At 44.9% G+C, this 71697-nt stretch overlaps 3 protein-coding genes across 7 annotated transcripts; all 3 read right to left on the bottom strand.

Moving 5' to 3' along the window:
* Nucleotides 1–16530: 16530 nt before the first annotated feature.
* On the bottom strand, nt 16531–30182 carry LOC124007786 (lysophospholipid acyltransferase LPCAT4-like). 3 transcript variants are annotated; one of them, XM_046318547.1, is made up of 14 exons: nt 30072–30182; nt 29463–29567; nt 27031–27397; nt 24704–24816; nt 24173–24233; nt 23804–23862; nt 22487–22521; nt 20452–20506; nt 20255–20337; nt 19950–20075; nt 19521–19674; nt 19253–19345; nt 17730–17865; nt 16531–17364 (listed from the first exon to the last, which is right to left on the bottom strand). In XM_046318547.1, exons 2-14 carry the CDS (start codon nt 29550–29552, stop codon nt 17147–17149), a joined length of 1590 nt encoding a protein of 529 aa, XP_046174503.1. In that variant the 5' UTR covers nt 29553–29567; nt 30072–30182; the 3' UTR covers nt 16531–17146. The 3 variants fall into 3 exon arrangements, with proteins under 3 accessions (XP_046174503.1, XP_046174502.1, XP_046174504.1); XM_046318546.1 differs by lacking the exon at nt 30072–30182 and adding an exon at nt 29887–30062; XM_046318548.1 differs by lacking the exons at nt 27031–27397; nt 30072–30182 and having other exon boundaries at nt 29463–30062.
* A 7570-nt stretch (nt 30183–37752) lies between these two features.
* Nucleotides 37753–46681, bottom strand: LOC124007797 (ER membrane protein complex subunit 4-like). 3 transcript variants are annotated; one of them, XM_046318565.1, is made up of 6 exons: nt 46439–46681; nt 45616–45730; nt 45244–45358; nt 43319–43472; nt 38231–38391; nt 37753–38099 (listed from the first exon to the last, which is right to left on the bottom strand). In XM_046318565.1, exons 1-6 carry the CDS (start codon nt 46467–46469, stop codon nt 38064–38066), a joined length of 612 nt encoding a protein of 203 aa, XP_046174521.1. In that variant the 5' UTR covers nt 46470–46681; the 3' UTR covers nt 37753–38063. The 3 variants fall into 3 exon arrangements, with proteins under 3 accessions (XP_046174521.1, XP_046174522.1, XP_046174523.1); XM_046318566.1 differs by lacking the exon at nt 46439–46681 and adding an exon at nt 46290–46432; XM_046318567.1 differs by lacking the exon at nt 46439–46681 and adding an exon at nt 46290–46432 and having other exon boundaries at nt 45616–45727.
* A 666-nt stretch (nt 46682–47347) lies between these two features.
* On the bottom strand, nt 47348–64562 carry si:cabz01101003.1 (ubiquitin carboxyl-terminal hydrolase CYLD). The gene is made up of 16 exons (XM_046318539.1): nt 64464–64562; nt 60180–60403; nt 59277–59552; nt 58689–59072; nt 58375–58480; nt 57656–58119; nt 57280–57445; nt 53764–53905; nt 53301–53423; nt 53062–53153; nt 52625–52688; nt 52310–52517; nt 52120–52228; nt 48544–48662; nt 48205–48412; nt 47348–47951 (listed from the first exon to the last, which is right to left on the bottom strand). Exons 2-16 carry the CDS (start codon nt 60345–60347, stop codon nt 47767–47769), a joined length of 2814 nt encoding a protein of 937 aa, XP_046174495.1. The 5' UTR covers nt 60348–60403; nt 64464–64562; the 3' UTR covers nt 47348–47766.
* Nucleotides 64563–71697: the final 7135 nt, after the last annotated feature.

Genomic DNA, 71697 nt, shown 5'->3' with positions numbered 1-71697 from the left:
TGACAGGAGTGCCGGAGGAATATCATGATCTGCGCACGGTCTTCAGTCGGTCCCGAGCCAACTCCCTTCCTCCTCACCGGTCGTATGATTGTAGTATTGATCTCCTTCCGGGGACCACTCCTCCTCGGGGTAGACTATACTCTCTGTCGGCTCCCGAACGTAAGGCTCTCGAGGATTATTTGTCTGTGTCTCTTGACGCCGGTACCATAGTGCCTTCTTCCTCTCCGGCCGGGGCGGGGTTTTCTTTTTGTTAAGAAGAAGGACGGTACTCTGCGCCCCTGCGTGGATTATCGAGGGCTGAATGACATAACGGTTAAGAATCGTTATCCGCTTCCCCTTATGTCATCAGCCTTCGAGATTCTGCAGGGAGCCAGGTGCTTTACTAAGTTGGACCTTCGTAACGCTTACCATCTCGTGCGCATCAGAGAGGGGGACGAGTGGAAAACGGCGTTTAACACTCCGTTAGGGCATTTTGAGTACCGGGTTCTGCCGTTTGGTCTCGCCAATGCGCCAGCTGTTTTTCAGGCATTAGTTAATGATGTTCTGAGAGACATGCTGAACATCTTTGTTTTTGTCTATCTTGACGATATCCTGATTTTTTCACCGTCACTCGAGATTCATGTTCAGCACGTTCGACGTGTTCTACAGCGCCTTTTAGAGAATTGTCTCTACGTGAAGGCTGAGAAGTGCTCTTTTCATGTCTCCTCCGTTACTTTTCTCGGTTCCGTTATTTCCGCTGAAGGCATTCAGATGGATTCCGCTAAGGTCCAAGCTGTCAGTGATTGGCCCGTTCCAAGGTCACGTGTCGAGTTGCAGCGCTTTCTAGGTTTCGCTAATTTCTATCGGCGTTTCATTCGTAATTTCGGTCAAGTTGCTGCCCCTCTCACAGCTCTTACTTCTGTCAAGACGTGTTTTAAGTGGTCCGGTTCCGCCCAGGGAGCTTTTGATCTTCTAAAAGAACGTTTTACGTCCGCTCCTATCCTCGTTACTCCTGACGTCACTAGACAATTCATTGTCGAGGTTGACGCTTCAGAGGTAGGCGTGGGAGCCATTCTATCCCAGCGCTTCCAGTCTGACGATAAGGTTCATCCTTGCGCTTATTTTTCTCATCGCCTGTCGCCATCTGAACGCAACTATGATGTGGGTAACCGCGAACTGCTCGCCATCCGCTTAGCCCTAGGCGAATGGCGACAGTGGTTGGAGGGGGCGACCGTTCCTTTGTCGTTTGGACAGACCATAAGAACCTTGAGTACATCCGTTCTGCCAAACGACTTAATGCCCGTCAAGCTCGTTGGGCGTTGTTTTTCGCTCATTTCGAGTTTGTGATTTCTTACCGTCCGGGTAGCAAGAACACCAAGCCCGATGCCTTATCCCGTCTTTTTAGTTCTTCTGTGGCTCCTACTGATCCCGAGGGGATTCTTCCTTATGGGCGTGTTGTCGGGTTGACAGTCTGGGGAATTGAAAGACAGGTTAAGCAAGCACTCACGCACACTGCGTCGCCGCGCGCTTGTCCTAGTAACCTTCTTTTCGTTCCTGTTTCCACTCGTCTGGCTGTTCTTCAGTGGGCTCACTCTGCCAAGTTAGCTGGTCATCCAGGTGTTCGAGGCACTCTTGCGTCTATTCGCCAGCGCTTTTGGTGGCCGACTCAGGAGCGTGACACGCGCCGTTTCGTGGCTGCTTGTTCGGACTGCGCGCAGACTAAGTCAGGTAACTCTCCTCCTGCCGGTCGTCTCAGACCGCTCCCCATTCCTTCTCGACCATGGTCTCACATCGCCCTAGACTTCATTACCGGTCTGCCTTTGTCTGCGGGGAAGACTGTGATTCTTACGGTTGTCGATAGGTTCTCTAAGGCGGCACATTTCATTCCCCTCGCTAAACTTCCTTCCGCTAAGGAGACGGCACAAATCATCATCGAGAATGTGTTCAGAATTCATGGCCTCCCGTTAGACGCCGTTTCAGACAGAGGCCCGCAATTCACGTCACAGTTTTGGAGGGAGTTCTGTCGTTTGATTGGTGCGTCCGTCAGTCTCTCTTCCGGGTTTCATCCCCAGTCTAACGGTCAAGCAGAGAGGGCCAATCAGACGATTGGTCGCATACTACGCAGCCTTTCTTTCAGAAACCCTGCGTCTTGGGCAGAACAGCTCCCCTGGGCAGAATACGCTCACAACTCGCTTCCTTCGTCTGCTACCGGGTTATCTCCGTTTCAGAGTAGTCTGGGTTACCAGCCTCCTCTGTTCTCATCCCAGCTTGCCGAGTCCAGCGTTCCCTCCGCTCAAGCGTTTGTCCAACGTTGTGAGCGCACCTGGAGGAGGGTGAGGTCTGCACTTTGCCGTTACAGGGCACAGACTGTGAGAGCCGCCAATAAACGTAGGATTAAGAGTCCTAGGTATTGTTGCGGCCAGAGAGTGTGGCTTTCCACTCGCAACCTTCCTCTTACGACAGCTTCTCGTAAGTTGACTCCGCGGTTCATTGGTCCGTTCCGTGTCTCCCAGGTCGTCAATCCTGTCGCTGTGCGACTGCTTCTTCCGCGACATCTTCGTCGCGTCCATCCTGTCTTCCATGTCTCCTGTGTCAAGCCCTTTCTTCGCACCCCCGTTCGTCTTCCCTCCACCCCTCCCGTCCTTGTCGAGAGCGCACCTATTTACAAGGTACGTAGGATCATGGACATGCGTTCTCGGGGACGGGGTCACCAATACTTAGTGGATTGGGAGGGTTACGGTCCTGAGGAGAGGAGTTGGGTTCCGTCTCGGGACGTGCTGGACCGTTCACTTATTGATGATTTCCTCCGTTGCCGCCAGGATTCCTCCTCGAGTGCGCCAGGAGGCGCTCGGTGAGTGGGGGGTACTGTCATGTTTTGTCTTATATTGTCTTGTCATTTTGCTTTTCCTTCTGTTCGTTTTCCCCCTGCTGGTCTTTTTAGGTTCGTTCCCCTTTTTCTCTCTCCCTTCCTCTCTCTCTTCTCTCTATCGTTCCGTTCCTGCTCCTAGCTGTTCCTATTCCCCTAATCAATCATTTAGTCTTCCCACACCTGTTCCCTATCTTTTCCCCTGATTAGAGTCCCTATTTCTCCCCTTGTTTTCCGTTTCTGCCCTGTCGGATCCTTGTCTATTGTTCACCGTGCTGTGTCTGTGTATCGCCCTGTCGTGTCGTGTTTCCCTCAGATGCTGCGTGGTGAGCAGTTGTCTGAGTCTGCTACGTTCAAGTGCCTTCCCGAGGCAACCTGCAGTTCAAGATCGAGTCTCCAGTCTGTTCTCGTCATTACGAGTGGAATTGTGCTTTATGATTGTATTTTTACTTTACTGGATTAAAGACTCTGTTTTCGCCAAGTCGCTTTTGGGTCCTCATTCACCTGCATAACACTATGCATGTGAAACATGAGAATGGGACGACCTGGTAATTGATGCTCGGTTTCTGGTTGTTTCTGATAATATTTTACCAATATAGTAGTGCACATACATTTTGATCACGTTAAAGTATGTTGGGGAATAGGGTGTCATTTGAGGTGTCTTGTGTGTGTGCTTGTGTGTGTGTGTGCTTGTGTGTGTGTGTGTGTGTGTGTGTGTGTGTGTGTGTGTGTGTGTGTGTGTGTGTGTGTGTGTGTGTGTGTGTGTGTGTGTGTGTGTGTGTGTGTGTGTGTGCGTGCGTGCGTGCGTGCGTGCGTGCGTGTGTGTGCGTAATGAAAAATGTAAATACAAGGGTCAACTCAGATAGTCCATGTAGTCATTTTGTTAGATATTTAGCAGTCTTATGGCTTGGGGATAGAAGCTGTTCAGGAGCCTGTTGGTGTCAGACTTGATGTAATGCTTGCTGTGCAGATGCAGAGAGAACAGTCTATGACTTGAGTGGCTGGAGTCTTTCTTGGCCTCCCTTTCACACCGCCTGATATAGATGTCTTGGATGGCAGGGAGCTCAACCCCAGTGATGTACTGGGCTGTTCGCACCAGCCTCTGTAGCGCCATGCAATAGAGGGCGGTGCTGTTGCCATACCAAGCAGTGATGCAGCCAGTCAAGATACTATCAGTGGTGCAGCTGTAAAACTTTGAGGATTTGAGGGCCCATGCTAAACCTTTTCAACCTCCTGAGGGGTTAGAAGCGCTGTCACGCCTTCTTCACGACTGTGCGCGTGCGCGTGTGCGTGTGGAACAGTTTAAGTCCTTTGTGATTTGGACACAGAGGAACTTGAAGCTCTCGACCCGCTCCACTGCAGCCCAGTCAATGTGGATGGGGGCGTGTTCTACCCCCCCTGTTTCCTGACGTCTGCGATCAGCTCCTCCCTCGATCAGCTCCTCCCTCGATCAGCTCCTCCCTCGATCAGCTCCTCCCTCGTTCAGCTCCTCCCTCGATCAGCTCCTCCCTCGATCAGCTCCTCCCTCGATCAGCTCTTTCTCTAATATCTCTGAATGTAATTAGATTACAAACACTTGTCACATAGCTTGTCAAAACATGCTGTTTGTGGCCCTAAATGCCATGGGTGCTTCCTAAATGGCATCCTATATCCTATAAAGTGGTAGTACATACTATACACTTCTTTTGACCAGAGCCCTATTGGCCCAGTCAAAATTAGAGCACTATGCATGTGAAACATGAGAATGGGACGACCTGGTAATTGATGCTCGGTTTCTGGTTGTTTCTGATAATATTTTACCAATATAGTAGTGCACATACATTTTGATCACGTTAAAGTATGTTGGGGAATAGGGTGTCATTTGAGGTGTCTTGTGTGTGTGCTTGTGTGTGTGTGTGTGTGTGTGTGTGTGTGTGTGTGTGTGTGTGTGTGTGTGTGTGTGTGTGTGTGTGTGTGTGTGTGTGTGTGTGTGTGTGTGTGTGTGTGTGTGTGTGTGTGTGTGTGTGTGCTTGATCAACTCTAGATTCGTGGAGCTTGAGGTGGAGGAGGTGACAGCTAAGGAAAGGTCAAAGGTCATACAAAGGTCACCGTCAGGTCAGAGTGGAGCCCAGGCTGAGTTGAAAGGTCAGGATTCCTGCATGCTAACTACCACTGAGAGGTCACAATAGGTCACCAGCAATTTCACAACATTTTCCAGATTGAATAACCTTCATGTCTTAAAGTAATGATGGACTGTCATTTCTCTTTGCTTATTTGAGCTGTTCTTACCATAATATGGACCTGGTTTTTTACCAAATAGGGCTATCTTCTGATGGGCTGAAACGCATCAAGAAGGAAATAAATTCCACAAATTAACTTTTAAGAAAGCACACCTGTTAATTGAAATGCATTCCAGGTGACTACCTTATGAAGCTGGTTGAGAGAATGCCAAGAGTGTTCAAAGCTGTCATCAAGGCAAAGGGTGGCTATTTGAAGAATCTCAAATATAAAATATATTTAGATTTGTTTAACCCTTTTTTGTTTAGCATATGTGTTATTGATTGTGTTTTGATGTCTTTACTATTATTCTACATTTAAAAAAATAAGAAAAACCCTTGAATGAGTAGGTGTTCTAAAACATTTAACCGGTAGTGTATAGTTAATTATATATATAGTTAAAGTGATTAACCAAAAAGTGAATTAATCATTTGTATCAACGAATGAAGCCACATGGTGTGGCAACTTTATGATGGTCTTTCTTTCTCTCCCTCTTTCTCTCCCTCGTTCTCTCTCTCTCTTTCTCTCCCCTCTCAGCAGGTTACACGGGGAAGAGCAGTGCCACCACGTCAGCCAAAGAGACCAAATGCAACACAAGAGTTAACCAAGCCAAAGACAAAACTCAGAGGGCCACTAAGAGTGGCAGTGGTCCTAGAGTGTCCCGTGGTCGCCGACTAGGGAAAGTGGACATCAAGGTATTAACAAAAGTTACTGGAAGCTACACTTGTAGGGTATAGAGACTGTCCCAAAAGGACCCAGTCACTCTTGTCAGATGCTTTAGTTGCAGTTAAACTTTATTCATTTGTCATGGCCGTGTAGAATGTTAAACAAAGGAAAACAATTTGTCTTCTTTCCTTAAGGTCCTGGAGGAACGTGCCCTTGGGGAGTACACGGCAGCCATGGAGGCCCTCCTTATTGACCCCACCGGGGTCAGGGAGAGGTTAGAGGTCAAAAATCAAGAGGAAGAGGGGGATGAGAAGAAGAATGATGAGGAAGAAGAGGGAGGAAGAGATGGGGAAGGCTCGTTCACAGAGTACCTAAATGAGCTGTGCAGTCAGAAGGAGTTTGTCACTAAGGTAATGAACAGACAAAGGAATTGATGTGATGTCTATTTTTCTTACAATCATAAGTATTTCCTGGTGGATTCTGTCTGTTCAGTCTTATAAATCGTATAGTGTGATGATGGATTTTTAAGGTAACGAACAACAGTTGAGAAAAAAATAAGAAACCTGCACACTGCTCTCGCTGGTATCCCTGCTATTTTTACATACCGGCCTCAAGGCCTTCGTATTAAAAAAGTATTATCTAAGGGCGTCTCTTTTGTACCCACATGTACAGACAAACCATTTGATACGAAAGTAGATCTGTTTCAATTCTTTCGCAAAATTCAACTTAAACATCTGTTTTCCCAAAACACTATTTCTGGCATAGAAACCCAACAAAGAACTGTTACCCATTTTAAACCCAAAAGAAAATGGTGATTTATGGTTAACAACTCATCGATTAATACCTATTGTAGGTTAGTCGAACAAGAAGAAGCCATGTCAGTATATACGAGACAAACAAACCATATTCAGAAGAACCTCACCAGGACAGAAGGACATGTTTGGTTATCAAACCTGCAGACAAGGGGGGGTGCTGTGGTTGTTTTAGAAAGACAGAGACAACTCAGTAATGAACATTTGTGTTGATCAGGTGTTCCAAAGGGACACTCGCTCTAATCTGGAGCCCGATTAAACAACCTCATCTCACAACTTGAATATGAATACCTTTGCTACAAATGTGCCATACGTCCATGCCTGTACATTTAGCCTAAATCAGGGATTTATCCAGGCAGACCAGTGGTTGCAGGAATAATCCCAATGTTAGAGCCATTGCTGAACTTTGTTGACTCTTTTATTAAATCTCACGTGCAATCATTGCCATCATATGTGAAAGACTACAGACTTCATAAACAGGATTTCACCAATAACGGGTTTAACAGAAGACTGTATTTTGGTCACATTAGATGTTGAGAGTCTATATACCAGCATTCCCCATGTGGGGGGCTGGCAGCACTAGCACACTATTTGAGAGACAGAGATACTAACAAATACCGACCAACAAACTTCATTCTGGAGCTGGCTGAATATGTTTTGCTGTATAACTATTTCAGGTTTGATGATGAATACTACCTCCAAACGAATGGAACATCAATGGGCTCCACATTCGCTCTGAGATATGCAAACCTTTATTTGGGTCTTTTTGAAGAACGTTTTGTTAATAATGAAAATGAAAATCCATTTTTGAATAAAGTCCTGAAGTGGTATTGATATATTGACGACATGTTTTGCATATGGGAAGTTACAGAAGAAGAGCTGTCAGACTTTATGGCATCACTCAATGACATTGACCTCAATCTCAAATTCACTGTTGAACGTGACACTCAACGTGTTCATTACGTCGATATGTGGATTGAGAAATCAAATGGAACCCTGTTTACAACTCAGTACAGAAACAAAACATACAAAAACTCTAATACAGAGAGACAGATTCCACCCTGGGCCATTAAAAAGAGGACTTCTAAGAAGCCAGTTTTTCAGACTTTGCTTTATATTCCACTCCACCGAGGACTGTCTAGAAAAAAGCAGCGGAGATGTGTATAAGGTTTCTAGGAAGAAGCTACACTCCACAATGTGTGGATGAAGCTCTTAATTTGGCATTAGGGAAAACACAAGCTACAAAAAAAAACCACTAGAGCTAAAGAACACTCTGGAATGTTCACCACCACACATACTTTGAACTCGCGCAAAATGGGAGATGCTGTCAAGAAACACTGGCAAGTTTTATCATCGGACCCAGTTTTTTCAGCTGAATTTAAGAACCCACCACTTATATTGTATATAGGAGAGGTAGCAATTTACGCGACAAATTGTTCCATGGCAACAGCCAACCCCAAAAGAAACGCCCTCTTCTGAATGGTAGCTATAAATGCAGAGGTGGCGCACAGTGCAACAACATGATGAAGTGTGAATATTTCTGCCACCCACACACAGGAAAACGGTTCCAAATCAATGACATTATTATGTGCTTCACCACCCATTTATCTACATTATTAAATGTCCACATGGGCTGTGTTAATTAGGTAAAAAATAGTTCTGACAGAGAATTAGTGAACATAAAAGTTCAATCAGAAGAAACGACAGGGATTATCCAGTCGCAGTACATTTTAATGACCTAAAACATGACATTTCTAACTTTAGATTTTGTGGCATAGAGAAAGTTAAGATATCACACAGGGAAGGTGATATACATAATACTCTGAGAAAAAGAGAATGTTTTAGGATTTCCACCCTCCAGACGTTAATTCCTAAAGGACTTAATGATGAAATGTCATGTTATAAATGTGAACATGAATGAATGCCTCCGCTTCAGATGACTGTGACTTTGTTCTAGCTCTGTACCCGGTGATTTATGAAAACGTACTTGTGGTTTACAGACGTGTTTAATACGTTTTATGTACGCACTTTATTAGAATACTTATGAAACACACATGGTTGGTAACACTTGCTCATTTTCCATCGACTCCAACCCCATTCGGTGCATTGAACGTGGGTGGAGCAATGTCTACATTAGGGTGCAAATTACAAACACTCACAAAAGCTCCGACGAAGGCCTTGAGGCCGATACAGGGGCTGGGTTGAATGCGGAAGACACATTTCAGTTCAATGCGTTCAGTCGTACAACTGACTAGGTATCCCCCTTTCCGAAACATAAAGCTTAATAAATAACAGTGATACTAGCAAGAGCAGTGTGCGGGTTCCTTATTTTTTCTCATCTTATTCAACTGTTACCAGGCACCTGCATCAAAGATAGCTCAAATGTGCAAGTGCCTTTTGAATTTTGAATGAACAACAGTTAAAAGAATTGATGTCACTTTTTTTATTTTCTTACACAGATCAGTAGTGGATTTTGTCTCCTAATATTCTTTTAAATAGTATAATGTGCTGGTTTTATTTTATTTGACCATTTTAAAAAACATGTTACACCTGGCAACAGCTACATTTACCAACAACTGTATAAAGGGTATAAACCAGAGGAGGCTGGTGGGATGAGCTTTAGTTTTCCAGACATTGGAATTGAATTCATGGAACTGAATCAAGCATGTGCTTTCCATGTGTGACACCATTCCATTCCTGCCATACAATGAGCCCGTCCTCCTATAGCTCCTCCCGCTAGCCTCTGGTGGAGACACAATAAAGTCAATAGACTTGTTTTCCAGTGTGGTCCTCCATCCATCATGGATTATGTTATGGTTTCTTTTTCACACATGATAAGCTACTATTCCAACAACAGTTTAATTATGTGTTTCCTGTAGGTTGCAGTGGTTGATATGTGGGGTTTTGATATCACCACCTCTCTGTGTTTCCTGTAGGTTGCAGTGGTTGATATGTGGGGTTTTGATATCACCACCTCTCTGTGTTTCCTGTAGGTTGCAGTGGTTGATATGTGGGGTTTTGATATCACCACCTCTCTGTGTTTCCTGTAGGTTGCAGTGGTTGATATGTGGGGTTTTGATATCACCACCTCTCTGTGTTTCCTGTAGGTTGCAGTGGTTGATATGTGGGGTTTTGATATCACCACCTCTGTGTTTCCTGTAGGTTGCAGTGGTTGATATGTGGGGTTTTGATATCACCACCTCTCTGTGTTTCCTGTAGGTTGCAGTGGTTGATATGTGGGGTTTTGATATCACCACCTCTCTGTGTTTCCTGTAGGTTGAGGTGGTTGATATGTGGGGTTTTGATATCACCACCTCTCTGTGTTTCCTGTAGGTTGCAATGGTTGATATGTGGGGTTTTGATATCACCACCTCTCTGTGTTTCCTGTAGGTTGCAGTGGTTGATATGTGGGGTTTTGATATCACCACCTCTCTGTGTTTCCTGTAGGTTACAGTGGTTGATATGTGGGGTTTTGATATCACCACCCCTCTGTGTTTCCTGTAGGTTGCAGTGGTTGATATGTGGGGTTTTGATATCACCACCTCTCTGTGTTTCCTGTAGGTTGCAGTGGTTGATATGTGGGGTTTTGATATCACCACCTCTCTGTGTTTCCTGTAGGTTGCAGTGGTTGATATGTGGGGTTTTGATATCACCACCTCTCTGTGTTTCCTGTAGGTTGAGGTGGTTGATATGTGGGGTTTTGATATCACCACCTCTCTGTGTTTCCTGTAGGTTGCAATGGTTGATATGTGGGGTTTTGATATCACCACCTCTCTGTGTTTCCTGTAGGTTGCGGTGGTTGATATGTGGGGTTTTGATACCACCTCCCCTCTGTGTTTCCTGTAGGTTGCAGTGGTTGATATGTGGGGTTTTGATATCACCTCCCCTCTGTGTTTCCTGTAGGTTGCAGTGGTTGATATGTGGGGTTTTGATATCACCACCTCTCTGTGTTTCCTGTAGGTTGCAGTGGTTGATATGTGGGGTTTTGATATCACCTCCCCTCTGTGTTTCCTGTAGGTTGCAGTGGTTGATATGTGGGGTTTTGATACCACCTCCCCTCTGTGTTTCCCTCGCAGGTCGGAGCAGTGCTGGATTTGCAGTACCTGTCTTCTCTCCTCACCTCAGACCCCGATACCATCGACCTCCTAGCACAGGAGGAGGCACAGGTGTTACAACATGCTCTATCTCTCAATAAAAGTCAAACAAAGAAATGCTTTGATTTAGCCTATTTCATCGGTGTGTCTCCTGTCCCTCTCTCCTCACAGGTGGATCAGGAGATGCCAGACGTGCCTGCCAGTGTTACTTGCAGTGACCCAGAGGACTACGCTACCCACACTGCATCTGAAGGCTGTACTGCACAACAACAGGCCCCGTCACTCACAGAACACAGAGAAGCTCTGAGCCCACCTATGACATCATATGAATTACAATTCGAGAGGCACTGCAGGTCTATGTCCACCAGTATTCATCGTAAGAGCCGTTCAACTTCAAACTACGATAACCACAATGCACCTGACCACGGGCCTCCATTGTTCATACAGACCCAGGACGGTTGTACTGTTAGTTACCTCATCCCTCCTACCCCTTCACCGTCTGGAACTTTCCAACTGGCCACCTCACAGGACGGCATGTTTCAGCTTCAAGGTCCCTGCCCTCCTCCTCAACCTGGGAACAATTACTCCCACAATGCACCATTCCCAATGCCCACACCACACCCCCGAGCCTTCCCTCTGCCACCTCTACCCATTAGTCACAAAAATGACAACTACCACAACGCACCACCACCGCAAGGGTTTTTCGTCCTACCGGAAAACTATTCCCCACTCCCTAACCCGATGGCAGGCCAGGATTCCTTTCAGATGTGTCCACAACGTTCCAGGCTCTTTGTGTTCAGTGAGGACAGCCCTGAGGGTGGACCCTTCATGTTTATTCCTATGGGAGATCACGTCCCGCACAATGCACCACTTCCGATGATGATGAACCCCTCCCCATTTCCTTTCTCTGAACATCAAATCCTGAGTTATACTCCTAGTAACCAGACTTCCCAACAGACACAGTATCATTGTCCAAACAATACGATTGCTGTGACTGATGTCTACTATCCCCCAGGAGCTTTGCCTGTAGAAAATGAAAACAATCCGAATCTTTATATAACAACTGGGCCTAATACAGCCTATGAAGCTATATTGTCACATGGTCATAGCTCGTCAATAGAACTACCCGCTGCCATCTTGCCTGTTATGGGCAGCAGTGGTCAATATAGAACAGGACATTCAGTCTCAAACTTTGTGGTTCAGGAATCAAAAGACCCACTCTCAATCAATTCAGTCCTTGACCTCCAGGGCGGTCCTCTGCAAGGGGATCTTCTAGCCTCCGAGCCCGCCACATCCTCAACCACGCCTGGGGTACTCAACAACCTGCACCGGATTAAGTCCGATCAACAGAACTACAACCAGTCAGGTCAACAAAACTACAACCCCCGGAACGAGGCAAACTTGTCAAACTTGTCTGTCCCCTTAAATACGAGTAAAGATGGGTTAACCTTCACGATCCTGCCTCTGGAAAGAGAGGAAGATGGAGTGATGGAGGGAATGAGTGAAGAAGAAGAGGACTCGGGCGACTCCACCGCGGGGCAAATGGGAGACGTGCCGAAACAGGAGGATCTGGAGGAAAAGAAAGAAGAGGACGGAGGGAGAGAAGAAGAAGAGGGAGGAAGAGAAGAAGGAGTAGTACTATCACCCATCCAGACATATCCTTTCCCCTCCCCTCCTCCTGTCTCTAGTCTAGGCCCGCCTACTCCGATTGCATCCCCCGGCCCTTTCCCTCTGGCGGCTTATCACGGGGGCAGGAGGATGTTGACGGAAAACCCACCATTCCGCCCCCCGAACCTGAGACTCCTAGCCATAGCTGCACTCATCCACTCTGTCTCTTCAACGCCCCCGGAGGGCCAAGGAGACGACAACAAGGATGAGGGTCAATTGAACTGGAAGCCCCAGGATCCTCGCCCCTTTCAGCTGTCTCACCCTGCCCGGGACAGGGTCACCCCCCCTTCAGGCCATGGGGATGGGGATACCCCCTGCACCGTACCCATCCAGTCCTTCATCATGGCTGTCTCCTGCTCCACCCCCAGAGGCGATCCCTTCCTGGATGCTCACCTGACAGGCTGGGTTAGGGACACCCCGAAACCGGCAGGTGAGGGAGATCCAGAGCCTCTACCTCTATGGGCCACTGCCTCTCTCTCAGACCCCACAGATGAGCCTCAAATTGGGGAAGGGAGTCTGGAACACAGGCCTCAGCTGGAGGAAGGTCCTAGACTGGATGTGACTGGGAGAGGAATGGAGGTGGACGCAGCTGACAAGGGAGGTGAGGAGGAATGGAGGGTGATAGACACTTCGTCATTCGACGGGCCCAACACTGAAACATCTGATAGTTTCAATGCTAAAACATTAGACTGTGTGAATAGTTCAGCTTCAGATGGCAACAAAGCTGAAGCTTCAGACATGCATATCAGTCCTCAAGCTTCAGACATACGTGTCAGTTCTCAAGCTTCAGACATGAGTATCAGTCCTCAAGCTTCAGACATGAGTATCAGTCCTCAAGCTTCAGACATACGTGTCATTTCTCAAGCTTCAGACATGAGTATCAGTCCTCAAGCTTCAGACATACGTGTCATTTCTCAAGCTTCAGACATGAGTATCAGTCCTCAAGCTTCAGACATGCGTATCAGTTCTCAAGCTTCAGACATGAGTATCAGTCCTCAAGCTTCAGACATGCGTGTCAGTCCTCAAGCTTCAGGACTGGACCGTGCCAACGTTAAAGCATTAAATAGAATTGATCTTAAGGTGACAAATGTGTCTGAAACAAATCTTCCAGACAATGTCAACACTCAGGCAACTAACAGTGCAATTGTTCAAGCAACAGACACAACCATCACTGAAGCACCTTGCGTTACTAACTCTGGAAGTTCAGCCACTGTCAACGAAAAGCTAACAGACGTGATCCCAGCCACCGAAGCCTCTGGTATCACTGAGTCATGTGGTTCAGCTGGTGGCAACAAACCGTCGCCGGACTCTCCTGCTATTGACTGTGTGAAGGAGTTCGCTGACCTCAGTACAGTTCCTATTATCACTCAGGTGGACTCAGACATAGAGAGCTCACCGCCATCCATAAGCAGCAGAGATCCTGGATCAACCCTACTGTCAGACTGTATGAGTGAGACAGTTGAAGAAGCCTATCCTAGAATGGAGGAAACATGGAACCAGCCTATAGAAGGGGTGAACTTGGATAAGTCTATGTCCGATAGGCAGGCTTCCATACCTGGGCTGCTCCACCCTCACTCTGCCTGGGATGAGTCCACTCCACTCCCCCTGTGTCTGGAGGCTACAGGGGTCAACAACGACCAGCTCCAGTCATACACGCCCAGGGACAGCACAAGGGAGACGGCCAACATCTCTACCGCACACACCCTCCTCACCCTGGGGCAGGTTGAGGTGGAACACTCCCTCACCCCAGCATCTCGTGGAAGTACAGAAGGAGAGACAGTTTTGGGTGGCACCGAGGGACAGATGGAGAGTGATGGAGAGAGAGAAGACGGGGTGGAGACAGGAGAGGAGGCGGAGATGGAGGTAAAAGAGATGAAGCAGCAGAAGAGAGAGACTGAGTCGGAGGTAGAGTCCACCCAAACCGGTCAACGGGCAGATAGAGGGAATACAGAGAGGAGAGAAAAAGACGAAGAGAGAATGAAGGAGAGGAACGAGATCGTTGGAAGACTTGAAGAGACGTCAAAGGCGAATCCAAGCAGAAACAGCAAGAGGTCAACTAGACATCAGAAACAGAGAGATAGTAGACGGAGGAAGGACACCATGAAAACAGAAGAGGGGAAGAAAGAAATAGAAAATGAAAAGGAGGTAGTAAAGAAAACTGAGCAAATGGAAATGAGGGAAGTAGCAGTTAGAGAAGAAGAAGAGGGGGAAGTAATAGCAACCGAAAACAAGATGGAAGAGAAAACAGAGAAAAAGAAACAGAGACCGTCAAGGAAAGGACGAGAGAGACAAGCTGTGAATAGAGAACGGGCTGAAGAGAAAGAACAGAGTGACAGGGCGGTGCAGACGGAGTTCAAGGCTGCTACTGCTCCTAATATTAACACTGATAGAGTGAAGGTGACACTGAAAGAGCCTCAACAGCGTCAAGGCCAGAAAACGGAGGCAGACAGAGAGACGTTGAAACAACGGGACGAGGCAAAGGATAAGACACAAAAGCCAAGTACCATGACAGGACCTATGATAAGAGCAAGGAGGAGTAGCAAAGCTGCAGAGAAGGGGAAAGAGGAGTCATCGAAAAGGGCGAAGAAAGAGACAGAGAAAGAGGATGAGGCAAAAAGGACAGAAAAGCCCCGTTTTATCCCAAGTCCTATGATAACCACAAGAAGGAGGAGCAGAGCAGCAGAGAAGGAGAAGCCCAAACCAGGAAACACAATGAATAAAGTGACATCTGTGGAGATGGATGAAGAAGACAGCGAGGGAAAAGAGCAAAGACCTGAAAGGCCCAGAACTCTAACTCCTGTGACAAGAAAGAAAAGAAAAGATGCCGAAGAGAAAAAAGAAGGGAAGCCAAACACAAAGAAAGAGACAGAGAAACAAAGGGATGAGGTAGAGGAGAGGACTGAAAACCCCTGTCCCATGACTAGTACTGCGACAAGCCGTATGATCACAACTAGAGGGAACTGGAGAGCTGAAGAGTGTAAGAAAGAACAGAATCCGCACACAGCTCAAAAAGAGGCCTTGGCTACTACCCCTAATATCTACACTGATAAAGAGAGGGAAGAGGGAGGGAGAGAAGAGCGGGAGGACGTGCCAACCTCAGGGAAGGTGACGTGGAGAGGGCTCAGTCCTATGACAAGAAGGAAATGGGGAAAGAACGAGGTCGAAAGGAAAGACGAGAAGGAGCAGAGCACAGCAAATATGGAGATAGATGGAGAGATGGGGAAAAAGGAGAGAGAGACGATTGAGAAGCCTAGTCTTAGACGTCCTGTGACTAGAGCAAGAAGGAAGGGTGTAGAGGGAAAGAAAGAGGATAAACCAAAACCAGCAGAGAAAGAGACAGGAAAACAAGGGAACAAGACAAAGGAGGAGAGGACTGAAAAGTCTTTTCCTATTCCAAGTCCCATGGCAAGAACGAGGCATGCTAAAGCCGTAATGGGCTGGAAGGAGCAGAAGGAAGAGTCCACAAACACTGCAGAGGAGGAGACGGGGAAAGAGCAAGTGACAGAAAATCTGAAAAGTAAAACTATCAAGGGGGAAGGGACTATGGAGAACGATGCATTCATAACCAACAGGGGTCTAAACCGTAAAGGAATGAAAAGGAAGGCAGGAGAGAGTGGGGATATGGGAGGGAAGGAGGAAAGACAAGTAGTGGTTCAATCTGAAGAAGGGAGCCATTTAGGATTTAAAAAGCTTCAAACTAAAAACAGGAGAGGACTAACGGAGGAATCCACCTCCTCCTCCAAAGGACAAATAGAGACGGTAGAAACCGATGCTAAGATAACAGGAAACAAAAACAAAATAGAGGTAAAGACCATTCCAGCATCCAGAACCAAACCCAGTGAAGGGAAAAGGGAGATGGAAACAGTTCTGTCCCCTGTAACTGAACGGAGGGCAGGAAAAACAGAGGGAGGAAAAAGAAAGGGAGAGACCATTCATCCTCCCATCCCAGCCAAGCTCAGTCAAGTAGAGGAGGATGAACCAACACAGGCAGAGGGGCACACATCTGAGGAGAAGAGAGAGAAAGTAGAACCCAAGAGAAAGCCAGAGATGGACAGAGTGAGAGAGAGATGGAGCCAGAGAGTGGGTAAAAGACAGAGACTGAGTGAGAAAAGAGGGCGGAAGGATGGGAGAAACAAACTTCAAAGGAAAAAGGCCTCTTTAAAATAAGGCTACAATGAAACAAAAGGAGTCCAAAGGTTTAATGTTCAGTTTAATAGATTAAATGTAAAATACAATACAAAATCCTGAGAATAGTAATTTACATAATCATTTGGTTTGTATATTTTGTTCATTAAAACAATACAAATTCACATACCACATCCCATTTCAAGCAGTATAAAATAAGACAGACACTCTTAATTTGATTAAAATCATTTTACATTTATAAATAAACACTACCGTGATACTATTTTCCCAGCATCTTGACAGGCAGATCCAGAGAATTGTGTAACAATCATAGCTAGCTATGTAGCTATGACATTGTAAACAAGTCTTAAAAGACCACATATAACCCATCTGAAAGACATACGTACTAGTTCACTAGGAGTCGTTCCCTTTGATTTCTTAGAGAACAGCGTGTTATATTCGCATTACTGTCGATACTGTTGAGCTGCCTTAGGTTTTTCTTCAATTTCACAAAATGGCGTAAGCCCCATTAGAAATAGAATTCCTAGAAGGGTCTCCCCATTCAAGTCGATGTATAACCGGCAGCCATTTTGTAAGTAAGCCCACCCATATAGATTAATCTGTAATAACTGCCCAGTCCGTTCTAGGAATTCTATCAGTATGCTTCAGAGTTCCTTCACTTAGTCGTTCTTCTTACTGGGCAGAGGAGAGCCGTTATCAGCCGTTTTGTAAGGCAAGGCCGTTCTGTTGTCGCTAGGCGATCCTGCATTGTTGTTCCCTGCCTTCCCTTTGGTCAGAGGAGAGGATGATGGTGTGGACTCCATCCCCTCAGGTGTGAAGTACTCGCTGATCAGTTTCTGATAGGTGGGGTGGGTGGTCAGCACACTGAACAGGTCTTCTGTAGAAATACAACCACATAGCATTGCAGTTCCAAGGGACAGTGGGACGAACAACAGGACATGGCTTTCACAATTCATCTTTCCTCGATTCCTTGCATCTGCTCTCCTTGCCTCCTTCTCATTGGAGAAAAAGGTCCTTGGAACTTCTCGAATGCTGTTGAGAAGGAGGCGAGGAGATGGGTTGCGAGGGATCGCAGAAAGACGAATTGAGAAACAGCCATAACTAGGGTCAAATCACAGACTTGGTTTGTGCCCAACAAACAGGCGGAGAAGTTTCTAATACACCACTAATAATCAAGATACATTTCAAGTTATTCATGTATTTGAATGTCAACATTGTTAGTGGATGGGTGCCTGGGCTTACGTTCGGTGGGCGCTCCTCTCAAGGACAGTTCAGTGTACAGTTCCTCTGTGTGGTACTGGGGACTCCCCACTAGCGCCCCCATCAGGTCAGACACGCCCACTGCAGTCAGACTGCCACTACACTCTCTGTCATACAGCTGCAGACAGTTTACACTGGGTTCAAATATATACATTTATGTAAATATACACCATTTATATACTCTCTATGTAAAATATATTCATGTAGTATATAGGTTAAAGCTTCCTCTTTATACCATAGTAACCGGACATACCGCCTGGGTGCCAGTCTATTTCTACTCCCTTGCCAACTCCTTATTGAATTGTCATTCCAAACATGTTGGAGTTGACAAGAGCACTAACCGATCTGGGATCCAGGCTACGTATAGTACATACAGTTATAGGTTCAAACGTATAACTTCATATCGTACATACCAAGTATAACTTCATATCGTGGGGTTCTACATCTACTCTACACACACACACACACTGGGGTTCTACATCTACTCTACACACACACACACACTGGGGTTCTACATCTACTCTACACACACACACACACACACACACTGGGGTTCTACATCTACTCTGGGGTTCTACATCACACACACACACACACACACTGGGGTTCTACATCTACTCTACACACACACACACATCTACTCTACACACACACACACACACACACACACACACTGGGGTTCTACATCTACTCTACACACACACACACACACACTGGGGTTCTACATCTACTCTACACACACACACACACACACACTGGGGTTCTACATCTACTCTACACACACACACACACTGGGGTTCTACATCTACTCTACACACACACACACACTGGGGTTCTACATCTACTCTACACACACACACACACACTGGGGTTCTACCTCTACTCTACACACACACACACACACTGGGGTTCTACATCTACTCTCTGGGGTTCTACATCTACACACACACACACACACACACACACACACACACTGGGGTTCTACATCTACTCTACACACACACACACACACACACTGGGGTTCTACATCTACTCTACACACACACACACTGGGGTTCTACATCTACTCTACACACACACACACACTGGGGTTCTACATCTACTCTACACACACACACACACACACACTGGGGTTCTACATCTACTCTACACACACACACACACACACACACACTGGGGTTCTACATCTACTCTACACACACACACTACTGGGGTTCTACATCTACTCTACACACACACACACACACACACTGGGGTTCTACATCTACTCTACACACACACACACACACACACACACACTGGGGTTCTACATCTACTCTACACACACACACACACACACTGGGGTTCTACATCTACTCTACACACACACTGGGGTTCTACATCTACTCTACACACACACACTGGGGTTCTACATCTACTCTACACACACACTGGGGTTCTACATCTACTCTACACACACACTGGGGTTCTACATCTACTCTACACACACTTGGAGCAGAACTTACAGTGAATGCAGTGTGAAGGAGGGACTTAAATCCCAGAAGCCCAGAGACTGATGTCACACTTAAATAGATCTGTCTGAGGTCCACCTCGTCATCCTGGAACACACACACACGTACTGTTAACACATACACAGAGTATGCAAAGTACACAACACCAAGGAATACTTATGGAAATCTACTACTTCAGTACGACACAGAAGCACACACACACACACACACACCACACTTGACGCCGGTTGGTGGTGGCCATTTTAACCTTGGAGTAGTTTACCTTGGAGTAGAGTCCACAGATCTTAGCAGCAGTCTGTCTGTCTGTCAGTCCCAGGAGTGGTGCCAGCTCATCCACACCAGCCCTCCAACCCTGTTCTGACTGACACCTGTCAATTATCTTACTCAGTGCTGCCTCCACCTCGACCTCTCTGAGACTGAGGATGGAGAGAGAGAGAGAAAGATGAGGGGGAGAGAGAGATAAGAGGAGCAGAGAGAGCGAGCGAGCGGAGGGAGATGAGAGAACAAGCAAGACAGAGATGACAGGGGCAAGATAGAGTGATAGATGAAAGGGGCGAGAGAGAGAGAGATGAGGGGCCCAGCAGCAAAGGGCGACCAGCTCCATATTAATGCCCATGATATTGGAATGAGATGTTTGACGAGCAGGTGTCCACATACTTTTGGTCATGTAGTGTACACACACGTCTCTTACCCGTCTTTATGCAGCAGAGAGAGAGTTTCTCTGGCAGGTGGTTCTAGGGGGAGGGAGAGCCCTCCCAGTTTTCTGGTAGGAACACGCCCCTCCATCACATGGTCTGTAGCCGGGATGCCCAGGGTCCTGATAGACACAAGAGGTTACAGATGTTAGAATCATCTACACAAATTCATAAAATACATGCATCCAAAGCAAACAGATAGCCAAGTATATATTATGCAAATACAGAGGCAAAATAGACCACAACATGCCAAACAGTGGGAAACGTCCACAAACTACACACAAACGCTGTGTAGACTCACTTGGCCATGAGTTTCTGGACATTGTCTGCATACAGATTAGGGTCATCCTTCTCCTCCTGGGAGGGGGTGTATACTGGCAGGTACTGTAGCCAATAAGAGAACATACATTTTTTACTGACAGGTATTACAGCCAATGAGAAAACAGGAAATTCTTCTTCGGTGAGTGGTCATTCTGATTATGGACAATATGGCCTTACCTCAACAGTAACGTTAGTGTAGAGCTGAGAGCAGGTGTGCCACAATGCCTCAACCCTGGAGGAAAAAAACACTCCCACCAATCAGTGAAATATCATATATTGACAACTTGTTTCCAATAATATGTATGTTAAATTGAGATTTGATAATGAAGTTGATAATGAGCTCTGGCGCTCATCGGATGTGGCAGGGCTTGAAAACTATTACAGACGACAAAGGGAAACCCGGACGCGAGCTGCCCTGTGACGAGAGCCTACCAGACGAGCGTAATGCCTTTTATGCTCGCTTCAAGGCAAGCAACACTGAAGCATGCACGAGAGCACCAGCTGTTCTGGATGACTGTGATAACGCTCTCGGTAGCCGATATGAGCAAAACCCTTAAACAGCTCAACATTCACAGAGCTGCTGGGCCAGACGGATGACCAGGACGTGTACTCTAAGCATGCGCGGACCAACTGACAAGTGTCTTCACTGACATTTTCAACATCTCCCTGACCGAGTCTGTAATACCAACATGTTTCAAGCAGACCACCATAGTCCCTGTGCCCAAGAATGCGAAGATAACCTGCCTAAATGACTACCAAACCGTAGCACTCACATCTGTAGCCATGAATTGCTTTGAAAGGCATGCCTCACATCAACACCATTATCCAAGAAACCCTAGACCCACTCCAATTCGCATACAGCCCCAACAGATCCACAGATGATGCAATCTCTATTGCACTCCACACTGCCCTTTCCCACCTGGACAAAATGAACACCTTTGTGAGAATGCTATTCATTGACTACAGCTCAGTGTTCAACACCATAGTGCCCACGAAGCTCATCACTAAGCTAAGGACCCTGGAACTAAACACACCCCTCTGCACTGGACTTTCTGACTGACCGCCCTCAGGTGGTGAGAGTAGGCAACAACATGTCTGCCACGCTGATCCTCAACACTGGGACCTCTGGGGTGCGTACTTAAATCCCTCCTGTACTCCATGTTCACCCATGACTGGGTGGCCAAACACGACTCCAACACCATCAGTAAGTTTGCTGACAACACAACAGTGGTAGGGCTGATCTTCGACAACGATGATACAGCCTATAGGGAGGTCAGAGAACTGGCAGTGTGGCACCAGGACAAAAACTTCTTCCTCAAAGTGAGCAAGACAAAGAAGTTGATCATTGACAACAGGAAAAGATGGGCCGAACAGGACCCCATTAATCTTAGATGGGGATATAGTGGATCGGGTCGAGAGATTCAAGTTCCTTGGTGTCCACATCACCAACAAATTATCATGGTCCAAACACACCAAGACGGTTATTAAGAGGACACGACAAAACCTTTTCCCCCTCAGGAGACTGAAAAGATTTGGCATGGGTCCCCAGATCCTCAAAAAGTTCTACAGCTGCACCATCGAGAGCATCCTGGTCAGTTGCATCACCGCCTGGTACGGAAACTGCTTGGCATCTGACCGTAAGGCTCTACAGAGGGTAGTGTGTACGGCCCAGTACATCACTGGGGCCAAGCTCCCTGCCATCTAGGACCTATATAATAGGCGGTGTCAGAGGAAAGCCCATAAAATTGTCAGAGACTCCAGTCACCCAAGTCATAGACTGTTTTCTCTGCTACCACACGGCAAGCGGTACCGGAGCGCCAAGTCTAGGTCCAAAAGTCTCCTCAAAAGCTTCTACCCCCAAGCCATAAGACTGCTGAACAATTAATAAAATGGCCACCACCCCTCCCCCCATTTGTTTTGTACACTGCTGCTACTCGCTGTTTATCATCTATGCATAGTCACATCAAATTACCTCAACTAACCTGTACACTGACTCGGTACCGGTACCTCCTCTATATGGCCTCGTTGTTATTTTATTGTGTTACTGTTTTATTATGTTTTACTTTAGTTCTTGAACGGCACTGTTGGTTAAGGGCTTGTCAGTAAACATTTTACGGTAAGGTCAACACTTGTTGTATTCGGCGCATGGGACAAATAAAGATTGATTTGAATGATTATTAGACATTTTTATTTCATATAGATGGTGTCTTACCAGGTAGTTCCCCTGTGGGTCCAGCGCACAGTATCCTAGAAAGTAAGCATGTTTTTAAAAAGGCATAGAAATAATAACTCTAGAAGGTGAACTGCCATGTGCAGACAGTATATCACCCATGGGCCTACGTCTGACTGTACAGGCATGCTGTGGGGCCAGGAGAGTTCCAACATCCAAAAATGAACTATTTAGAAACTACATGCTAGTTTTTTTTTATACGACAAGGTAGGGTGCTCTCAGTCACAATTCCAATGCGCTCTGGGTTAAAATCCCACAAGCCCAACCTTAGCCATTAGTGGGGGGAAATGTAAAACTGACCCAAGATAAGCATCTAGTGCCAATGTCACATGCACACGTACAGTGCATAGTCTTTCTTTCTTGCTAGCTCTAACCCCAACAATGTAATACTAGAAATATCAACGTAGAACAAAACAAGATAAACACAAGTAGCAAGTAAGCATACTATATACAGGGTCAGTTCCAATACCATATTTACAATGTGCAGGAATACTGGAGAGATGGAGGTAGATATGTATAGGGGTAAAGGTACTATATACAGGGTCAGTTCCAATACCATATTTACAATGTGCAGGAATACTGGAGAGATGGAGGTAGATATGTATAGGGGTAAAGGTACTATATACAGGGTCAGTTCCAGTACCATATTTACAATGTGCAGGAATACTGGAGAGATGGAGGTAGATATGTATAGGGGTAAAGGTACTATATACAGGGTCAGTTCCAGTACCATATTTACAATGTGCAGGAATACTGGAGAGATTGAGGTAGATATGTATAGGGGTAAAGGTACTATATACAGGGTCAGTTCCAATATCATATTTACAATGTGCAGGAATACTGGAGAGATGGAGGTAGATATGTATAGGGGTAAAGGTACTATATACAGGGTCAGTTCCAGTACCATATTTACAATGTGCAGGAATACTGGAGAGATTGAGGTAGATATGTATAGGGGTAAAGGTACTATATACAGGGTCAGTTCCAATATCATATTTACAATGTGCAGGAATACTGGAGAGATGGAGGTAGATATGTATAGGGGTAAAGGTACTAGGCAACAGGATATGATAAACAGAGTAGCAGAAGTGATTGTATGTGAGGGGATGTGTGTAGAGTCAGTACAAATGTATGTATGATTTCACCCTACACCTTCCGCTGCGTCGGTGTGTAAACTACGAGTGACAGTGCTGCTTCCCCCTGACAACATGCACCCCTGGAGCCAGCGCTCCCATCCCTCCGTTCTGACACTCAATTTCTCTGCTGTATCCCAATACTGACGCAGTCCAGTCTACTCACCAGTTTGTTGGGGTAGTGCAGCAGGACAGGTTGGACTGGGACTCCAGCTAGGAAGGCACCTAGGAGGGAGACAGAACAGCAAACCAGTCAGCTCACCCCCCTCTGTAACACAACACACCATCCATTACTTTAGGTGTAGAAGAAGCAACATTCTTTATGATGTTCTCACCAACCCGGGGTTCAAATACTATTTTAAATTATCTCAACTACTTTATCTGGGCTTGATTGAGCTTGACTGGCACAATGGAACCAGTAGAATAGTCACAAAAGTGCAAACCCCGCCCATCTGGCACCCTAGGCAGGCTAAAGCAAAGGCAAAAAGCATTTGAAAGATTTCAAATATTATCTGAACCCAGGTCTAAATCTCACCAGGTTTGAACTTTATGAGAGTGGTGCCGTTCGTCGTGGTGCCTTCTGGGAACATCAGCATCTGGCCATGAGAGAAAGGGAGACTGTTTGATGAATAGAGACAATGAGAGCGATGGGAATTTAGAAAGCAAGGGAGTTCGTAGAACCAGTTCTATGTTGTCCCATCAGGAAGGTTCATTCGGAGGAGGGACTGATGAAAAGAGGTGTGTTAAACCAGTTCTATGAAAGCCGTCCCTTCATCAGTAAAGTTCATTGTTGGCCGCCAGTAACATTATTCGAACATGACATACTGGTATTGCAAGTCAACAAAGTTGTAGTGCTATATGACGCAAGACTGATGCAGTGAGGTTCATGTGTAACTGGTGGGATGTGAACCAGCGTCTTCTGTCTTAACCATTAGACCAAGAGGAAATCATTGTAGTCTGCTAGCAACAATTGGGTTTGCATGTCTCAGGCAGGGCTTCTATGTTACACCAGTTCCCCCATGAGCCTAATTTGACCTTTGACCCCTGCCCTCTGATCCCTGCTTACCTGTGGCCAGTAGCCATTGGAGTTGAGCCTCTCTTTGATCTGAATGACAGCCCGTTTCCTTGATTCTGGATTCTTCCTGTTTACCAACACTGACTGGTTAAACTCCAGGAGGGCTGAGAGAGAGAAAAGACAAACCATACAAACGGCTGTTATAATGTGACATAGCCAAATTGACATGATAATTATATTCATTAGGACAAACGCCACTGAAGTGCTACTGAAGAGAGGAGAGGTAGAGACTTAAACTATATAGGGAGAGAGAACAGACAGGGAAATGTGAGAGAGACTAGAGAGAACAGACAGGGAAATGTGAGAGAGAGAGAGAACAGACAGGGAAATGTGAGAGAGAGAGAGAACAGACAGGGAAATGTGAGAGAGAGAGAGAACAGACAGGGAAATGTGAGAGAAAGAGAGAGATCAGACAGGGAAATGTGAGAGAGACTAGAGAGAACAGACAGGGAAATGTGAGAGAGAGCGAGAACAGACAGGGAAATGTGAGAAGAGACTAGAGAGAACAGACAGGGAAATGTGAGAAGAGACTAGAGAGAACAGACAGGGAAATGTGAGAGAGACTAGAGAGAACAGACAGGGAAATGTGAGAAGACACTAGAGAGAACAGACAGGGACATGAGAGAGAGAGACACTAGAGAGAACAGACAGGGAAATGTGAGACTAGGGAACAGACAGGGAAATGAGAGAGAGAGAACAGACAGGGACATGAGAGAGAGAGACACTAGAGAGAACAGACAGGGACATGAGAGAGAGAGACACTAGAGAGAACAGACAGGGAAATGAGAGAGAGAGAGAGAGACACTAGAGAGAACAGACAGGGAAATGAGAGAGAGAGAGAGAGACACTAGAGAGAACAGACAGGGAAATGTGAGAGAGAGAGACACTAGAGAGAACAGACAGGGAAATGTGAGAGAGAGAGACACTAGAGAGAACAGACAGGGAAATGTGAGAGAGAGAGACACTAGAGAGAACAGACAGGGACATGAGAGAGAGAGAGAGAGAGACTAGAGAGAACAGACAGGGAAATGTGAGAGAGAGAGAGACACTAGAGAGAACAGACAGGGAAATGTGAGAGAGAGACACTAGAGAGAACAGACAGGGAAATGTGAGAGAGAGACACTAGAGAGAACAGACAGGGACATGAGAGAGAGAGACACTAGAGAGAACAGACAGGGACATGAGAGAGAGAGACACTAGAGAGAACAGGGACATGAGAGAGAGAGACACTAGAGAGAACAGACAGGGACATGAGAGAGACTAGAGAGAACAGACAGGGAAATGTGAGAGGTGGCAAGGAAGAGGGAGGAGAGGAGGAGATGGAAAAGGTGAAGGAGAAAGATGGAAGGTGGGGAAAGAGTGCAGGACAAAGAGACAAGAGACTAAGGGGGGGAAGGTGTGAAAGAAAAGGAGGGAAAATACAACTTTAGCACACATTCAGAAGAGGGTCATGAGAGTTGTGTTCAAATATTCATTAGTTCCTTGTGCTGTTGGACTACTAAATGCAAAGTAGACTGTATCGGTATATGTACAGTGCCTTGCGAAAGTATTCGGCCAGGTCTTGGTAGATTTGCAGTGGTCTGATACTCCTTCCATTTCAATATTATCGCTTGCACAGTGCTCCTTGGGATGTTTAAAGCTTGGGAAATCTTTTTGTATCCAAATCCGGCTTTAAACTTCTTCACAACAGTATCTCGGACCTGCCTGGTGTGTTCCTTGTTCTTCATGATGCTCTCTGCGCTTTTAACGGACCTCTGAGACTATCACAGTGCAGGTACATTTATACGGAGACTTGATTACACACAGGTGGATTGTATTTATCATCATTAGTCATTTAGGTCAACATTGGATCATTCAGAGATCCTCACTTAACTTCTGGAGAGAGTTTGCTGCACTGAAAGTAAAGGGGCTGAATAATTTTGCATGCCCAATCTTTCAGTTTTTGATTTGTTAAAAAAGTTTGAAATATCCAATAAATGTTGTTCCACTTCATGATTGTGTCCCACTTGTTGTTGATTCTTCAAAAAAAAATTACAGTTTTATATCTTTATGTTTGAAGCCTGAAATGTGGCAAAAGGTCGCAAAGTTCAAGGGGGCCGAATACTTTCGCAAGGCACTGTACTTATCTAGTGCAGTTGGGACAGTGGTTGTTTGTGAGTGAATGTATTAATGATGGACTGACTGGGTTAAATGTGTATGATGTGAAAATGTATGTGATTATTTTAATGAAGGTGATGCCAAAGAAAAATGTATACCCTGTCTCTTTAAAAGGGCAACTTTGACCCAGAAACTCTCCAAGTCTCCCACAAAACACTCACCCCCTATAACGGGAATGCTTTGGTTCTCTGATCTAGACACCACCGTAGGCAGCTGGGTTTCCGTCAGCACCAACATATCCAGGAAGCTACTGTGAGGTGCCACTGCCAACACAGGAGCCTCCTTATGCCCTGCCCTACAACCTTTGACCCGGAACCAGAAGAACCCCAGGAAGAAAAACACTGCCCGGCTAAGGAACCAGATGATGGGGTGTAGTAACCATCTCCTCCACCCAGTCGTTACTGGCCGGGACCGTTCCGCCTCTGAGAGGCCAGCCAATCGGAGCCGGGCAATAGGCCACATGATCAGGAAGCAGAGGACAGCCAGAAAAACTCGTATGGGGACGAGGATGGAGCCCAACACCATGCCCTGTGGATGGGAGGGACAGGGATATGATCATATATGGAGGATATTATGTTGCGTAGGGTAGGTTGAAGTCAGAAGATGACATACACATTAGCCAAATACATTTAAACTCAGTTTTTTGTTTTAGGTCAGTTAGGATCACCACTTTATTTTAAGAATGTGAAATGTCTGAATAATAGTAGAGAGAATGATTTATTTCAGCTTTTGTTTCTTTTTCAGTTCCGTCCACACATTTTCTATGGGATTGAGGTCAGTTCTTAAGCCATTTTGCCACAACTTTGGAAGTATGCTTGGGGTCATTGTCTATTTGGAAGACCCACTTGCGACCAGCTTTAATTTCCTGACTGATGTTTCGAGATGTTGCTTCAATAAATCCACATATTTTTCCCACTCATGATGCCATCTATTTTGTGAAGTGCATCAGTCCCTCCTGCAGCACCCACACAACATGATGCTGCCACCCCCGTGCTTCACGGTTGGGATGTTGTTCTTCGGCTTGCAAGCCTCCCCCTTTTTCCTCCAAACATAACGATGGTCATTATGGCCATACAGTTCTATTTGTTTCATCAGACCAGAGGACATTTCTCCAAAAAGTACGATCTTTGTCTCCATGTGCAGTTGCAAACCGTAGTCTGGTTTTGATTTTGGAACAGTGGCTTCTTCCTTGCTGTGCAGCCTTTCAGGTTATGTCGATATAGGACTCGTTTTACTGTGGATATATATATAGTTTTGTACCTGTTTCCTCCAGCATCTTCACAAGGTCTTTAGCTGAGGTTCTGGGATAGATTTGCACTTTTCGCACCAAAGTACGCTCATCTCTAGGAGTCAAAACACTTTTCCTTCCTGAGCGGTATGATTGCTGCATGGTCCCATAGTGTACATACTTGCGTACTATTGTTTGTACAGATGAACGTGGTACCTTCAGGCATTTGGAAATTGCTCCAAAGTATGAACCAGACTTGTGGAGGTCTACAATTTTTTTTTCTGAAGTCTTGGCTGATTTCTTTTGATTTTCCCATGATGTCAAGCAAAGAGGCACTGAGTTAGAAGGTAGGCTTTGAAATACATCCACAGGTACACCTCCAATTGATTCAAATTATGTCAATTAGCCTATCAGAAGCTTCTAAAGCCATGACACCATTTTCCGTAATTTCTCAAGCTGTATTGAAGGCACAGTACATTTAGAGTACGTAAACTTCTGACCCACTGGTATTGTGATACAGTGAATTACAAGGTAAATAATCTGTCTGTAAACAATTGTTGGAAATATGCCTTGTGTCATGCACAAAGTAGATGTCCTAACCGACTTGCCAAAACTATAGTTTGTTAACAAGAAATTTGTGGAGTGGTTGAAAAACGAGTTTTAATGACTTCAACTGTATCATACATGCATTGCACACAGAGACATACAACCCTTTCATATTTATTTGGACAGTAAAGCTAAAACGTTTAATTTGCCTCTATACTCAAGCATTTTGAATTTGAGATCAAATATTTCATGAGTCGACAGTACAGAATGTCACCTTTTATTTGTGGGTTTGTTATTTGTTATTTTCATTCAAACCTGTTTTATTTGAAGGTGTATAAGTATTTGGACAAATTCCCTTATAGTGTATTAAAGTAGACAAAAGTTTAGTTTACGGTCCCATATTCATAGCACGCAATGACTACATCAAACCTGTTGACTACCAACTTGTTGGAGGCATTTGCATTTTGTTTTGGTTGTGTTTTCGGATCATGTTGTGCCCAATAGTAACTGAATGGTGAATAATGTAGTGTCATTTTTATTATAAATAAGAATATTATATATTTCTGAACACTTCATTTAATGAACTACATTCAAATGTGGACGCTACCATGATTACAGATAATCATTAATCAATCGTGAATAATGATCAGTGTGAAAGTGGTATAAATATAATGTAGCCTGCCGGGCATGTGGAGATCCATAACGCCCACTGGCGGCTGATCAGGTTAGGCATAATGGTGAGAGGTTAGCATGTTTTGGAGGTATGAGATCGTTGTGCAGCTCTTACCACATTTCCTCAAGCATAATAAGACAACTCACCCTTATTAACTGCGCCCTGGTCAGTTTCAACGTGTGCACAAATGGGTGTTGGGAAGAATAAGTTGCTTGGTGACTGTTCTGCCTCTCCATGGCGACTAGGCAAGCCTTGACAGATCAAACCAGATTTCAAATGAACCCTTTCAGCTTTGTTCTGTGAGGTATTCACTGAATGGTAATACATATGCCGTAGAGTCGAAAGTTAATTCCGCTGCAACTGTTTTGCTTTGCATAAAACCTGATATATCAAAACATGTCTAGATACAGAGAGCGAAGGACAGGAGACCGAGTGCGAAAAACCTGGTTGGATAAAAAATAAAAAAGACTAGTCCAAAATGAAAACTAGCCAAGTTATTCTGCCCTTGAGTTGCGTTCCCATGCAAAACTAGACAGATAGCTAACAACTAAGTCTTCAATAATCGGTTACCTTCTAACAGGATGGCAGCACACAAGTGAAGACGTGAACCCGTACAAAACAAACAAAAAAATCCCAAACGTTGATTTATTGTACTACAACACAATGAACGTTATAAGAAAGGTGCGCTAGCGTCCTTGCATATAAAGTAAAAGAATAACAACAACCTGGGTAGTTAGTCCATCCTTTTAACATACCACACCTGTCACGCCCTTCAGAAAGACTCCGACAATGGGAGGATTCGATTATGCTGAGCCGCGAGACACCGGTCTATCGACTGTGACGTGAACGGGGAAAAGCGGTAAGGGAGGAGTACCTACTCAAAAAGAACAATAATATGTGCTGCTTGGTCATTTTGTTAACAAGGCAGCATGGTGCATTGTCCAGAAACGTACATATCATTTCCATAAAGTATATATTTTTTATTTTCAAACGACTTTTCATTGGTAAGGCAGATATGGCAATACATTTAGCATATGCTACTCATTACCCCACATGCTTAATTACATCACTTTTGTTTTAAGCAGACGTCGCCGTGGGCTTTGAACGGGCACCTGGCTCACGCCTAGGAGGCAGCCCGGTTCCAAAACGTATGCGATCAAATTTCACCCGGTGCAAAACACGCCACACCAGGCTCCCGAGACAGATTAATCGAATCCCCTCACTGACATCCACGCAACCACGGTTGTGGCATCAAGTCGAACCGGTTAAAAGGTCGGTCACAGGTACAACATGTTTAGCCTATTGGCCTACACGCCCAGTCGAACGACAGTCATCTAATTAGGGTGTTAAAGTTAATTTATTGTGCCAAAACAACTATTGATCATTTGTTTTACATTTAGCCCATTTAATAAGCTTGCCAGTAAACATGTTTTGAGAAAATAGTCATCCTTGGCTGCATTGCTAAATGAGTATTGTCTATTCTCATAACCTAATACTGGAGAAATGTGTTCGATTAGAATGTCTAAAGAATGGACCATGGACATCTGTCTCAATCGGTGTAACATCATGCTCCATCATCCAATCTCAGTCAACAACATTTAGGCCTACATAGCAACATGAGATCGGCCATAGAACAAAGAAACAAACAACAAGTAGGTCAATTGTGTGGAGGACCTAATCTGCCACAATTAGAAAAAAATGAATGAATAAATAAAATGTACACACAAATAAATAGACGGATACATTAATAAATAAATACATGCACGTATAAATAGATAGATGCTTGAATGCATCCAAATCATTTCGATAGCATTCATGTATTCATCAATTTATTCTACAAGATTCTGGAGCAACCCCCTGCTCCACCCACACCACTGGCAGAATTCGCGTCACCTTGTGTCATAGATCGATGTGGTGGACGGGGCCCTGACACTCTGTAAGATGTTAACAACAGAGGGCTCAAAATCTAAACCAGACCATTTTCGCTGTTCAGCGGCCAGGCCCACAGCTGCAGGAGGGAGGGATTCAGATGCCTCAATGTGCGCCCCTCTTGTGACAATAGGTCTGGCCTTCGAGGTAGTTCCCATGCTGTCCCTGCTAGGAGTGACAGTATTGTGCTGAACCAGTTGCGTCTCCGCCATCTCAGGGAAATCAGAAGAACCTGGTGGCCTGCTTCCCTGATTCTGACAAGAGTCACTGGAATCAGCGGGAGCCGGGAAAGGTGTATAACCAGGGCATCTAGACCAAGTGGCCCGGGGGGGATATCAAGAACCAGAGGGGGCACCGTGTGTTTCTCTCTGAGGCAAACAGATCCAGCTCTGCTTCCCCTCACTATTCGGGGATGCGGTCACCACCCCCCTCACCGAGGGCTTTCCCTGGACAGCATGTCCGCTGCAGAGTCCCTGGGAGGTATACAGCTCGCAGTGAGGCCAGATTCTTCTGTGACCACGGCAGAAGTGTAAGTGTCATCTGGTGGAGGCGGATGGAACCCAGACCCCCTTGGTGGAACCCAGACCCCCCACAGCTACCACTGTGGTGCTGTCTGTCTGTACCAGCACAGGTTAGTCTCACAGTTGTAGTAGAAGATTTGAGCCCAGCTAGTTGGATTGCTCTTAAGTCCAGCATGATGATGGGGAGTTTGGACCAGCTGGGGCTCCATGTCCCACTGGTCACCCTCCTCCTCAATACCTGTTCACCAGCCTGTCAAGGAGGTGTCTGTTTGGACCAGTTCCCTCCGATGGACTCTGTCCAGGTGTATCTTGACTGAAAAGAATTTCAGTGATTGCTATCTTGCCACTGCTCAGGTACATTCCTTGGACACAGTCAGACGAAATACCAGTCTTCCTTGGGATGTAAAACCCTGAGCATTGAACCAACTCGGCAGGGGTCTCTGCAAGTGTAGAAGGACCAATGGGGTCAGGTGTATCTTGACTGAAAAGAATTTCAGTGATTGCTATCTTGCCACTGCTCAGGTACATTCCTTGGACAGTCAGACGACAATACCTGTCTTCCTTGGGATGTAAAACCCTGAGCATTGAACCAACTCGGCAGGGGTCTCTGCAAGTGTAGAAGGACCAATGGGGTCAAAAAAGAGGCGACCCATCGGTCTCTGACACTGACAAAACATTTACCTTCTGGTTTTGGACAAAAACATTGAGGTGAACTACAATTTCTGGACTTTCTCTTCGTCGAAGTGGGCCCTCATTAGAGACAAGTCGATCCGCATGCCCACGAATATTGCAGTTTGTGTGCGGGCCAGGTGGCTTTTTGCATGTTCAACCTGAGGCCTAGCTCTGAGATGTGCTTCAGGAGAGATGTCGTGTCAGCTTCTGCCTGTTCTCGTGAATGAGCACAGGTTAGCCAATCGTCTAGATAATTTAGTATTAAATCAAATCTAATCAAATTTCATCTTCAGTGCTTTGCCAAATGGCTTCTGGTTGGGGCAATATGCATTACAGTCACTGTGGGGAGCCAGTCAAAAGCGAGCCTGTTAGAATACAACCGGTGTCGACCTTAGAGTGAAATGTTTACTTTACAAGCCCTTAGCCAACAAGCAGCTTTAAGAAAAATAAGTGACAAAGTATTTACAAACAAAATAAATAAAACAGAAGTAAAAAAATAACAAATAATTAAAGAGCAACAATAAAATAACAGTAGCGAGGCTATATACAGGGGGTACCGGTATAGAGTCAATGTACAATGCCAGCGTGAGATGAGAGAGATGATAGAGAAATAAGAGAAAGCGATGAGAGAAAGAGAGAGATAAGAGATAAGGAAGAGAGAGGGTGAAAGATGATTATAATCTGTGTGTGTAGATGGACAGGTAGGATGACTGACACTAGTGAAGGTGAACAGGTGGTCACGGTTCACGTGACAGAGGAATGGCGGAGACTGAGGCAGGAATTCCTTTAAACACAAAGTGGTATATTTACTGGGTAGTTTGTCTGTGCTGCATAACAAACAAAACAGAATAACATGTATCCAATCAAATGAGAAAGCCAAATCATAACAATCATTCTCATCATTAACATAATTAAGTAATTCAGTAATTCCAATAGGAATTCAATATGAAGCATGATTGAGTCATTTAGGATCTCAATCTATAATCTCAATTAGTTTGATATCAGGATTTTTCAATTTAGCAAATAATAATTGTTTCATATTTAATCGTTCCAGGTTTGTCTTCTTATGTTCATGTCATTTTGTTACATTTGAACCATTTTATCAATGGTGTAATACTCCTGTGATGATCTGTTGGTCTGTGATCATTTACCATTTACATAAAACAATAGGTTTGAAGTGTGCGCTCCAAACCATGCTCTGCAGAAATAACTATAAACAATAACTGATGCTCTCCCAACAGCATTAAAGGTGCCCAAGAACACAGTGGCCTCCACCATTCTTAAATGGAAGAAGTTTGCAACCACAAAGACTCTTCCTAGAGCTGGCCACCTGGCCAAACTGATCAATCAGGTGGAGAAGGGCCTTGTTCAGGGAGGTGACAAAGAACCTTATGATCACTCTGACAGCTCCAGAGTACCTCTGGAGAGATGGTAGAACCTTCCAAAAGGACAACCATCTCTACAGCACTCCACCAAACAGCATTTTATGGTAGAGTGAAGCCACTCCTCAGTAAAAGGCACATGACAGCCCGCTTGGAGTTTGCCAAAAGGCATCTAAAGGATTCTCAGACCATGAGAAACAAGATTCTCTGGTCTGAAGAAACTAAGATTGAACGTTTTAGCTTGAATGTCAAGCGTCATGTCTGGAAGAAACCTGGCACCATCCCTACGGTGAAGCATGGTGGTGGCAGCATTATGCTGTAGGGATGTTTTTCAGCAGCAGGGACTGGGAGACTAGTCAGGATCGAGGGAAAGATGGAGAAAAGTACAGAGAGATCATTGATGATAACCTGCACCAGAGCGCTCAGGACCTCAGACTGGGGCAAAGGTTCACCTTCCAACAGGACAATGACCCTAAGCCCACAGCCAAGACAATGCAGGAGTGGCTCCGGGACAAGTCTCGGAATGTCCTTCAGTGTCCCAGCCAGAGCCCGGACTTGAAACAGATGAAACTTCTCTGGAGAGACCTGAAAATAGCTGTGCAGCAACAATCCCCATCCAACCTGACAGAGCTCGAGAGGATCTGCAGAGAATGAGAGAAACTTCCCAAATACAGGTTTGCCAAGCTTGCAGCGTCATACCCAAAAAGACTTGAGGCTGTAGTCGCTGCCAAAGGTGCTTCAACAAAGTACTGAGTAAATGGTTTGAATACTTATGGAAATGTATTTCCATTTGTTAATTATTTATTTTTTTAGCAAAAATGTCTAAACCTGTTTTCAATTTGTCACTATGGGGTTTGTTTGTAAATTGATGAGGGGGGGGGGATGATTTAATACATTTTAGAATAAGGCTGTAACGTAACAAAATGGGAAAAAGTCAAGGGGTCTGAATACTTTCCAAATGCACTGTACAGTACCACCTTGACATCTGTGATCTGCTTGCCTCAATAAATGAATGCTAGAATATTGGTCGCTAGGATTAGCTATTTGCATCTAGTCTCTTAATAATTGCATAACGGTGAAAGTTAGACACGTGTCCATTATAGTCATACTGAGAGGTGATGCAAAGCTCGCTACCTTGACTAGATCCTCCAGAGAAGTACAACGCCTGTTGCATTTATTCACATATTATTGGAGTCAGATTAATGAACGCAGTTAATCGTTATATTGAACATAATGGTTGGATGATTACCATTAACTATAAATGGTGACTCCTCAGTTAACAATAGGGATTTCCACACACCCTTACAGTGGTTGTGTCGCTTTGTTATTGTTTGAATAGCAGATTGCCCCTTTAAGTAAAAATACTTTAAAGTACTACTTCAGTAATGAAGTAATTTTTTAGGCTCTGTACTTTTAATTTTTGATAACTTTTACTCGACTACATTCCTAAAGAACATATGCACTCTTTACTCCCATACATTTTCTTTACTGGTGGCGCCACCTTGAGTTAGGAGGTCAGTAATGGTAGTAGCATTAGCCTCTTCCTCCAGTACCGGCATCTCACCACAGCTAGAATCCTAAGAGGGGGGTTAGTGACAGCATTATATTTTGTACAAAACCACTGCACCCCTATTAGTATCAATCAGATTCAACAATATCAATGGCTAAGTCTCAAATGACACCCCGTGTCATATATATATATATTATATATATATATATAATTATTTCTTCAACAGGTTAGCCAGTTGAGAACAAGTTCTCATTTACAACTGCGTCCTGGCCAAGATAAAGCACAGTAGTTATATAGTACACTAATTTAGTACTTATAAATAGTACACTACAATAGGTAGCATAGTGGTCAGAGCGTTGGGCCAGTAACCGAAAGGTTGCTGGATTGAATCTCCGAGCTGACAAGGTAAAAAAAATCTGTGGTTCTGCCCCTGAGCAAGGCAGTTAACCCACTGTTCCCCGGGTGCCGAAGACGTGGAAGTCGATTATGGCAGCCCCTCGCACCTCTCTGATTCAGAGGAGTTTGGTTAAATGCGGAAGGCACATTGTAGTACAACTAACTAGGTATCCCCCTTCCCCTGATTTCAAGGAGGTGGCCACTATATAAACGCATAGAGATAAATGGAGAAAGAAGCCAATATGGCAAAGATAGGAGACGTTCTCTCTATGGTGTCATTTAATCTGTTCCTTAGCGTTACAAGCCTAATTGCCTTACCTGGCCCTGCCAGGGACTGGTGGCGCCATCTAGAGTTAGGTCAGAAGTGGGTTCACCAGTTTCTTCTTCCAGTACAGGCATATCATCAACAGGTAGAAGAATCCTAGAACAGGTTTAGCAAGTAAATGTTAAACTTTCCCAAAATTTTTCTGGTTTTCCAGGAATTCTGGTTGGAAGATTCCCGGATTCAAGAAGGAATAAGCAAGAAACCTGGTCCTGTGGATTCTGTCTACTGTGCTCATCTGATGGCTTCTACACACACCATGAGAGAGAGAGAGAGAGAGAGAGAGAGAGAGAGAGAGAGAGAGAGAGAGAGAGACAGAGAGAGAGACAGAGAGAGAGACAGAGAGAGAGACAGAGAGAGAGACAGAGAGACAGAGAGACAGAGAGAGACAGAGAGACAGAGAGACAGAGAGACAGAGAGAGACAGAGAGAGACAGAGAGAGAGACAGAGAGACAGAGAGACAGAGAGACAGAGAGAGAGTGGTGGGGACTCCTAAGATTCAGTATTTTTGGAATGGAGGAAATGATTTACTGTAGTCTACTTTGAGAACAAACTCTCACATCTTCCACAGCAAAGAAAGAGCGAGCTAGTGAGGGAGGGAGATGGGAGGTTCACAGAGCTAGGCATGTCGGTAGTGCTAAATCTGTAACTCGGGAGGTGCCGGAACAAAAAGTGAGCACGAGAGGGTGGTTGGGGAGTTCTGAGGTACTGGAACACATATCATCGCATTTGTGTAGTGACAGAGCAGTACAGACATTTACAGAGGTTGCACACATTGGCCCTCCCCTTCCCACCATTCACTCACTCATTTACTAACAGCCTGATAGTAAGCAGCAGCAGGTCATATATAGTTCCAGTCAACAGTTTGGACACACCAACTCATTCAGGTTTTTATTTTATTTTGACTATTTTCTACATTGTAGAATAATAGTGAAGACATCAAAAATATGAAATAATACACATTTTGATTTGTTTAATATTCTTCAAAGTAGCCACCCATTGAAAAAACATGACATATTACATGACAGCAAATAGTGAGGAAAGTGGTACCTGCAGTCTAAATGAGTTTTCATTCATCTGCCATCTACACCGTGGATGGGCTACCATCGCCTATCTCTGACCACGTTTTGAAGCAGTATATTCTCTAGGAAATAACCACGTCATGTGGAGGCAGGGGAACAAATATAAATATGCGAGATTCATTTGTTTAACAGTGCAAATGCTGCTCAATGATTGGCTGGAATTTCACTTAGTAATCTCATTATTTTTCTTCTAACCTGTTTTGTTTGTAAAATGGTAAGCTTGACAATTGCAGGTGTAACAAGCATTAGAAAGCCATTGCTAATTTCCATCAATTTAAGACTTGCAATGTGTAACATGCATGAGCAGAAATAGTCATATGTAACCATTGTTGCAAATATCACCTGATGAAATGACATGCCTGGACAAAGTGGATGATTTGGAAGAAATGGCCTGATGGTACAATGCAAAACCTACCTTTCCACATTCTTCACCAACGTGGAGAAAACAAGTTTGAAAACAGAGGCGTGTCCAAGGTTTAAAGGAGAAATCTCCATTTCTGAAGAATGTTTTTACTCACTATTCTAGAACAGTGACATTCCCACACATTTGCCAGTGGAGTCATCATTCTGTCCTGTGCAAGTTTTTCTTCAGTTTTCTACAAAACACATTTGACACCTTAAATTTGTTTTTTGACCCTTTTATTTGACAAAAAGTTGAAATGAAAAACGTGTTATGGTGACATCTTAATTAAACCTAATGTGGATTTAGTAGGATGGTGGATGTCGTTTGCCCCCTAATATTATCAGTTGTAACGTTTGATCACCTGTGAAAATTGCAATAAAAACCCACAAATGAACAGAAACAAAGTGTAGGGATCAATACAAACCTTGAGGGGTTTGACAAAAACCTAAAAGCCAGAGACTTGGAAGAGATTTCATGTATTCATAATTAATAGTTGAGCATATTTCAGTGTGCACGCGCATCTGTCCTCTTCACAACACCATCCCTCCACCCATAATCTCCATTCTCTGCAGAGGACAGAAAATGAGTGAGTAAGATTTCCAATGTATTCATTACACATGACAAATAAACCTGAAAAACATATAAAACACAAAATATGTGCTAAAACTGGATTTAACAGCATAGCAAAAAATCTCACCACAGGCGGTTCTATGAAAGCGAGCCAATCAGAAGAGTGCGTTGGGAGAAGCCCCATTGATTGACACTTGTAGATAGCCAATGCCGAGCCAAGCAGGTTTCCTACAGAATAGACCAGCCCCTGAAGCCATTGCTGGTTAGAGTTCTCCAACAGCTTGAATGCTGAGAGAAAAGGCAACAGTGAGCAGTGGTAACATGCTGATACAATTTGATTTGACGTATTCTATGTCACATGCGCCAAGTACAACAGTGAAATGCTTACTTACAAACCCGTAACCAACAGCGCAGTTAAGAAAAATAACAGTTAAACTATTTACGAAAATAAACTGAAGTTTAAAAAAAAAAGAACTTTCAGTGATTGGTTTGTCAATGAAATAATAGCCACAGTTCCCTGTATATAGGAGGCCAAATCCCCAGAAGGGAAGTAAGTGGTAATAGTGGGATTAAGAAACATGTGACTCAGTTTTGTACGGTTGGATAGTCTTCCAACGCCACTAATCTCTCCCCCATTTCTAACAGCCAGCAAACACTTGACATATCTCCCAGAAGATTGGGACCGAGCGACACAATTATTATACTGTAACGAGGGTGTTCACAAAGGGGTGAGGTGTAGATCGGCCTTGGGATGAGCGATGTGTACCTAACCTGAGCACAGGAAAGTATTATCCATAGGTACCAACTGTAGCAGAACACAGGAGGTCATTGGAGATGTTGGTGGTTAGGGAACAGGGTATGAGTTGGGAGACCAGTAGGGAGTATCTGAAAGGTTCAGTCCTAGACTTATCAGTGAACCAAGAAGATAACAGGAGAGTAGGAGACAGATTCACGGGCAATAGCTATTCTCACGGCAGTCACTTTAGGGACAGTAACTGAAGGAGTTGTAGTAATGGTAAAGGATAATATAGGAACAGCAGAGGGAACACCCCCCTATCCACATCGATGGAACAGTAGTGGAGAACACGTAGCTAGTGTTAAGTTCCTCAGGCATACACATCACAGACAAACTGAATTGGTCCATCATCACTGACAGCGTCGATGAAGAAGGCGCAGCAGCGCCTGATTCACCTCAGGAGGCTGAAGAAATTTGATTACCAAAAGCACTCACAAACTTCTACAGATGCACATGGAAGAGAAAGCATCCTGGGGGCTGTATCACCGCCTGGTTGGGAACTGCTCCGCCCTCAGCCGTAAGGCTCTCAGAGGGTAGTGAGGACTGCACAACGCTTCACCGGGGGCAAACTTCATTTTCCAGGACACCTACAGCACCCGAAGTATTAAGGCCCGTTGTTACCCGGAAGGCAAGAGAGTCATCAAGGACATCAACCACCCGAACCACTGCCTGTTCACCCCGTTCATCAGAACTTGCGAGGTTTCAGTATGCATCAAAGCTGGGACCGAAGACTGAAAAACAGCTTCCATCTCAAGGCCATCAGACTGTTAAAAGCCACCACTAACATTGAGTGGCTGCTGGAACACACTGTCATTGACACTGACCCAACTCCAAACCATTTTAATAATGGGAATTATGAAAACTTATGACACTAAATATATCACTAGCCACTTTAAAAATGCTACCTTATATAATGTTACCCACCCTACATTATTCATCTCATATGCATATGTATATACTGTACTCTACATCATGCTGCATCCATGAGGACACATGTATCACTAGCCACTTTAACTATGCCACTTTGTTTACTTTGTCTACACACTCATCTCATATGGGACAGACAGCTGATACCATCTACTGTCTGCTCTGTACCATCACTCATTCCATATCCTTATGTAATAACACCTGCACACTGGATTGGTACATCCGAACATCATATCTGCAGGACAGGTACAGGATGGCAACAACAACTAGTTACACCAGTTTTGAACGCACAATCCCTCCATCAGTGCTTGTTGACTGTCACTGCATTAGGCTGAAGAGGCTGGACTGAGGGTTTGTAGGCCTGTTGTAAAACATCTGCTAACCATGTGTATGTGACAAATAACATTTGATTTGATTTGATTTAGTAACAGCATGGAACTGGACTACAGAGCAAATGAAGGGTATTGTGTAGAACACGTCAGGGGCAGTTTTAGTAGTAGCAGGGGTTACTTTAGTAGCATTGTTGGGATATCTTTTGACGGCATTGATGTTGAAACGTATATAAAGTGTTGAGTTACCTCAAGATGAAGTAAAGTTGATTAAGGCCACCGCATGTGTTTATCGGGTGGACATGGAAGAGGAAAGAGATGGGGAGTGAAGTGAAAATGACATGGCTTGGGAACACCTCTTGGAGCCTGTGGCCTGACAGGGGAAGACTGGGTGAAAGCACAAGGCTTCATATGGCCTTCATTTTAGTGGAATCCAGCAGAAAAGCTCATCCTGATATGACCCTCCAGCATGACAATGCCACCAAACTTGCCATACTGCTCCATTTTCAGGACCATGCTTGTCCAATGAACCATAAACAATTAATGAACATACACCTGTGGAACGGTCGTTAACACACCAACAGCTTACAAACGGTAGGCAATTAAGGTCACAGTTATGAAAACTTAGGACACTAAAAGAGGCCTTTCTACTGACTCTGAAAAACACCAAAAGAAAGATGCCTTGGGGAATCCCTGCTCATCTCACGTGAACATGCCTTAGGCATGCTGCAGTCATGAGGACTGCAGATGTGGCCAGGGCAATAAATTGCAATGTCCGCTGTGAGATGCCTAAGACAGCACTACAGGGAGATGGGACAGACAGCTGATCGTCCCCCAGTGGCAGACCACGTGTAACAGCACCTACACAGGATCGGTAATCCTTACATCACATCTGTGGGACAGGTACAGGATGGCAACAACAACTTGTTATGTTACACAAATATTTACACAATCCCTAATCAGTGCTGAAAATAAACGCATTTGACAGTGAGAGGCTGGACTCATTTTTGCTGAGTTTATATAAGTTTATGCATACTGTGAGAGGCCCTGAATTTTTGAACCTGTCTCAAGGCAGGTCCTCACCAACATCACCGGCAACAACGTTGCCTTTAAAACCCAATTGCTGGGCCAGACAGGACTGGCAAAAAGTGCTCTTCTCTGACGAGTCGCAGTTTTGTCTCACCAGGGGTGATGGTCGGTTTCGCATTTATCGTCGAAGGAATGAGCCTATACTCAGGCCTATACTCTGGAGCAGGATCGATTTGGAGTTGGAAGATTCGTCATGGTCTGGCGCGGTGTGTCACAGCATCACCGGACTGAGCTTGTTGTCATTGCAGGCAATCTCAACGCTGTGCGTTACAGGAAAGACATCCTCCTCCCTCATGTTGTACCCTTCCTGCAGGCTCATCCTGATATGACCCTCCAGCATGACAATGCCACCAGCCATACTGCTCATTCTGTACGTGATTTCCTGCAAGACAGGAATGTCAATCTGTGGCCATATCTGATTGTACCTGTTGGATCGGAAGGTGAGGGCTAGGGCCATTTTTAATACTGGGTTTACGCTACACGGAACGAACGGACAAACATCCCATTGACAAAAGTCACCTTGAGTTCACTGAACTCCTTTACCGGGGAACTTTTTAGGTGCCTTGGTGGAATAGTGGGATAACATCTCACAGCAAAAACCAAATCTGGTGCAGTCCATGAGGAGGAGATGCACTGCAGTACTTAATGCAGCTGGTGGCCACACCAGATATGATTGTTTTTTGATTTTGACTTTTCCCCCTCCCCGTTCCCTTTGTTCAGGGACAAATTATTTCAATTTCTCTTAGTCACATGTCTGTGGAACTTGTTCAGTTGTCTCAGTTGTTGAATCTTGTTATGTTCATACAAATATTTACACAATTAATTTTGCTGAAAATAAACGCATTTGACAGTGAGAGGACGTTTCATTTTTTGCTGAGTTTATATAAGTTTATGCATACCATATTATTAATACTCGTTATGTTTTGTGTTTCTTTTTGCTTTCAAGTCTCGTGCTGTCTCTCTCTTAGGAACCAGAAGGAGGACATGAAGAAAGTCAAAAGCTCCAGCTGAAATGTCATTATCAGTTGTCCAACGAAATATGAACATAAAAGTGTGCATAGTGTAGTTATATATCAGAGGCCACGAGTCTCAGAGGTGTAAACCTAATAAACAACTGTGTTGTTAATGTTTTATTTTTTGTTCATTTATAAGTAATTTCCAAGTGTATATAATGTTGAACAGTACGGTGTTATTATTCAAAAGGGGGGACTGATGGGTACTGACTTCTAAACTTGAAATATCCTTATTCATGTCACTAAGGGAGAGAGTAGAATGCAGAGAGTTTACATTCTAACAGAACATGTTATTGTTAGATATTAGGAACCCTATGGAGTGGAGAAGGGCTACAGAGAGTTTACATTCTAACAGAACATGTTATTGTTAGATATTAGGAACCCTATGGAGTGGAGAAGGGCTACAGAGAGTTTACATTCTAACAGAACATGTTATTGTTAGATATTAGGAACCCTATGGAGTGGAGAAGGGCTACACTCTGGCTTCAGTTGTTGCGTTATTATTTGAAATACTTGCTACACCAGAAGTTAATGGTTATACATAGGAGGAATGTATATGGTGGGGTCAATTAAGGGTGGATATGAGACATGGGCTTGGAGAGTTACTAAGTGAGGGAAATGGCAATCAAATGGTTGAGGTCACTGGTAAGGGTGGAGAGATGTGGTTTGGTGAGGAATGGGGGCCGAGGTCAAGTCAGGTCAGATTAAGGGAGAAGGAACAGTTTATTACACACATCACTTAACTTCCTGTCTAGCAACAAAGATGTAATGTTTAGAGAGAAGGAGGAGACATCACCTAAAGAGGAGAATAAATTATTGTGCTGGTGGGAACATATCTTTGTTGTTTCAGCTGTCTGACCCATTGGGTGAATAAACTTGGTTTGAGCTTTTCCTAGTTGTCAGTTAGGTTCTGACAAGCAGAGTGAAAAACTAACAACGGGTAAGGGCTGTATCCAGGCACTCCGCATTGCGTTGTGCTTAAGAACAGCCCTTAGTCGTGGTATATTGGCAATATACCACAAACCCACACAAGGTGCCTTATTGGTTAAATAAACACTCACTGGCAGACATGGACATGAGAGCCTGGATGGGCCTCCAGGCCATCATACAGACCATCATGATGGGGAAGATGGATATGGTGTTACCAGACATGTACATAATGAATAGATTCATAGGAATCTGCTTCAGAGGCCCCAGAGCTACGTCCCAGCAACGCTGTTATGGGGGGCGAGAGAAAGCAAGTTAATAACAATCTACAGGTAACTGCCAAAATAAAGCAAGCACCAAGGTAAAGTGTCTTAAAAGGGTGTTGGGTCGCCAGAACAGCTTCAATGCACCTTGGCATAGATTTAACAAGTGTCTGGAACTCTATTGGAACTCTATATGTGACACCATTCTTCCATGAGAAACTCCATCAAAGTCTTTTGTTGAATAAAACAAATAAAAAACAATTGCGGAAAAGGGGGGATATTGTGCCGCTCAAGAATCTCCCGTAAGTGTTCAATTGGGTTGAGTTCTGGAGACTGAGATAAACACCCTTTAAACCCCCTATGCTCCTTTGAGACCCCTCTTTCAAAGTCACTGAGATCTCTTCTTCTAGCCATGGTAGCTTAAACAATGGGCAACAGGGCATTTTTATACACAACCTTAACCAGGATGAGATGTTGGTTGCGTGATTAACTCAGGAACCACACCTGTGTGGAAGCACCTGCTTTCAATATTACACTGCTCAAAAAAACAAAGGGAACACTTAAACAACACAATGTAACTGCCAGAGCCCTGCAAAATTACCTCCAGCAGGCCACACATGTGCATGTGTCTGCTCAAACGGTCAGAAACAGACTCCATGAGGGTGGTATGAGGGCCCGACATCCACAGGTGGGGGTTGTGCTTACAGCCCAACACCGTGCAGGACGTTTGGCATTTGCCAGAGAACACCAAGATTGGCAAATTTGCCACTGGCGCCCTGTGCTCTTCACAGATGAAAGCAGGTTCACAATGAGCACATGTGACAGACGTGACATTCTGGAGACGCCGTGGAGAACGTTCTGCTGCCTGCAACATCCTCCAGCATGACCGATTTAGCGATGGGTCAGTCATGGTGTGGGGTGGCATTTCTTTGGGGGGCCGCACAGCCCTCCATGTGCTCGCCAGAGGTAGCCTGGCTGCCATTAGGTACCGAGATAGATGCTAGACCTCATGTGGCTGGAGTGTGTCAGCAGTTCCTGCAAGAGGAAGGCATTGATGCTATGGACTGGCCCACCCGTTCCCCAGACCTAAATCCAATTGAGCACATCTGGGACATCATGTCTCGCTCCATCCACCAACGCCACGTTGCACCACAGACTGTCCAGGAGTTGGCGGATGCTTAAGTCCAGGTCTGGGAGGAGATCCCTCAGGAGACCATCCGCCACCTCATTAGGAGCATGCCCAGGCATTGTAGGGAGGTCATACAGGCACATGGAGGCCACGCACACTACTGAGCCTAATTTAGACTTGTTTTAAGGACATTACATCAAAGTTGGATCAGCCTGTAGTGTGGTTTTCCACTTTAATTTTGAGTGTGACTCCAAATCCAGACCTCCATGGGTTGATAAATTTGATTTCCATTGATGATTTGTGTGATAGTTGAATGTGCTGACAACAATGTAAAGAAAACAGTATTTAATAAGAATATTTCATTCATTCAGATCTAGGATGTGTTATTTTAGTGTTCCCTTTTTTTTGTGTTGAGCAGTGTACTTTGTATCCCTCATTTAATGAAATGTTTCCTTTAGTTTGGCAGTTACCTGTATATTCAAGGCATTTTCTTCTTTTAAGTACAATGTGCACAGGGAGATTTGTTAATGCTTCCTGATCATATGTAGCCCGAGGGCCAGTCTGATTGTGTTACCATGCAAACTTCCTGTCACTAATTGACAATGACAGCAACGGATTTGGCAAAAGCACAAACAGATAATTTAAATTCCTCCTCTACACTACCTACCTTCTCCACCAGGTTTTTGTCTGATTCCTGGATGCTGGTGTCTGGGACTGGTTTGTCTGAATAGCCAATTGGATACATCACAACTCCCTGGTTACTCTGTCTGTCACCACGACCCCTGGAAGAGACATAGGTCAGTTCAGTTCACTTTATTCAGAGGGCTGTAGATGGTGAAAAGATATACAGGTTATTCATAGTTCTAACAAGGTAGCTAGTTCTTCAAGCAAGTCATGCCTGTGTATCTGAATTCATGATCAAATGTGGGCTCTGGGCACAATAATCCACCATTTGTCAGTTAAAATCAACATGGCTGATAGAGTTCCAATCCAAAAATCAACCACTAAATCCTACACACCTGTGGGTTTCTCTTCTTACCTGGCATTGCCCAATGTCAGCTCCAAAGCCCATTTCATCCTCCTAGCTCCTCCTCTTGTAGACAACGCCCCTCCCCCCTGTCCCCCTGGAGTCGCCATGGCAACGTAAAACTCTGCTAAACAACCACACAAAGTAGCACCACAAACCCAAAGAGAAAACACAACATTATTACATGACAGGAACTGAAGTACATATTAACAATGACCAAAACAAACACAGATCTTCGTTTTTGCAGAACTTCATAGATCTTGCTTGTGTCAGAGACTATTACAAAAAAATATATATATTTTCTACTAGAGGAAAGGGAAAAGGCCTTGGTTTGACTTGACATAGGGCAAACAAGACTATTACAGGGGTGAAACGTATTAGTTTCGTTTTAAATTTGATCGAAAGATCGCTAGATCTGGCTACAATCAAATCAAAGTGTATTTGTCACATGCCAGATTACAGCAGGTGTAAACCATACGTTTATCGACGTCAATTACATTTAAAGGCGCTATCAAGACATGTCCCTAATGTAAACTGGGACTTTTGCTAATAGACTACAAATGTACTGAAGCAGCTGTCTAGCTTGATAGCATGCAATCTTAGTTAGCTACCGTTACTAGCTAGTTTCAGACATCTACTATAGTAAACATTAGAGGTTAAATATTTAAAATGCCAACATTCCTTACCTTTCAGACACGTTCCAACTACTGTTTAATATATTACTATTGTGCAGAATTAGCAGGCAAATAATGGATAATCATCAAATTACAAGTAGTGAACACAACTTGAATGGACGATATATGATGGTTGAAAAAAAGTTTAAAAAATAACATACGATGGTCGGTCTCATAATGATGACGTTTCATGATCGATGTCGCTGTTCTCTGCCTTCTTGTGGGCAAACATAGTAGTTGAAAAATAAAACTTCCCCTTCAATGGGGTTTAAAGGCGGTTGGCATCCGATGTTAATGGCGCATTACCGCCACCAGCTAGTCGGGGTGTTGAATGAGGAAATAAAAACATAACGGAAAAGGGGGTTAACGACATCATATAAAGTTAGACACGTCAACTAACAAAACCCATCCCACGTCTTCAAGTCCACTCCAAAATACATCCCTAGCAGGCTCAGTGGCCTGTGATGACGCTACATCACCCACAGGGTTTCTGGCAAGGCCTCGGCTGTGAAATTATGAAAAACCAAAAAACCTTCAGCTGCATTCACAAATGATTCCATTTTTCTTTGACATCCTCTCTGCTTGTGCTGTACAGTTTATGACCATTGCAATTAATAATACAAAGTCCACCTTTAACATGTTGCATTTCACTATCCCTCGTTTGATAAGAAACCGTCACAGGTCGTGGTGGCTCTACTAAAATAAAACGTGATGATAATAATAATCATTATTATTTGGAGGGGTGCATATATATGTCCTGTTACACCAATAAGTGTGTAATGGAAATATTTTTCTTGTATATCCCAACTCTCCCTGAGACACCTGCAGGGAGTGGAGTCACGGCCAGGGTAAACATTGTCCAGCAACCCTGGAGCAATTGAGGTTAAGTGCCTTGCTCAAGGGCATAGCAACAGATTTTTTACCTCGTTGGCTCCCTTATTTGAACCAGAGGCTTATCGGCTATTGGCCCAACACTCTAATCTCGGGACTACCTGGCGCCGATAAGCATTTATGGCCATTTTTCATACACCAGAATCATATTTTGACAATAACATGTTTCAAACAACATATTTCATTATAATTCTCTTTAATATATTCTCATGGTCATTTTCTAAATCTATGTATTACAACATAACCAATATGGAATAAAAAGTGGTGTGTGAAATAAAAATATGCAAATAATTTTGATATATATAATAACATCATTATATTATATCAAATTATGATATTATATACAATTATTCATAATCTTATTCTCAGATTTCCATTGAACATAAGGATAAAGTAAACAGAAGAGTGAAAAACAGGTTGTTCGTGTTGCAAAGGCACATTTGGGCAGTGGTTGTTGTAGGAGTCTGTTTCTGTGTTGCTTGTTGGAGGCACATTGGTGCAATACTGGAACTTGTGCGTGTGTTACTTGAACAGGCACAACAGTGGTTAATGTACAATACTGCATGTCACTCATCCTGAAGGCACATTGGTGTGTGTGTTACTTGTACAGGCTGAGCTCGGGGCTGTGGTAGAGACACATGTAGGAGTCACACAGCAGCCGACGAGCGGACTCTCTCAAGGAGGCGGGGTCTAGCCTGCCCAGCTCCTCCGCCGATAGGCTGAGGTAGCGGCCCACCTCTGGACACGCCCTCACCTGGGGAATGTTGAAACCGTTCTCCCCGCCTGGCCGTAACCATGGAAACAGAACATGGCAACTATTATGGGATGTCACGATCATAGAAATTAAGAGTTTCATGGTTTCGGGGGCTATTTGAGATTTGCAGTACTGCAGATTTGCATTTGCCCTGTAATCAGGGAGTGATTCAGATCTGGAACACTAGATGAGTAGACTCTCTGGCCAATCAATTGACTAACAGGAAGAAATGAAAATTAGCTGCAGGCCTTAAGGCCCCTTTTTAAAGTTGACATCTCTCACCTTCCCTGTCGGCCATACTGTCAAAGAACAGCCAGTCGTTGGGGCGGGGTCCGTGCTTGACGAAGCTCACGTAGTGGCTGGTCTCGATGCACGTCACAGCAAAGAGAGCCAATCGCTGACGAGTTCCATGCAGTGGGCCGGTCCATGGACCCCCAGCCACACCCACCTGACACGGACTGTGGGACTGGCGCTTCTTGTGGATGTGCACCTAATGGAAGGATGGAGGGAGAAAGAGGAAGGGAGACAAGAGGAAATTGGTCCTGCAGTGTGTAGATGTAAGGGACTTTTGATTGAACTTTGAGAGCTGTACTATAGGTAATAATGGTGTGCTATGGTTACCTGAGTGTTGCAGGTGTGGCAGTACTGTTTGAGACGACCAGGTGTGATGTCCAAGTCGTCATAACACTCTAGACACTCCCATTCTGCTACTGCCTGGCAAATACTGCACTGTCTGAGAGCTAGAGAGAGGGGGGAGGAGAGAGAGAGACAGCGGGAGGGAGAAATAGAGAGGAAGAGATTGCAATAGGGGGAGGGAGAGAGAGAGTGATGAGAGTGAAGAGAAAGAGAAAGCATTAAATAGGTCATTAACCAGAAACCCGCCCGATAAAATGTCCTCATGTTTTAACATAGCAGGGTTCTTACCAGACGTACACCAAACATAAGGAACACAATCCTAATATTGAATTGTACTCCCTTTACCCTCAAAACAGACTCAATTGGTTGGGGCATAGACTCTGCAAGGTGCTGAAAGCGTTCCACAGGGATGCTGGTCCAAAGTGACTCCAATGCTTTCCACAGTTGTGTCAACTTGGCTGGATGTCCTTCGGGTGGTGGACCATTCTTGATACACATGGGAAACTGTAATGTGAAAAACTCAGTAGCGTTGCCGTTCTTGACACTAACCGGTGTGCCTGGCACCTACTACCATATACCCCGTTCAAAGGCACTAAAATATTTTGTAATATAATAATAATATATATGCCATTTAGCAGACGCTTTTATCCAAAGCGACTTACAGTCATGTGTGCATACATTCTACGTATGGGTGGTCCCGGGGATCGAACCCACTACCCTGGCATTACAAGCGCCATGCTCTACCAACTGAGCTACAGAAGGACCATTCACCCTCAGAGTGGCACACATACACAATCCATGCCTCAATTGTCTCAAGACTTCAAAATCCTTTTTAAACCTGACTCCTCCCCTTCATCTACACTGATTGAAGTGGATTTAACAAGTGACATCAATATGTCATGGAAAGAACAGGTGTTCTTAAAGTTTTTTGTACACTCAGTGTACATTTTCATATATGAGTTTATATTGTAATGGGAATTTTAATGTTTGTGCTTTTCTAATAACCAATTTCTGTGTTCATGCAAGTGACCAATTTAACGAATCCTCAGAGGGTAATGCGTACGGCCCGGAAGTGGTCAGATGATGTGGATGCTACACTACAGGACTGTTTTGCTAGCAGACTGGAATATTTTCCTGGAATCATCCAATGGCATTGAGGAATACACCACCTCAGTCATCGGCTTCATCAATAAGTGCATCGATGACGTCCCCCCCACAGTGACTGTACATACATATCCCAACCAGATTACAGGCAACATCCGCATCGAGCTAAAGGCTAGAGCTGCCGCTTTCAAGGAGCGGTAGCCTAATCTGGACGTTTATAAGAAATCCCGCTATGCCCTCAGACGAACCATCAAACAAGCAAAGCAGGATTACAGGATTAAGATTCAATCCTACTACACCGGCTCTGACGCTTGTCTGATGTGTCAGGTCTTGAAAACTATTAATGACTACAAAGGGAAACCCAGACGCAAGCTGCCCAGTGACGCGAGCCTACCAGACGAGCTAAATGCCTTTTATGCTCGCTTCGAGGCAAGCAACACTGAAGCATGCACGAGAGCACCAGCTGTTCTGGATGATTGAGTGATAACGCTCTCGGTAGCCGATGTGAACAAAACCTTTAAACAGGTCAACATTTACAAAGCCGCTGGGCCAGATGGATTACCAGGACGTGTACTCAAAGCATGCGTGGACCAACTGACAAGTGTCTTCACTGACATTTTCAACCTCTCCCTGGCCAAGTCTGTCCGGATGTTGGCCAGGTGAAATTCCCTAGAGAGGTTAAGGACTCTGGGACTAAACACCTCCCTCTGCAACTGGATCTTGGACTTCCTGACTGGCCGCCCCCAGGTGGTAAGAGTAGGCAACAATACGTCTGCCACGCTGATCCCCCTCAGAGGTGTGTACATAGTGCCCTCCTGTATTCCCTGTTCACCCACGACTGCGTGGCCAAACAAGACTCGAACACCATCATTACGACACAACAGTGGTAGGCCTGATCACTGACAATGATGAGACGGCCTATAGAGAGGTGGTCAGAGATCTGGCAATGTGGTGCCAGGACAACAACCTCTCCCTTAATGTGAGCAAGACAAAGCAGCTGATCGTTGACTACAGGAAAAGATGGGCCGAACAGGCCCCCATTAACATCGACGGGGCTGTAGTGGAGCGGGTCGAGAGTTTCAAGTTCCTTGGTGTCCACATCACCAACGAACTATAATGGTCCAAACATACCAAGATAGTCGTGAAGAGAGCACAACAAAACCTTTCCCCCCTCAGGAGACTGAAAAGATTTGGCATGGGTCCTCAGATCCTCAAAAGGTTCTACAGCTGCACCATCGAGAGCATCCTGACCATTGCGTCACCGCCTGGTATGGCAACTGCTCGGCATCTGACCGTAAGGCACTACAGAGGGTAGTGCAAACAGCCCAGTACATCACTGGGGCCAAGCTCCCTGCCATCTAGGACCGGTATAAAATACAGGCAGTGTCAGAAGGAAGCCCATAAAATTGTCAGACTCCAGTCACCCAAGTTATAGACTGTTTTCTCTGCTACCACACGGCAAGCGGCACCGGAGCACCTAGTCTAGGACCAAAAGGCTCCTCAACAGCTTCTACCTCCAAGCCATAAGACTGCTGAACAATTCATGAAATTGCCACCGGACATTTTACATTGAGCCCCCTCTCCCTTTTGTACACTGCTGCTACTCGCTGTTTGCTTGTTACCTATGCATAGTCACTTCGCCCCCAAATACATGAACAGATTACCTCAACTAGCCTGTAACCCTGCACACTGACTCAGTACCGGTGCCCACTGTAATATAGCCTCGTTATTGTTATTCTTTTTGTGTTACTTTTTATTATTGCTTTTTATTTTAGACTACTTGGTAAATATTTTCTTCTTCTTGAACTGCACTGTTGGTTAAGGGCTTGTAAGTAAGCATTTCACGGTAAAGTCTACAGTTGTTGTATTTTGGCGTATGTGACAAATAAAGTTTGATTTGACATTGACTCTGTACCGGTACCCCCTGTATATAGCCCCGCTATTGTTATTTACTGCTTCTCTTTAATCATTTGTTATTCTTATCTCTTTTTTTTGTAGGTATTTTCTTAAAGAGGTTAAGGGCTTGTAAGTATGCATTTCACCGTAAGGTCTACACCGGAACCCTCAGTGACAAATATATATGACAAATAACATTTCATTTGATTTATCAGAATCCGCAATTTGGCAGTACGCCCAGACCTTGTTTTGAGAACGAACAAAAGATATCTCAGTTTCAAGGTCTCATCTTAGAGAGAAGACTCGTGAGGTGTTGGTCTGTCACATGAATGAAACTAAATGGTAATGAAATTAATTATGCAAATATAACTTTTCTGTATATAGTCATATAGAAGATAACTGCTGGGACTGCCCAGGCAGAGCTCCTGATTGACATGTGTACTATGGTGCATTGAGTTGGTTGGAACCTCTCCAGCGTGCTGACAATAAACAATGATTCATTAAGAATGACTTCCAGTGTCCTAGTGTAAGAATTTCCATGACAATATCTTTGGTTCTTACTGTCATCCAGCAGGTCTGTGATGTCGATGGTGAGTGAAGGTAAGATGGCGTCAAACATCTTGAAGTCCTTCCCAAACCTAGGCATGAGGAGGGGGAGGCAGGAAGGGGCCTGGCGGAGGGGAGAGTCAATCCATCAACACATCAACGTAGAGTTTGTTTGCGTATCTACTATGTCGTCTTGTGTTGTTACCTCAGCAAACTTTAGTCCCGCGTGGAGAAAAGATGTCTCTAACAGAGTCTGAACACTGGCCACCCTCATGAGTACTGCAGGGGAGGAGAGAGGGATGGGACAGAGGGACGGAGACAGAGGGACAGGGGAAGAGGGAGAGAGGGGAACGGATGGAGGGAAGAGCTGGTATAGGTGACACTCCTGAGGCTGCTGATTCTGTGTCACTGACCTGAAAGGAACAAGGGGGAGCAGGAGAGAAAGTGTCTGTAAGAGAGAATAAGAGAACGAGAGAGAGGGGGGGGGGGAAGAGAGGGAGGGGAAGGAGAGAAAGTATACCTGATCTTCAGAAGAGGTTCAACCCGGAGGAGCTGGAAAAGCTTGTTGAGGAACTCTTCTGGGTCTGACAGAAAGAAGACAGACGTGTTTAAAAACACTCACCACCAATGTTCCCTCAAATATCAGCCTGCGCAGAGTGGAACGAAATTCAACTTCACTCAACTTTCTAGAGTTAAATAACACTATCAACATTTCCCCTGAACACAGTCCCTTTCTCTCACTCTCCATCCTACTGACACGGGCGGAGAGACAGATGGACAGACAACCAAACACCCTCTCCCACGGACGGACACACACACACACACACACACACACACACACACACACACACACACACACACACACACACACACACACACACACACACACACACACACACACACACACACACACACACACACACACACACACACACACACACACACACACACACACACCTTTCTCCTGGTTGGTGAAGCCTGTGTCACTACTCTCAGCCTCCAGTAGTCTTCTCAGGGCCATGGTTTTACTGGCACATACATAGCCAAACCTGAAAGATACACACATAGCCAAGTACATTCATAAAAGCTATTCAAATTCACTATATAAATACAAAGTGACACTGATCTACAATTTAAATCACAACATATGCCTATACATAAACATCCATTGTGAAGGAACACACACACACACACACCTGCGTAGGGGGTTGACTATCTCACAGCGAAGCAGGTCCTGGGCTTGGCTGCAGTGGGGGCCGTCTGAGGGGTTCGAGGGCCACAGCAACACCCAGTCTACTGAACTGCAGCACGAAAACAGACTGAGGGGGAGAGAGAGGGGGGAGGGGAAGAAAATAGTTTAATTAACATGAATGCATCCAGCATTCCTTCTAGTTTAAAAAACAACCTTAGATTCGACATGAAAACATTGCCCAATTTTACATTTTTGCACACACAAAAAAGCATTTGACTGCATTATCTAATCCTTAATTCGGTTCTATCGGAGTGTTCCGGTTCTAACTGAGGGTTCCGGTTCTAACTGAGGGTTCTGGTGCTAACTGAGGGTTCCGGTTCTCAACATCCTATTACATAACTGAATAACAATTATTGACTTAATAATATCATAAACAGGACGGAGGGAGAATGCCAGCGTATGGTCACCTGAATAGTGAGGCGTCCAGGTAGCAGGAGTTGAGGTGGCCTTGGATGCCTCTCTTCCAGCCCTGGTACATATCTCTGGCCTCGTCCCCCTGGATTGGAGGGGTGTGCTCCTCGACGCGCTCACTGCCCCACTCGGCAAACGCTGGTGGTTGGATTGGTCATCATGTTACATGGTATGGAGACACACACGCATGCACACACAATCATAGAGACAAAAATGTGCCACACACACGCGCAAACCCTCGGACGGATGTAACTCACCCCTGCAGAAACTACGGCTTCTGGGATGGAGAGAGCAGGAGGCCAAGAAAACAGAGACTCAACGGGGCGGGAAAAGGAACAGAAGGGAGAGAGCCGAGAGGCACCGCAGCTAGCAGAAAGAGGAGGCAGCTAGGACTGTTTCGGTGACCGTATTACCGCCATACCGGCGGTCACGAGTTGTGAGGGCAGTGAAATTTCACGTGACTGTAGTCACAGTAATTAGGCTTCTCCAAGCTGTGATGCTGATGATGGTCATTAGTAGCCTACCAAACTTGCTAACTGGTACTCAGCACTCTACTGTCCCTCTAATCACTCTGACATCAATGCAAATCTAATCAAAAATCTAATCAAACACTTCATGGGAGCCCATGAGCTCATGTTGCTCAACATTTCTATAAGCTATTAAATTGTGTGCGAAAACAGTGATGTGATGGCATCTATTAAAAAGACAAGGATCACATCAGATTTCTATAGGCCAGGCCAGGTATTCCCAAACTGGGGTACGTGCAATGCTGTCTGAGGTACGCCAAATAAAAATGTGATTCACATAATATATATATAATATTCCCTCCCTCCACACATTTTCAAACAGTGCATTTATATTTTCCAGCGGGGCTATACATTTGGGTGAGGTTTTTTTCCTCACCTGAATAGCCTTGTTTCACTGCCAAAAATAAAATTGGTGGTCAAGATGTGTTGTGTTGGTATCTGTACTGATGGCGCAAAAGCCATGACAGGGAAACATAGTGGAGTGGTAACATGCTTGCAAGCAGTTGCTCCCGACGCCACTTGGGTACACTGCAGCATCCACCGAGAGGCTCTTGCTGCCAAGGGAATGCCTGACAGCTTGAAAGACGTTTTGGACACTACAGTGAAAATGGTTAACTTTGTTAAAGCAAGGCCTCTGAACTCTCGTGTATTTTCTGCATTATGCAATGATATGGGCAGCGACCATGTAAAGCTTTTACAACATACAGAAAGAAGTGCGCTGGTAATCAAGGGGGAAAATATTTAAACTTTTTTGGAATTGAGAGACGAGCTTAACGTTTTCTTTACTGACCATAATTTTCACTTGTCTGACTGCTTGCATGATGACGAGTTTCCTCACACGACTGCCTATCTGGGTGATGTTTTTTCCCTCGCCTGAATGATCTGAATCTAGGATTACAGGGAATCTCCGCAACTATATTCAATGTGCGGGACAAAATTGAGGCTATGATTAAGAAGTTGGAGCTCGTTTCTGTCTGCATTAACAAGGACAACACACAGGTCTTTCCATCATTGTATGATTTTTGGGTGTGCAACTGAACTCAAGCTTACGGACAATGTCAAACGTGATGAAGCGAAGCACCTGAGTGAGCTGGGTGCGCACTTACGCAGGTACTTTCCCGAAACGAACGACACAAAGAACTGGATTCGTTATCTCTTTCATGCCCTGCCTTCAGTCCATTTACCGATATCTGAACAAGATAGCCTCATCGATATTGCAACAAGCCGTTCTGTGAAAATGGAATTTAATCAGAAGCCACTGCCAGATTTCTGGATTGAGAGAGTTTCTTGCAATGGCAAATTGCGCTATTAAGACACTGATGCCCTTTGCAACCACGTACCTATATGAGAGTGAATTCTCGGCCCTCACGAGCATGAAAACTAAATACAGGCACAGATTATTTGTGGAAAATGATTTAAGACTGAGACTCTCTCCAATACAACCCAACATTTCAGAGTTATGTGCATCCTTTCAAGCACACCCTTCTCATTAACCTGTGGTGAGTTATTCACCATTTTTGATGAACAAATAAGGTTTTATATGCAAGATGGCTAAATAAAGAGCAAAATGATTGATTATAATTATATTACTATTTGTGGCCCGAGATCTTTGAGCTCTTTGTCACTTCCCACAGGCTGGGTTGTTACAAAAACTCACACTCATTCTTATGTTTAATACATGTATTGTATAGTGTGTGTGTGGCAGGCTTACAATGATGGCAAAAAACTATATTTGAGAGTGCACTGACCCTGGTGCTAGAGGGGGTACACAGCTGGAGGTTGAATGTTTGAAGGGGTATGGGACTATAAATATTTTGGGAACCACTGGGTTAGGTCTACTATATTTATTTCTAAACTTTCCTAATATTAAGTACATTTCTTCTCTTTGCAACAGTATATAACCTACCTGGCTGGCATGAAAATAAACCACGGGGGAAAGAAACCTCCATTTGCTATTTAAGTGCATAGATGACATGTATTTTTCCCCCTCTATCCCTGTTTCAAAACATAACACATTTCACACATATGTAATTTAGTATATGTGAAGACATGAATAAATCAAGAATAGTGTGATGAGTGACAATATTAGCCTATCACTTGTGAATGACGCCCAACTTACGGCAAGAAACAATGCCTTTTTTTAAATAATATTTTTATCATAGGCCACCCATCTCATGTAGCCAAGCCCATAAGCCTACATGTTTTGATAAGGTTTGTATATCACAATGAAAGTGACCAAATTACTTTTTTAAAGGAAGCACATTAAATCTGCCTAGAAGGCCAGCATCCCGGAGTCGCCACTTCACTGTTGACAATGAGACTGGCGTTTTGCGGGTACTATTTAATGAAGCTTCCAGTTGAGGACTTATCAGGCGTCTGTTTCCTCTGGGTTGAGAGCTAGGGTATTCACAAGATAAGTAGAGTCTTTGTATAGGGCTGTGCTTGAATAAATACAGGTGGTGTACTTCCTCTCAAGGGGCCACTGACCGAAATAGACCCGATGGTTTCCGCTCTTGGTAACTGTGTGGTTCATGCTTGGGGTGTGTATGAAAATGTCTTAGGTGTGAATATTCCTCTTCCGTCCCGTAGGACACTAGGTCCCGTTAGGGTGGGTAACTTCAGGTTCACAGGTGAACGGTTCGTGATGCGCACCCGTGGGTGTAAAACTAAAAACAGTTGCAGAGAGGAGAAACTATACTCTCCCTCTAGTTCCCCTGGTCTTATGCTTCCCCTGGTTGCCCTACCCCAGAGTTGGACGCCCGGCTGAGTGCTTTTTAACAAAAAAAGGTTTCTCCCACTCCAGCTGTCGGCCGCCAAGAACTACGCCAGCTGGAATCAGCGGGTTGCTGGCATCCGGACTGGGCTGGAAGGGCGGCACCTGTAGGTCATAGACCTGAAGCAGTGGGAACCTAGGCTAGCTCATTCATCTCAAGGGAGTATCGTGAGTCAGGCAAGACAACACACACACACACACAGATAACACACCTATGGAGTTGCAGCGCTCCACCTGATTGACCGGAGTCTCAGGGGCAGGGAATCTGGAATCCCGCCTGCAGTTCCGGAGTTTGACGAACAGCCCCTTGTTGGCAGGGCAACGGAAGTGGCGTTCGCCAAGGTAACTGCCGTCTGTTCCAGCGGTCAGTTCCTGGTCCTGAGAAAGGAAAGTAAGCAGATAAATATGTTACGAATACACACTAGACATTTTTTGAGATTTAAGGGTGCCTTAGTTGAAAATGTTTGAATACCGCTGCTTTACAACGTTGTCATACACTGATTGACTTGACACTGACACAATTACACAGTTGATGGAATTACAGGGAGTTGATGACACACAGTGACAGTGTTGACAGTGTTACCATACCAGCTCAATTCCTGACACCAATTGTGAAACTCCAATGATTCGTCCAATCCAACGAATCACTCCAAAAAGGGGTGGGTCATTCACCTCCACCATGGACCCCACCTCCAACTCAACCTCCAATCCCGCGTCTCCGTTCTCCTCAGCGTCCAATCCGTCACCTCGACCCGGAGAGAGGGGACCGGGCGAACCGTTCAAGAGCTGTGGTTGGGCGGTGGCGGTCGGGGAGAGCAGGGTTTGGGGTTTGATGGTGGGAGGGGTTGGGGGAAGGGGGTGAGGTTTCGTGAAAGGTTTGGGGCTGGGGAGGGGTGGAGGTTTTAAGGCCAGTTTGGCTGAGAGGAGTTGGGGGGGCATCAGAGCGATCTTTGGGGTGGAGGCAGGTGAGGATACAGGAGCAGGTGGTTGGGTGGGTTTGAGGACCGGTTTGGGGTTCTGGAGGGGAGGAGTGTGGCGGCGTGACCTTGGTTCTGCGGGGGAGGGGGGGGGGGGTCAGTAGAGGTCAACGGTCAAACACAGCACACAATTCAAAGCCCGGTAGGAGGAAAATGAAAGAGAATCAGGGGTAAAGGAAGAGAGGACGTCAGTCATCTAACAGTCATGATTTTCCACAACGTTTTGTTTTCCAATTACACCCTCTCTCATAACTGTCATAATAGTAACTCAACAGTAAACCAAACAGGATCTCTGATCTGCCATAACATTTGAACCAGGGAGTGACGTACCAGGGGACACCTTGGAGATGGGTAGCAGGCAACCATACAGAGAAGAGGAGATGGAGCACAACTTCTCTCCTTTATATGAACCATCCCAGTTACCAACTGCATTGTCCTGCGTATAAACAAACTGATTAGCGGAAATATACAGGAAACATTGACTGTTAGATGAAGAATTTGGCCTAAATATGTGTGAATGTTATCCACAAAACACTGTATTTTGGGTGTCTTAATACACAATAATGACTATAAAATCTAAAATGTGTATAATCACACAGATTGTATTTTTATATACAGTCGCACCCTCCAGAAGTAATACTGACCAGCAGGATTCCTACGAACAGCCCAGTGGAGGTCCGTCCAGGCAGGGCCCCACAGAACCTCACCTCTCCCCCATGGACAGTATCCTCCAGAGGGAAGCACACCCTGTGGCCCACCTGGAAGGGAGGTGGGGAGCTGGGGTTTCGAGCCAGGACTGGGACTGGGGCCAGGCTGGGAGACGATTCGGCCGTTCTAGCAATGATGTTACCAATGGGGGGTTGAGGTTGAGGAGGAAGAGCGTTGATGTGATGGTCGTCATTGGCACGGGACCAGCGTCGTAGCCTAATCTGATTGGCCGGTAGGAAGAGGGCGGAGGCTTCGGGACAGGTAAAGAGCTGGTGGCCTTTGTAAGAACCATTACTGTTGCCTCTACCCACTGCTGAGTCCTGAGAGAGAGAGAGAGAAAGAGAGAGAGAGAGAGAGAGAGCGAGAAAGCTAGACCCGAGTCATTTGACAATTTTGGTAACTACTGTGTGACAGTGGCTAACTAAAATACAAGTAAAATGATTTTCAAGACAATCATCAAAGAGTGAAAGTTTGTTGTTATGATCTGTTGTCTATAGCTAAAAACACCACGTTAGCAACAATACCTTCAGCTGCACCCCAAACAACACAGCAGTACTTCCTCTGGTCAGCGGTCCTCGATACCTCAGCTCCGCCTCCGCCAGCTCTCCTGGTTGGCCCATCTGGACATAGAGGGGGGTGCCTAGGGGCAAGGCAGCCAATCGGTAAAGTTGCTTGGGGTTAATGAGCAAATTGAGGCGGGACTCTGGATCAGATACAGGCTCCAATAGGCCGGTCAGGTCGGTGGGGACTTCTATAAGCAGCTGTTTGTCAATCTTTACCATACAACCATAGTCTAACACCTGAGGGAGAGAGAAAGAAATGAGAGGAGTGTATAACTTGTCAATCTTCAGCTGCTTGACAGTCTTGACATACTGGCATTGTCAAATACCTGATGGAGAGCGAGAGAGAGAAAGAGAGAGCGAGACAGAGGTTGGTGGGGGACAAGGAGAGAGAGGAAGCGCGCGAGAGAGAGAGAGGGGGGGAGACAGAGAGAGGTAGGGGACAAGGAGAGACAGAGAGAGGTAGGGGATAAGGAGAGACAGGGAGGGAGAGCGAGAGAGGAAGGGAGAGAGAGGAAGAGAGAGGAAGGGAGAGAGAGAGAGAGAGGGAAGGGAGGGAGAGACGGAGGGTGGTGGGGGACAAGGTGAGAGAGGAAGAGAGAGAGAGAGAGAGAGAGAGAGAGAGAGAGAGAGAGAGAGAGAGAGCGGGAGAGGGAGAGAGGGATGGAGGGTGGTGGGAGAGAGAGAGAGAGAGAGAGAGAGAGAGAGAGAGAGAGAGAGAGAGAGGGATGGAGGGTGGTGGGAGACAAGGACAAAGAGAGTGCAGAGAAAGAGGGAGAGAGAGCAGAGAAAGAAAGAGGAAGAGAATAGAGGATATTCAAACACGGAAGAGAGAACGCGTGATAAAGTATTCATTCCTTTTCTTACCTTTACCCACAGTTGGTCGCCCCTGCTCCTTCCCCCCTCTTGCTCCTGACAGAGGTTCCCGCGTAGCAGTCGGATGGTACCTTCCAACTGGTCCTGAATCTTTAGGTTGGAGACCACCAAGTACATCTTTGGGGGTTGCCGTCTCTTGTGGTCCTGGGCCCCAGGCATTGTGCTGTGAGTATGTGTCCTCAGTTGAGTAAGCTCACCTATCCATCAGCCCCAATCTGTGTGAATAGAGCAGGTGGGTGTATACATACATTGTATGGAATTCCTGCGCCGACAGAGATGGCCGCCTCGCTTCGCGTTCCTAGGAAACTATGCAGTTTTTTGTTTTTTTTACGTGTTATTTCTTACATTAGTACCCCAGGTCATCTTCGGTTTCATTACATACAGTCGAGAAGAACTACTGAATATAAGATCAGCGTCAACTCACCATCAGTACGACCAAGAATATGTTTTCCGCGACACGGTTCCTGTGTTCTGCCTTACAAACAGGACAACGGAATGGATCGCATGCAGCGACCCAAGAAAACGACTCCGAAAAAGAGGGAAACGTAGCGGTCTTCTGGTCAGACTCCGAACAAGGGCACATCGCGCACCACTCCCCAGCATTCTTCTTGCCAATGTCCAGTCTCTTGACAACAAGGTTGACGAAATCCGAGCAAGGGTGGCATTCCAGAGGGACATCAGAGACTGCAACGTTCTCTGCTTCACGGAAACATGGCTTACTGGGAAGACGCTATCCGATGCGGTGCAGCCAACGGGTTTCTCCACGCATCGCGCCGACAGAAACAAACATCTTTCTGGTAAGAAGAGTGGCGGGGGCGTATGCCTCATGACTAATGAGACATGGTGTGATGAAGGAAACATACAGGAACTCAAATCCTTCTGTTCACCTGATTTAGAATTCCTCACAATCAAATGTAGACCGCATTATCTTCCATGAGAATTCTCTTCGATTATAATCACAGCCGTATATATCCCCCCCCCAAGCAGACACATCGATGGCTCTGAACGAACTTTATTTAACTCTTTGCAAACTGGAAACCATTTATCCGGAGGCTGCATTCATTGTAGCTGGGGATTTTAACAAAGCTAATCTGAAAACAAGACTTCCTAAATTTTATCAGCATATCGATTGCGCAACCAGGGGTGGTAAAACCTTGGATCATTGTTACTCTAACTTCCGCGACGCATATAAGGCCCTGCCCTTTCGGAAAAGCTGACCACGACTCCATTTTGTTGATCCCTGCCTACAGCCAGAAACTAAAACAAAAGGCTCCCACGCTGAGGTCTGTCCAACGCTGGTCAGACCAAGCTGACTCCACACTCCAAGACTGCTTCCATCACGTGGACTGGGACATGTTTCGTATTGCGTCAGATAAAAATATTGACGAATACGCTGATTCGGTGTGCGAGTTCATTAGAACGTGCGTCGAAGATGTCGTTCCCATAGCAACGATAAAAACATTGATGGCAGCATTCGCGTGAAACTGAAAGCGCGAACCACTGCTTTTAATCAGGGCAAGGTGTCTGGCAACATGACCGAATACAAACAGTGCAGCTATTCCCTCCGCAAGGCTATTAAACAAGCTAAGCGTCAGTACAGAGACAAAGTGGAATCTCAATTCAACGGCTCAGACACAAGAGGCATGTCTACAGTCAATCACGGACTACAAGAAGAAACCCAGCCCAGTCACGGACCAGGATGTCTTGCTCCCAGGCAGACTAAGTAACTTTTTTGCCCGCTTTGAGGACAATACAGTGCCACTGACACTGCCCGCAACTAAAACATGTGGACTCTCCTTCACTGCAGCCGACGTGAGGAAAACATTTAAACGAGTCAACCCTCGCAAGGCTGCAGGCCCAGACGGCATCCCCAGCCGCGCCCTCAGAGCATGCGCAGACCAGCTGGCCGGTGTGTTTACGGACATATTCAATCAATCCCTACACCAGTCTGCTGTTCCCACATGCTTCAAGAGGGCCACCATTGTTCCTGTTCCCAAGAAAGCTAAGGTAACTGAGCTAAACGACTACCGCCCCGTAGCACTCACTTCCGTCATCATGAAGTGCTTTGAGAGACTACTCAAGGACCATATCACCTCCACCCTACCTGACACCCTAGACCCACTCCAATTTGCTTACCGCCCAAATAGGTCCACAGACGATGCAATCTCAACCACACTGCACACTGCCCTAACCCACCTGGACAAGAGGAATACCTATGTGAGAATGCTGTTCATCGACTACAGCTCGGCATTCAACACCATTAGTACCCTCCAAGCTCGTCATCAAGCTCGAGACCCTGGGTCTCGACCCCACCCTGTGCAACTGGGTACTGGACTTCCTGACGGGTCGCCCCCAGCTGGTGAGGGTAGGCAACAACATCTCCTCCCCGCTGATCCTCAACACGGGGGCCCCACAAGGGTGCGTTCTGAGCCCTCTCCTGTACTCCCTGTTCACCCACGACTGCGTGGCCACGCACGCCTCCAACTCAATCATCAAGTTTGCGGACGACACAACAGTGGTAGGCTTGATTACCAACAACGACGAGACGGCCTCCAGGGAGGAGGTGAGGGCCCTCGGAGTGTGGTGTCAGGAAAATAACCTCACACTCAACGTCAACAAAACTAAGGAGATGATTGTGGACTTCAGCAAACAGCAGAGGGAACACCCCCCTATCCACATCGATGGAACAGTAGTGGAGAGGGTAGCAAGTTTTAAGTTCCTCGGCATACACATCACAGACAAACTGAATTGGTCCACTCACACTGACAGCGTCGTGAAGAAGGCGCAGCAGCGCCTCTTCAACCTCAGGAGGCTGAAGAAATTCGGCTTGTCACCAAAAGCACTCACAAACTTCTACAGATGCACAATCGAGAGCATCCTGGCGGGCTGTATCACCGCCTGGTACGGCAACTGCTCCGCCCTCAACCGTAAGGCTCTCCAGAGGGTAGTGAGGTCTGCACAACGCATCACCGGGGGCAAACTACCTGCCATCCAGGACACCTACACCACCCCACCCGATGTTACAGGAAGGCCATAAAGATCATCAAGGACATCAACCACCCGAACCACTGCCTGTTCACCCCGCTATCATCCAGAAGGCGAGGTCAGTACAGGTGCATCAAAGCTGGGACCGAGAGACTGAAAAACAGCTTCTATCTCAAGGCCATCAGACTGTTAAACAGCCACCACTAAGATTGAGTGGCTGCTGCCAGCACACTGTCATTGACACTGACCCAACTCCAGCCACTTTAATAATGGGAATTGATGGGAAATGATGTAAATATATCACTAGCCACTTTAAACAATGCTACCTTATATAATGTTACTTACCCTACATTATTCATCTCATATGCATACGTATATACTGTACTCTACATCATCGACTGCATCCTTATGTAATACATGTATCACTAGCCACTTTAACTATGCCACTTTGTTTACTTTGTCTACATACTCATCTCATATGTATATACTGTACTCGATACCATCTACTGTATGCTGCTCTGTACCATCACTCATTCATATATCCTTATGTACATATTCTTTATCCCCTTACACTGTGTATAAGACAGTAGTTTTGGAATTGTTAGTTAGATTACTTGTTGGTTATCACTGCATTGTTGGAACTAGAAGCACAAGCATTTCGCTACACTCGCATTAACATCTGCTAACCATGTGTATGTGACAAATAAAATTTGATTTGATTTGTATCTCGTGGCATTGATGGTGCGGCCACTAAATGCCACAACATAGCCTCAAAAAGGTAGATTATAAACTAGTTATAAAACATAACCTGCACATTTTACCATAACCTAATCTCGGACCAGAGCTGAATCTCGCGTGAATGTAGTTACAGGATATTGGGCGTCTAGTAGATGTATGCTTATGGCTAGAAAGGATCCAGTTTTTGTCAGATTAGACTTTCCCCAATAGGTAGGGAGAATTGACGTAGCTGTTAGGGGAATCAGGCTAATTAAGGTTAGGAAAAGGGTTAGGGTTAGCTAAAATATATATATACATTTGACGTAAATTTGACAAAAACTGGAATCCTTCTAGCCATAACTCTACAACAGCCAACATCGCAATGTTGAACATGTCTGGTAGCTACGGTCACGCTACCTGACGAATCTGACGCGTTACTAAATTAGCTACCAAAACGAGTCACTCTACCTCACAAACCATGACGAATAGGAAACAGGTGCCATATCGGTTCAAAACTCGACTGAAACGAATATATTTACACATTACTTGACAGTTAATAATAACAACACTTACCAATTTCACCAACTTTTAGATCAACCAAAACTTTCATATAACATAACTCACGAAATGTCCCAAAACAGAATGAGGACCAATAACGAGCGAGAAGAGTTTTACATATAAATCGTTCTGGCCAGTCAGAGAGGTCTGTGGGTGTGGCTTAAACAGAGGGGAAATTCCACAGCTCTCAGTTCATTCGAAATTGACGTATCGAGAATAAAAAGGTAGGCCTGGTTCTTTGAGCTTCATGACACTTTATGAGTACGAACTAATAGGCTACACATTATTATCATCTTACTAAAGTAGTAATGCACTAACAGTATTTAAAGAATTTGGTCGCTTAGAAGTAATTACAAAATCTCCCACATCTTTATGTGCATTCATTTATAGTCAAGCATGCTTTTATTATAAAGTAGTTCAGAAAAGACAACACATATTAATCTCTTTAATACAAACTCAGTACAAAACAAATAATTAAATTATCAAAAGTTATATTGCATTCTCAGGCCACTAAAGTGGCAGCAGATGGATTCAAAAAGGTGTAGCTATGTGTGAATGTTTCAATACCTTTGGCAGAGAAGCCTACTGGCCAGAACCTCCCCATCCTTTGCAGTAACATAACACCATGCTTATTATATGCAGCACCACTTATTTCAAACATCCCATTAAGGGAACCAATCTAGAGTTTCCATATACTCTGTCATTTCCCAAGAAGGCCCTTTCAATGTCATTTCTTGCCTTGAACCCACTCTGTGTGTCTGTCATTAGTAATAAGAGGATGTTGTTAAAGGTCTTTGGTTAGGTGTCTGCCATACACAGATCACACATAGATACATACAGTAAGTAGTATATGAGTAGAGAGTCATTAAAAACACAATGAATAAATTATCACAAATGATCACCAACAGGCTGGATTGTGGTTTAACGTCTTCAGAAAACAGAAAGGAACCTACTGGAACCAGAAATTGACGCGGGCATTTCTAACACAAAATTGTTTGGTCGGGTGAGTGTTGATGATTGGTTGGAGAGGTCAGAACAGAGGAGCTGATTGGTCAGTCGGTGTTGAATTCCCCCTTGCCGGTGGTGACTCCTCTCTTAGTCACTCCACCTGTAGTGGGATATATATCTCTCTCTCTCGCTCGTTCGCACGCAGGCAGGCAGGCAGGCAGGCAGGCACGCACGCACGCGCACACGCACGCACACACACACACACACACACACACAAAACACACACACACACACACACACACACACACACACACACACACACACACACACACACACACACACACACACACACACACACACACACACACACACACACACAAAGTTCCCCCAGATAGCATACTGTGGTTTGGACCATGGTTTATCCATTTTAAAGAGAACATTAGAACGTGAGTTGGAATGGGGAGATGGTTACAAAGTTCAGGCTTAATCTATTTGAGTCTTTCCTTGATTCTGTGCATCCTCAACCTTACTGAAGGAGAAGGTCCCTTCCCTCTGACTTTCTTCTCCAATACATTTTGAGAATCAGGCAAGGAGAGACGACGAGGAATCTAAGATTAAATTAGTCATATTTCCTTGTCCCACTGGCCAGCCAGCCAGACAGACTCAACGATTCGTAGTTTGAAGCTGTTGAAGGAGAGTTGGTTGATGGACTCCAGGTTGTTCTTCAGAGTGATGGCAAACTCTACCATGCTGCGCACATGGCTGTAGGACACATCAGAGCCCTACAGAGGGAGACAGAGAACAAGAGAACACTTCCACTCATTGACAAGATTTGATTGGTAAAAACAATGACATGATAAGTGACCTTTGTTTCTCTCATCCAATCACATAGTAAGGGCATATTTTTTTAAAAGTATTTGAATTCGACCCAGTGAGGCAGAACAGAGCTATCTACAATATATCACAAAAGTGAGTACACCCCTCACATTTTTGTAAATATTTGAGTATATCTTTTCATGTGACAACACTGAAGAAATGACACTGCAGTCCATCTCGGTTCACTCTGCGCTCGTTGTAGAAGTCCTAAAACTGGGGTACATGAGGCGAACACAACACACACACATTATATTATATAACACTGACACAACCACATTATATATACACATAAAACACGTCATAATGTCATATCACAACACACAAAGATTATATCATATAACACTGACACAACCACGTTATATATACACACAAAACACGTCATAATCACAACACACACACATTATATAAAAGCACACACATTATATACACAAACACGTTATATACATGGTTTGGTTGGTCATTTGCATGAAGTGGCCCTATCACCGTTACAGTGTTGCTCGGAGCAGTCAGACTGACCTTCTGTCGTCTCCAGACCTGGCTTCCACTACTATTTAAAATCTTTACAACATTTGCTTTAGCCTGACGGGAGTGCCATGTGGGCATTTGCACTTTTGGGACTTTTGTAATAATTAAATTGCAACAGGCAGCTCAATCGAACTTAAGTATTTTAAATGATTTCAAATTGTACTTGAGTCCGGGTGTCACGTATACTCCCTCTCAGGCCTCGAGGTCATCAGGTTGCTGATTATCCCGCACACCTGTCACCATCGTCTCATGCACCAGCACCTCATGACACTCACCTGGACTCCATCAACTCTTTGATTATCTTCCCTATCTCTGTCTTTCCTCAGGTGTCATTGACTCTCTTTTCATGTCGGTGCGTTGTTTGTGTTTCGTGTTTTTTTGTTTTGTTAATTTATTAAAACACTCACTCCCTGAACTTGCTTCCCGACTCTCAGCGCACACGTTACACCAGGTCGCTCGCGCGCGCACACACACACACACACACACACACACACACACACACACACACACACACACACACACACACACACACACACACACACACACACACACACACACACACACACACACTTGCCTGGTTGCGTATGGCCTTTGCCATGAATTTAGATGCTACATGAAGGAGCCGGACATTCTGCAGTAGTAATTTGTTAATGTTCTCCATCTCATCTCTCTCTGTCCTAAACACTGCTCCAGCAGGAACACATGACAGCCCAGTTCACCTGAAGAACGCACACACAGTTTAAAAAACACACACACGCGGTTTAAACAAACACAATTAAAACACACACACACGGTTTAAACAAACACAATTAAAACACAAACGCATACAGTACAGCTACACACTTGCATGTGCGCGCACACACACACACACATACACACACATGAACGCAGAAAGGCATGGGTGTGACTGTCAGGCATGTGCATACTTTTGGTGAAGTCAGGTGCAGGAGAGCAGAGAATTGTTTATTACAGGAGAAAGATTACAGACGGACGCAGCTGCATCAAAAAACGTTAACGTTACAAAACACGTAACACACAAACAATATCACACAAAGACATGAGGGGGAACAGAAGAATAAATACATGCTGTGTGATTAGGAAATGAAAACCAGGTGTGTAAAACAAGACAAAACAAATGGATCAATGAAAAGTGGAGCGGCGATGGCTAGAAAGCCGGTGACGTCAACCACCGAACGGCGGAAGTCGTGACAGTGACAAGCACGCATGCACGTATGAACAGACAGGTGTAATAGAAGATGAACAACAAAACTCCAGCCATGATCTTAGGGTCCTTTAGGACTCCAGGCCTGGGGAAATACAAACACACACTTTGAGCCACCATGTAATAATCCGTCTTTCCCTTGTTCTCTCTCCCCCTCTGTGATGTCAGTCTTTTAAAAAACATATTCAAACTCACTTTCCTGAGAGAGAGAGAGTGAGGGAGAGGGAAGGAGGGAGGGGGTTCCACAAACTGGACACACATGTCTGACTCAACCCTGGTTTGAGTTTCATGCCTTTTGTCTGTCACTGTGAGTCCAGATGGTGGAACCCAGACAATAGTATATATATTTTTTTACCTTTATTTAACTAGGCAAGTCAGTTAAGAACAAATTCTTATTTTCAATGACAGCCTAGGAACAGTGGGTTAACTGCCTGTTCAGGGGCAGAACGACAGATTTGTAACTTGTCAGCTCAGGGGTTTGAACTTGCAACCTTCCAGTTACTAGTCCAACACTAACCACTAGACTACCCCACTAAGCTATCATTTTACCTCTATTTGTTCACGCAGCTTAAACAAAGGGCCAAGGAGATAACACCGCCTCAGGCTTCGTTGACTAATGTAATGAGATACTCTGTATGAGGTTACGTGATACTGAAGTGGCTTTGATGAAAGCTGTTGCTAAAGGTGTGTGTTTCTATGTTACTACCTGTTATTCACTATTACTTGGTGTCATTGTAGAGCAACGTGTGTGTGTGTGTCTCTCTCTCTAAGGCTTGCGTTCACACAGCCCAATTCGGATTCTTTTTTTCCACTAATTGGTCTTTTTGACCAATCAGATCAGCTCTGAAAAAGATCTGATGAGGGGGGAGAAAAAGAGTGATCACCAGTGACTGATATTAGACTAGATATTAAGCACCTTATGACAAACCTGGGTCGTCTTCAGGCCACAACTGTGTGTTAGGTTAGCCTACTGAGCTAAAGCCTAGGTATTTCCTCAGGGGGCTAATGAAAGTGTTCATGTCTCAGGTAAGGTTATAATTGATGAATTGACTGGTTGATTGCTTGATGGATTGAGGAGGTACTCATAGGGACAGTGTATAGGGGGAGGTTATGTAGTGGTGTTTTGTCGTAGGAGTTGTACGTACGGTTGTATCCAGGTAAAAAGAGCTATAGAGAGAAAAACACAGTGAGTTAAAGTGTGTGTGTTTGTTTGTGAATTCCAGTATGTGTGTGCTTGGTAAAAGACCAAGTCCATATTATGGCAAGAACAGCTCAAATAAGCAAAGAGAAACGACAGTCTATCATTACCTTAAGACATGAAGTTCAGTCAATCCAGAAAATTTCAAGAACTTTGAAAGTTTCTTTAATTGCAGTCGCAAAAACCATCAAACGCTATGATGAAACTGGCTCTCATGAGGACCGCCACAGGAAAGGAAGACCCAGCGTTAATTCTGCTGCAGAGGATGAATTCATTGGAGTTAACTGCACCTCAGATTGCAGCCCGAATCAATGCTTCAGAGTTCAAGTAACAGACGCATCTCATCATCAACTGTTCAGAGGAGACTACGTGAATCAGGCCTTCATGGTCTAATTGCTGTAAGAAACCACTACTAAAGGACACCAATAACAAGAGACTTGCTTGGGCCAAGAAACACAAGCATTGGACAATAGCCCGGTGGAAATCTGTCCTTTGGTTTGAACCACCATGTTTTTGTGAGACACAGAGTAGGTGAATGATGATGATCTCCACATGTGTATTTCCCACCGTGAAGCATGGAGGGGGAGGTGTGATGGTGTGGGGGTGCTTGCTGGTGACACTGTCAGTGATTTATTTAGAATTCAAGGCACACTTAACCAGCATGGCTACTACAGTATTCTGCAGCGATATGCCATCCCATCTGGTTTGCGCTTAGTGGGATTATTATTTGTTTTTCAACAAAAACACACCTCCTTCAAGACTGTTGGAAAAGCATTCCTCATGAAGCTGGTTGAGAGATTGCCAAGAGTGTGCAAAGCTGTCATCAAGGCAAAAAGGTGGCTACTTTGAAGAATATTTTTTGGTTCCTACATGATTCCATGTGTTATTTCATAGTTTCGATTTTTTCACTATTATTCTGCAATGTAATAAAATAGTAAAAATAAAGAAAAACCCTTGAATGAGTAGGTGTATCACATGGAGGTGATACATGGAGGTGATACATGGAGGTGATACATGGAGGTGAATGACAGGCAGATACAGAAGAAGGAGAGAGCATGGTATGTGAGAGGTGATGAAGAGCAGTGATTGGTTGGTTGGCAGAATGACATGTAAAGCCCCATCTGAACACAGTTCCGAGCATGGGTGGGGATGGTGTTTGGCAGACCGGACACACAGTAGTAACAGTCACACAGGATCTTGATACGCAAACACTCATTCTTCTGGAGAGAGATAGAGAGAGAGATAAGGAGGGTGTAAGGGTGGGAGAGAAAGAAAGAGAGGGAAGTAGAGAGAGAGAAGAAGGGAGAGGGGCGGAGAGGGAGAGAGGGAGGGGTGAGAGTGATCCAGAGATTTAGGCAGGGAGGGAGTGAGTGTAACGGCGTTCTTCGTTTGTAGAAAGAGAGTCGGACCGAAATGCAGCGTGGTGGTTACTCATGTCTTTAATGTAGAAGATAGCGATACATGAAATAACTTAAATAAATACAAAAACAACAAACGGAACGAGAAATCTAATTACAGCCTATCTGGTGAACACTACACAGAGACAGGAACAATCACCCACGAAATACAAAGCGAAACCCAGGCTACCTAAATACGGTTCCCAATCAGAGACAACGAGAATAACCTGACTCTGATTGAGAACCGCCTCAGGCAGCCAAGCCCATACAACACCCCTACTCAGCCGCAATCCCAATAACTACAAAACCCCAATACGAAATACAACAAAACAAACCCATGTCACACCCTGGCCTGACCAAACAATCAACGAAAACACAAAACACTAAGACCAAGGCGTGACAGTGAGGGGGAGAAGAGGACGGAAGAGAGAGGGGGACGGAGACTAGGGGAGAGGGGAGAGGGAGGGAAGGTAGAGGGGAGAGAGAGATAAAGAGATAAAGAAAGAGTTAGAGAGTCAGTGAAGGAGAGTTTTTACACGGTACCCTGAGTAGTTTGTGATGATGTTTGAGTGAGCGTACACCATCGGGATCTATTCAGCTGTTGTTGAAATGATATGTCACCTTGGCAATGTCATCCAACCTGCTGAAGAGTTCGTTGAGGACTCCCACCAGCTCCTCTGGAGAACAGGTGGCTAGCTTAGTAAACCCCACGATGGTGTAGTATTCTGTATTCTGCCGAGCCAAGAAGATTCAGTAGGGGAATCAATGGGACTCTGCTCGGTCCTCTGATAGTATTTAGGTGTGCTGGCCAAAGTAACAGTTCATTGGGAAGATGAGAGCAACTTCCCCAAAAAAGCAGGTTGAAGTTTATTGGGATGAATCTTTCCGCTAAATCTCCAAGCTGCGAAGTCAGAATTGGCTATATTGTAAATAGTTAAAAAAAAAGATTTTTGGTCTTAATTTAAGGTTAGGATTAGGTATAAGGTTAGCAGTGTGGTTGAGGTTAGGGTTAATGCTAGGGTTACTGTAGGTTTAAAATCAGATTTTATGACTTTGTGGCTCAACAAGATAGTGACCACTCTG

This window comes from Oncorhynchus gorbuscha, linkage group LG21, assembly GCF_021184085.1.
Source record: "Oncorhynchus gorbuscha isolate QuinsamMale2020 ecotype Even-year linkage group LG21, OgorEven_v1.0, whole genome shotgun sequence".
Lineage (NCBI taxonomy): Eukaryota > Metazoa > Chordata > Actinopteri > Salmoniformes > Salmonidae > Oncorhynchus > Oncorhynchus gorbuscha.
The sequence above is the reverse complement of the archived record's forward strand: the minus strand, read 5'-3'. Positions and strand labels throughout refer to the sequence as shown.

What these genes read in the sequence shown, in the direction of transcription:
- LOC124007786 (XM_046318547.1), bottom strand. Translation starts at nt 29,552, where the DNA reads ATGGAGAGGCAGAACAGTCACCAAGCAACTTATTCTTCCCAACACCCA. An exon ending in CCAATGGCTACTGGCCACAG is followed by an intron (nt 24,234 to 24,703) that starts GTAAGCAGGGAT and finishes TCTCATGGCCAG; the next exon opens with ATGCTGATGTTCCCAGAAGG. An exon ending in TCTCATAAAGTTCAAACCTG is followed by an intron (nt 23,863 to 24,172) that starts GTGAGATTTAGA and finishes TCTCCCTCCTAG; the next exon opens with GTGCCTTCCTAGCTGGAGTC.
- LOC124007797 (XM_046318565.1), bottom strand. Translation starts at nt 46,469, where the DNA reads ATGAAACGTCATCATTATGAGACCGACCATC. An exon ending in CTGACATTGGGCAATGCCAG is followed by an intron (nt 45,359 to 45,615) that starts GTAAGAAGAGAA and finishes TGTCTCTTCCAG; the next exon opens with GGGTCGTGGTGACAGACAGA. An exon ending in CTTTCATAGAACCGCCTGTG is followed by an intron (nt 38,100 to 38,230) that starts GTGAGATTTTTT and finishes TGTCCTCTGCAG; the next exon opens with AGAATGGAGATTATGGGTGG.
- si:cabz01101003.1 (XM_046318539.1), bottom strand. Translation starts at nt 60,347, where the DNA reads ATGCCTGGGGCCCAGGACCACAAGAGACGGCAACCCCCAAAGATGTAC. An exon ending in GCGACCAACTGTGGGTAAAG is followed by an intron (nt 59,553 to 60,179) that starts GTAAGAAAAGGA and finishes TCTCTCCCTCAG; the next exon opens with GTGTTAGACTATGGTTGTAT. An exon ending in CACAGACCTGCTGGATGACA is followed by an intron (nt 48,663 to 52,119) that starts GTAAGAACCAAA and finishes CCCTCTCTCTAG; the next exon opens with CTCTCAGACAGTGCAGTATT.